This window comes from Castanea sativa, chromosome 4 (assembly GCF_040712315.1).
Source record: "Castanea sativa cultivar Marrone di Chiusa Pesio chromosome 4, ASM4071231v1".
NCBI lineage: Eukaryota > Viridiplantae > Streptophyta > Magnoliopsida > Fagales > Fagaceae > Castanea > Castanea sativa.
In genome coordinates this window covers 31,740,923-31,813,011 of record NC_134016.1, presented here as the reverse complement: position 1 = coordinate 31,813,011, position 72,089 = coordinate 31,740,923, and the positions used below count along the sequence as shown (strand labels likewise).

Sequence of the window (72,089 nt, the reverse complement as noted above, 5' to 3'; positions counted from 1 at the left end):
AGCGATCCCTAATGTCCCTTTGGAACGACGGCCTCTCCCTTCGAAGCTTATCAAGGGTGAGTCATATGGCATAAGATCTTCAACTCTTAACTTCAAGCCTCTAAATAGGTCGGGGTACATGATATACGCACCACTACCTTGATCAACCATTACCCTCTTTACATCATAGTTCCCTATTCGAGGGTTACCACTAAGGCATCATCATGAGGCTGGATGGTTCCTATCTTGTCCTCTTCGGAAAACTTAGGACGCGGGATACTTGCCTTAATCCTCTTCGGGCGATCCCGTGACTCCTCGGCCAATGTTCGAGCAAGCGACATTACACGAAAGGAGGCGAGCCGGTCCTACCAGTGCTGCAAAAATGACATTGATCGTACCTAGAGGAGGTACGGATGAAGGACCGTCGTGGTTTGCCACTCTGATTGGTTTCCTCGCCCGTTGGGTTGGTACGAAGCTGCTTGACTTTCCTCCTTAACCAATTGTTCCAGATGATTCCACAAAGTGCGACAGTCCTCGGTGGTATGACCTCGCTCCTGGTGATAATGGCAATGGAGATTTTGATTGCGTCTCGAAGGGTCCCCTGCCATTTTATTTGGCCATTTGAAAAAAGGCTCATGCCTTATTTTCTCCAACGGTAGCTTCTTGTCGGCTCCCTGAAGACGGTGTTGACCACTTGCGGGGGTATGTGACTAGCCTGCCTGGAAAAATCCCGCGCAGGTCTATTGTTGTTGTATCTGTCCGACTTGAAATCCCTCCTTTCTTGTGGGATAACATTCGCCTTGCCTTTTTCCTGCTGCTGATCTTCCTCAACCCTTTTGTACTCGTCGATGCGATCCATCAGTCGACGTACGCTTCTTACAGGCTTCTTCGTCAAGGATTTCCTCAAGTCATGCTCCGTTGGTAGGCCGACCTTGAAGGTCCTTATGGCTACATCGTCAAAGTCTCCGTCGATTTCGTTGAACATTTCCCAATATCGGTCCGAATACGTTTTCAGGGTTTCCCCTTTCCTCATGGCCATGGATAGTAAAGAATCCAATGGACGAGGAACTCTACTGCACGTGATAAAGCGAGAACCGAATGCTCTAGTAAGGTCTTTGAAAGAATCGATGGAGCCTGCCCTCAAGCCGTCAAACCATCTCATGGCTACGGGCCCTAGGCTAGAAGGAAAAATCTTGCATAACAAAGTTTCATTCACGGAATGCCTTGCCATTCTCTCGTGAAATGGCTTACGTGTTCCACGGGATCCGTCCGACCATTGTAAGAGTGAAGGCCGGTTGTGTGAAACGCCGAGGTAACCTCCCTTCTTCCAATGCGCGCGAAGGGTGACTGGAGATTTGATGTAACGCCGCTTCCCATTGCGTCATTTCCTAAGCCCCAGGGGGTAGTCTCGCCACGCCTCCCATGCGAGTTGTCTTCCTCGGAAGAGACATATTCACACAGGGGAGTTACGGATCTCCGCTCGTAATTGTCATCCTCGGATCCTCGAAGGGGTCGGAGGCCGGAGGAGTTCTCCTTCTCCTCTCGTGACGCGATCTCCTTTTGAGGCTGTCAATCTCTTTACGCATGGCCCGGCATTTCTCGCATAAGGAACTACTACTTCCTCATTGCGAATGACTAGCACTTCGATGGTGTGTGTAGTATGTACACTTCCTTCTCGGTTCTCTCCATGATCGGGATGTAAGGAGTGATCCTCGCGGCAGAGCCGACGGACTTTGCACTGCGTGGTGGTTCTGATCCTACCATGATGTCCTAAACTTCCTTCAAAACTAAATTCCCACAGACGGCGCCAATTGTAAGGACACAATTAAAATTCCCAAACCACGACTGGGAGGAAAATGGGCTTGAAAGGCCTTTCTTCACAATGAATTTGTAGAGGATGGGTTTGTAATTTAGATTTCAAGGATGGCTTTAGACAATCACAAAAAGAACGGGCTTTGGGCCCAATGGAACAAAACAAAGAATCGTTTGCAAAGAGTAAGATTGAGAATTCCTCCTCGGACTGTTTCCGAGGATAGTTTCTAATAGTATTTCTCAAGTGTGGATACAAATATTGATTATCAAACACTTCTTCTTTTTTAAAAAGCCTCCCTTCTCTTCGTATGCCTTCCCTCCTATTTATACTCTTCCTCTTCTCTTCATCATCTTCCACTTTCTGGCTGCAATCCTCATTTTTGGATACTTGTCCCATCCATTCTTCCCTAGAGTCCGCCGGGATTTGGGACCAAGTTCCAAGCTCTATGCTCAGGTCCCATCCTTTCATCTATCCTGTCAGCGTATCAATTACGGAGTTTTTAATATATGGGCGGTGATAGCAGCTTTACTTTAGACATTCCACCGCTCTTTCTAATGTCCTCCACGTATACTGTGTATCTTCGGCTTAACATTCCGAGGACAAATTTACTCCTCGGACGGTATGGGACACTTAAATACTCCACGATCATTTTGATGTTTTCGGATTTGGGTTTCTAGCCCAAAAGGCCTTGTTGGGCCGTCCATTATAAATTATTGGGCCCAATACCCCTACATATATATATATATATATATATATATATATATATGTGTGTATTTTTAGTTACGTGATCTATTTAATAATTGTTTGAATTTTTAAAATTATTTAATAAATCATATGATTCAACCATTGTAAAAGTTTCGTGAACCATCGTATTAGAGGAAATTCCTCACCTGCATATATAAAACTTTGTTCAAAGTTATGTAGTAAAGCATTTTGTCTTGAATCAATTGAATGGAGTAATCATGTTCGTATAAATTTATCTCATTTGAACTAATAAAGCCATCCACATACAAATTAATGATAGTTAAGTAATTTCATGTGATATATTCAAAAAGAGTAATGATAATTACACTCTTTATTACATACTCATTGTACACATGCTACCACATTACTAATATGGTATTTTAAAAACAGGATTCAAAAACCAGTATGTACGAATGTAATAGGAACTAGGAAGAATGTAATAAGATTTTTCAGATTCAAGAAAGTAAAATTCTTTACACATGTTAATCAATGAAATGTAAACTGAACTCAGTTGAGGTTGAGGACACGCAAAATACGGTAAAATGTTCTCTTTGCTGTAGGGTTTGCTATCCATGCCTTAATATATATTGTCGTCTTTCCTTTTGTTCCGATCAAAAAATTTAAATATATATAAACACTAGAACCAAACTTAATATAACTTAAAATACACACAAATAAAATGACAACAGAACTTCAAACTTAAAAATTCCATGCAATGGATGATCGAAATCCTAAACAGATTTATTGTTTCAAACCTTTTCCAACTACTTCAGTTACTTCAGCAGATAAACGAGGTTACTGACATTATTAATTCCAGAGAAGCTAGCAAACTTAACGAGCATATGATGAGGTTACAAGACGAGCACAATGTGTATTGAGTGTTGTGCCACGATGAATAAAGAGAACAATTGACTAGTATTGGACCACCCTAAAATGAAGTCTATATATGTACATAGAGAGCGTCCCACTCTAGCTAGTAAATAGTCCCTGCAGGCCTACTTACTTGGAAGGTCATTTTCTACTTTCTTCGTCTTACTTTGTTCGAGAATCTGCAGTCTCTCTCTCTCTCTCTCTGGGGACTGATGGTTACGGCTCAACAACATTTGGTTTAGTTTACGTGGAAGAAAACACGTGTGGCTTGAAATAAGTGATTTGGTGTTAATTAATGGCAAGCCCAACTTAAGCGACCATTTGGTTTGGATGATCAACTCCTTAGCCCACTTTTAGATGGAGTGTACTCGGCTATGTCATGAGTGATTCAATATTGATGGCAAGCCCAGCCCGGTTGTTCGCTTGGTTTGGATGACTATTTTTTCTTCTTTTTTGCTTTCCCTCCTTTTGATGAGTGAGAAGTGTGAAACCATTAACTTTTATTTCACGAGGAGCGATTTCAAAGCAGTACTAGCTCTACCTTAGGGAAATGGACTAGGGTTTTCCCCTCCTGATTATGTTCTTAAGAAGAGCACCAAGAACACAGTCCCATGTTTGGTAGGGCTCAACTTCCAATCTCAAAAAAGAATTATAGTGATTTCAACACCATAATAGGCTAATAGCATGCATGCCACCCCCTAGCCCATCACCGCATCCTTGTAACGTGATATTTAATGGACACATTAGCTATAATGTCCCAAAATCATAAGTAATAAAAGTCTATTCAATCTGAATAATCCATAAAAAAAAATATTAAATAAAAGTAACCAACAATCTAAATTCTCATTACAAATGTCAGAGCTCTAATCCACCAAAGACAAAATATCCTTAAAATAATTCTCTAGTACAATGTTTAACGTCATAAAAATAATAATAATATCCCCAGTTCTACGAAATAATTCGTAATTGCTGCCTTCTAAAAATCTCTACTCTAATAATCCCTTTAATGTATCTGTAAGGGGAAAATAAAGGGGGTGAGATAACTCAATAAGTTGAATTCACTAACATTGGGGAGTGGGAACAAACCTTTCAAATAAATAATTCTTACAACAAATTCATAACTTGTGACTCATCAATATTTTATGATCAAATATTTCATATGAAAAAAATATCTTTATATTGTGAGCCATCATAATACATATACCAATACCATCATATAAATAATTTTCTAAACTTTTCTCGTGGTCAACGTTTACACCCTGTTAACAGGGTTGTGTTGTCCCCTTTTAGGACTAGAACCTCCTTTTCATCCATTCTCTCAAGGAAGGTCCTTTGGAACCTAAAGATGTACTCCCTTGCCAAGGAGTTTCTTTTTTGGATCATCGATAGTATACTCCTTTGCTAAGGAGCTATCAAATGGGCACTGTCCCCTTTTCTGGAACTGTCCCTTGCTAAGGACTAGCTGCAGTGTGATTGTCTCTTGCTAAATACAATATTGAGCTTTTAATCACGATTTGCCATAGGTTTTCAAAACATATTCAAGATGCCCACAAAAATAATCCATTTAAGATGTTCAAAAAAATAATCCATTCATAATTCTAAAAAATATAAGGATATATTCACACATACAAGTTTAAATAAATTTAGGTTGTCCCACAAGTTTTTCATAAAATGAAAAGTTAATGTACACATCAAGCATTTATAAAATATCAATTTATATATATAATATCAACATATTTATTTGATATAAAATAGTTTAATAATCAACACTGTTTGGGAAAACCCCCAAAATTAGTAAACACCACTTACCTCTTATTAGCAAAAATATGAAACCAAACTCCCTTGAATCACAACAAATCAGTAGAATTAGAACCTAGCAATACCAAAGATAGGTCCATCAATACACAATTACCTACTTAAAAATCTGTTTTCACGCTTAAACAATTTTATCCTAGACAATACTAATATATCCAAAATTTTTCATTTATTCACTTAACTATCCAATTTACTTTCAGTCTTTGATCAGCTTGTTCTATTTCACATATTCTCACTATCTATTAATTGGCCTGTTTATATTACAACTCTATGGAACTCTAGGATTTTATTTCGTGTCTAGCCATCATATAGACTACTAAAATTCTTAGAATACACAAAATATAACCTTGATTGATCAATCTAATATTCATATCTGATCATTATCCCTTTTTTTAAGAGCAGGAAATTAATATAATTCAATACTGTATCAGCCTTGTCACCAAGAAAAAAAAACAATAAAATCCTAAGAAGAGGACACCTAAACCTAATGGCAGAGTCACAAGTATGGAATAGATTCAAGTAAAATAAAACTTCAATATAGGCCGAATGATGGATATCTGATCCATCTAATAATAGAAGCCATATATTATATATATCTTAGTTCATCCATCCAATGACCCATAACTCCCTTGATGCCGCAAAACATAAGGACATTGCTGGGCACATATTTGTACAATGATACGGGTGTAGGTGCATGACAAATGGTGGAGAAATTAGTAAGGCTATATACAATTATAATATTTAGCATTGAGTATATAGGTGTTACATTAGCATTGAGTATGGAAAAAATGATTTTTGTCCCAAAACTTCATAATATTTGGGCTCTTTAGGGTATAAATCCCAAATTTTAAACTTAAGGGGTTAAATTAAAATGGACATAAACTTTGACTGTCACTTACAATTTTTTAGTAAAAAACAAAAAACACACACTTAATGACACAAATGAGTAAATTAAGACAACATTTATCACACGCCACCTAAGCGACCAAAACCATAAACCACGTGTAGTCAAATAATTGAAAATGAATATGCATTTTAGTTTATTTGTTATATACAGCCTTTTGTAACTTTTTTTTCTTAGTACAATTTTAATTTTACTACATTTGTAAAATAAACAAATAAGTTTTCAACAAAAAGTTAATCTAAACCACTTAAAAAAAGATGCTAAGAACAAATTACACCCTCTAATTATGTCCAATTTCAATCCAGTCCTATAATTTTTGATTTATTCATTTCAATCTTTTAACTTTGATTTTTATTCAATGTAAAGTAAGTTGCTATTGGTTTCTTAAAAAAAAAAAAAAGTAAGTTGCTATTGAAAATGCTCCTAAAATGATGTTTTGAAATTTGAAAAACTAGCAAAGAAATGTTGTTTTCAAAAAAATTTAACTACACATTGTAATGAAACAGGATGAAAGGATTAATTAGAACACATAAGAAAGTTTATAGGACTAAAAGAAATAAATCAGAAATCACATATCTAAATTGAATTTTAGGGATGGTTATATGCTGTAATTTGTAATTTGACTAAGATTGGCTAAAAACTTGGTTTTAACCTAAGACTACAATTCCCTCTAATCAAATCAACACGACCACATATTTTAAAAATCTAACGGTTGAATTACATGTGTCTTTATGTTCTTAACATATATGTCAAATTTCGTGCTAATTGGATGTTATTTACTATACAATCTATAAAACTTATTTTTTATACAGAATTTTAGATTACAAAAACTTAAAATGTAAACATTTAATAGATGACATAGCTATTAATTTTTTATATTCTGAAAATTTTGCAAGTATGGATAATATAAGAAGAAAATGTAATCTAATGGTAGACTTGTCAAAATTCACATCCAATAAAAAAATATAGACAAAGTTTGGTTACAAATTTGGTTGTAACTTAAGGCTACAACTCTACTCAATGTCTTTTTATTAGATATGAATTTTAACAAATTCACCATCGAATTCATTTTCTTATATCCTCCATGCTTACAAAATTTACAGAAAATAAAAAATTAACATCTACGTTATCAATCAAATGTTTAAATTTCAAGTTTTTATAGTATAGAATTATGCATAAAAAGTAAGTTTATAAATCAAATAGTAAATAACATTCTATTGACAAGAAATTTGATGTATGTGTTAAGAACATAAAGAATATTCAATCTAATGGTTGGATTTCAAAATACGTAGTCATGCTAATCTTTTTAGCGAGTGTTGTAGCCTTAGGTTACAACTAAGTTTGTAACCAAAATTTGTCTAAAAGATATTGAGTGGAGTTGTCCTTATTCTATAACCAAGTTTGTTGCCAAACTTTTTCTTTTGGAATTTAACCCACCGAAAAAAGAGGTCCAATGTCATGCAGCACTTAACAACACGACATGACGTTCAGGAAAAAGAGCGACGACAAGCGGTTTTAAAGGGCGTTTTGTAATTGCATCATGGCTGCTCATCCATCCCATTGGAGAAGCTTTGACTTTTTTTTTGAATTGTTGAGGCATCAAATTTGAAGCTTTTAAGCACACAATACACAATACTGAGAGCTTCATAACATTCCCAAAATTTTGTTTCCAAAAAAAAAAAAATGGTGCAAGATTTAGAGTCGGGAGAAGAGATTCCAGACGATTATGGAATGCTATTATGTGTTTTTGTAAAATATTTTACCAAATCCTGTAAAGTAAAATGTTTTATGACTTTTTATAAATGATTTTATAGTTAATGGAAAATATTTTATAAGTTTGACCATATTTTACATGCAAACAAACACATGAAAATGAGAAATTTTTTTTTGAAACATATTTTACTTTGTTAGTGTATAGACTAGATTAGCCCATTGGGCTTAGCCTAGTATACTATACTTGTAGTTTACTCATATTACTTGTACTGCACACATACTTAGCCTATATAAGGCTTTCTATTGTACATTATTATTTACACAGAATATACAAACTATTCAGTCTTTCTCTCTCACTTTATATTCTTAACATAGTATCAGAGCCAATGCTTTGACTTTCTGGCACCTGTGGTCTTCTCTGGCGTCTTTCTACTGCCATTACCTTCGTCTAGTGCCCACTGCCAGAAGCAAGTTATTGTTGTCAGACCCACAGCACCAAAAACTCTCAGATCCAGTCTTTCTATCCATCACCCTGCCAAATTAAGGGCACAGATTGATGGATCGCACAATTTCGAGAAAAACCCAACTCAAATCAACTCCATCCGGAACTACACGCGCTCCCACGTGCCACTAGAAGGTTCGATCTCGCAGCAACACGCGCCCACGCGCCTACATGTGCCATCGTCCAATCTCACACGCCCACGTGCCTTTCACTGCCGCTTCGCCACATTAGCATCCGTTAACCGCCACCACCGCTGTTGACCGAGGTCAAAATTTTTCGAAGGGGCCTATCTTACTCAGTTTTTTGCATAGATTCCATTTCTAGGTTCAGCATCTTCGTTTGAGGTCCCTAAATCCCTCTTTTTGGTCATTTTCTTCATTATGGCTCAACGAAACGAACGAGATATCATACGTCCTATCATCATTATGTTGGATGGTCCTACTAGCTATCATGCATGGTCTTAGAATATGACTGTCTTTCTCATGGGTCGTAAATTGTGGAGATATGTGACTGGTTCAATTCTTAAGCCAGTACCAAAACCTACGTCCAAAGCCACAGCTGCTAAAGATGCCTCAAAGATTGCTGTTACAGTGGATGATTATGAAGAACGCCTAGAGGAATGTGAGAGTATTCAGAGTAAGATCTTCTCTTGGTTTATCAATACCTCTATTCCCTCCATTCATAATTTTCTTCCTCGTCTTAAGACTGCTGAGTCTGCTTAGAAATTTTTGGCCGTTCGCTACAATTGCACCAATGATTCAAGTCTGGAGTTCCACACTAAATCAAAGCTTTATCAAATGCACTAAATCTCAAACTTCTACTATGTGGGAACAACTCTCTGCTGCAGATCCTCCACTAGTGTGTTCTAAGGACATTGAGCTTTTTGTCAAATATCGAGATCACCGTAAATTTATGCACTTCATGATGGATTTGCGTAAGGATTTTGAGCCTACTAGGGCTTCTCTGCTTAGCAGATCTCCTACTCCTTCTCTTGATGCTGTAGTCAAGGAGATCATTTTTGAGGAGAATCGTTGGCCTACTTATCACATGTCATTATCTGATCATGTATTGGCTACACCATCTCCACATCCTCTCATTGCTGCATTCACTGCTCCTCCACAAATAAACTCTGGGCGTCCCACCTCTTAGTCTTCCAAAGGCACTTGCTACGAGTTTTGCCGTGCCAAAGGCCATGACATCTCAGTTTGACACAAATTGTAGAAATTTATGCAAGAGCAAAATAAAGCTTCTCTTCTTCGGGCAGCTGCTGTATGTCCTTCAGATCCATTGGTTCCTACAGGTCCATCTTTGGCTTCCTCACTTACTACGACTGATATTGAGGCGGTAGTCACCTCAGGTAAACAACCTTGGTTTTTTGATACTGCATGTTGTAACAATTTGACTCCTGATGAATCCCAATTTTCTGATAAGGCACCCTTAAAACGCCCCATCACCATTTACACTGCTGATGGAACTCCTATGCCTGTTTGTCATAAAGGAACAATCTCTTCTCCTTGTTTATCCCTTAGTGACACTTCTCATATCTCAAAGTTATCCCTCAATTTGCTTTATGTTGGTCAACTTTGTGAATTAGGTATAGATCTTCTATTTACTAATCATGGTGTGGATGTGTAGGATCCCTGGATGGGTCAAGTGCTTGGGACAGGCCGTATGGTTGGTCGCATATTTGAGGTTCATGACTTGAAGATTCCTTCACAAATTGTTTCTGCAGCTGCTACCATTACTATCACCCCCTCACCTGATATATGGCATGCTCGTCTTGGTTATCCATCCTTATCTCGTCTTCAGTTGTTAGCTTCTCAAGGTCATTAAGGTTCAGTTTAGTTTCAAAAATTTGATTGTACTTCTTGTCATTTTGGCAAACAAACAAAATTACCCTTTAATAATAGTGACTCATTTTCTTCTGCACCTTTTGATCTTATACATTTTGATATTTGGGGTCCTGCATTGGTTCTCACTGAGGGGGATCTAGATATTTTGTCATATATGTGGATGATTTTTCTCGATATACTTGGATTTATCTGCTTCACCATAGGTCTAAACTTGTATCTATTTACCAAACATTTCATAAAATATCGCACCATCAAAGTCTTTCGATCAGATAATGCTCAAGAATATAATGATAAATATTTCCTATCGTTTTTAGATAGTCATGGTACCCTTCCTTATTGGTCTTGTTCTTACACCTCTCAATAAAATGGTCATGCAGAACGAAAACATCGCCATATTCTTGATGTTGTCCGAACCTTTCTCATTTCTGCCTTTCTTCCTGAGCGCTTTTGGGATGAGGTAGCACTTACTGCTGTGTACACCATTAATAGTATTCCTTCACCAACTACACAAAACAAATCACCATTCGAGCTTCTCTATGGTCAAACCCCTGACTACTCCTCTCTTCGGGTTTTTGGTTGTGCTTGCTTTGTCACTCTTCCTCCTCATGAACGAACAAAGTTCTAGCCTCATGCTCGTCTTTGTTGTTTCCTTGGTTATGGTGTATTTTAAAAGGGGTTTCGCTGCTATGATCCCATTTCTCATCGCCTTCGTGTCTCCCATCATGTTGAGTTTTGGGAACATCGTCCTTTTACGAGTCTTCAGCAGTTTCCTGTGTCCTCTTCCTCAGAGTCTCCTATTTTTACCGATCTTTTCCTCCCTCTCTATCTTGAACTTGTGGAGGATTCTTCGACATTGGCTGTCTCTCCAGATGACTCATCTCCAGTTCTATCCCCTGCATATGACCTGCCTGTCTTGGATCCTATGGCACCACATTCTCCTGAGTCTCCTGTTGGTCCTAAACTTCGTCGTTCCACCCGGGTAAGCATTCCTCCCCTTTATCTCACTGATTATCACTACTCTTTTGCTCTTGCCACGCTCTATGAACCTCATACCTATCATGAGGCCTATACTGACCCTCTTTGGCAGCAAGCTATGAATGAATAACTAGATGCCCTTCATAAAAATCACACTTGGGATATGGTTGATTTGCCTTCTGGTCAGTCTGTAGTAGGTTGTAGGTGGGTTTACAAGATCAGGACCAAGGTTAATGGATCTGTTGAACGATACAAGGCTTGCCTCGTTGCCAAGGGCTTTACTCGGGAGTATGACATTGACTATGAGGAAACATTTGCTCTTGTTGCTCGCCTTACATCTGTCAGATGTCTCATTGCTGTGACTGCTATTTGCCGTTGGCCTCTTTATCAAATGGATGTGAAGAATGCTTTCCTTAATGAAGAACTCCAAGAAGAAGTGTACATGCAACCACCCCTTGGCTATCCACACTTAGACAGTCAAGTTTGTCGCCTTCGTCATGCTCTTTATGGCCTTAAGCAGGCTCCTTAAGCTTGGTTTGAAAAGTTTAGCTCAGTTGTTGCTTAGTAGGGTTTCACTTCGAGTCCTCATGACACTGCTCTCTTTGTTCGAAGATCCTCTGCTGGTATCATTCTTATTCTTCTTTATGTTGATAATATGATTATTACTAGAGATGATTCTGCAGGTATCCGCTCTATTAAGCACTTCCTTAGTCAGCATTTTGAGATGAAAGATCTGGGCACTCTTAGCTATTTTCTTGGGCTTGAGGTTACCTCATCCTCTGATGGATACTATCTTTCCCAAGCTAAATATGCTTCTGATCTTCTCTCCAAAGCCGGTATCACTAACAACAAGACTGTTTCCACTCCCTTGGAATACAATGCAAAGCTCACACCCTTGGATGGTGAACCTATATCTGATGCTACTTGCTATCGTCAGTTGGTTGGTAGTTTGATCTATCTCACTGTTACTCGTCCGAATATTTCACATGCCGTGGGTATAGTTAGTAAGTTCATAGATGCCCCTCGTTTTTTCCATTATGCTGTTGTTCTTCGGATTCTCCGATATGTCAAGGGCACACTTTATCATGGTTTCCACTACTCCTCTCAGTCTTCTCTCAAGCTTCATGCTTATTCAGATGCAGACTGGGCAGGTGATTCGACTGATTGATGCTTTATTACAAGTTTTTGTTTCCTATTGGGTACTTCTCTTGTCTCGTGGTGTAGTAAGAAGTAGGATGTGGTTTCCCGTTCCAGTACTGAGGTTGAGCATCGTGGCCTTGATGACACTACTTGCGAGATTGTCTGACATGGATGCTCCATAGCTCACTGCCACTCCTCTTTATTGTGACAATCGTAGTGCTATCTACATTGCTCATAATAATGTCTTTCATGAACGCACCAAGCACATTGAGATCAACTGCCACATAACTCGCCAGCATCTCAAGAAGGGCAATCTCAAGTTGTTCTCCATCTCCTTTGCTGACCAACTTGTTGATATCTTCACCAAGACTCACCCACCTGGTCGTCTTCGAGATCTTATATCCAAATTCCAATTGGCTTCCTCCTTGCCACCTCGAGTTTGAGGGGGATGTTAGTGTATAGACTAGATTAGCCCATTGGACTTAGTTCAGTATACTATACTTGTAGTTTACTCATATTACTTGTACTGCACACATACTTAGCCAATATAAGGCTCTCTATTGTATATTATTATTTACACAGAATATACAGACTATTCAGTGTTTCTCTTTCACTTTATATTCTTAACATACTTCAAAACAAAAGGAGCTCATATATAAATTATTTATATTACATATTATATCCTCTAACTATGTTTGAATTCAGTTAAGTCCTATAACTTCTAATTTATTCATTTCAGTCTTGTAATTCTTCCATTTACACTATTAAGAGTTTGTTTGGGATATTATAAAAAGTTCAGCTTATTTGAGTTTTTAGCTTCTTTTTGGTACTATTTATGGACCTCATTATACTTTTTGACACTATTCATGGTCTCATTGTATTATTTAATTAACTTTTAACTTTTTTTTTTCTACACTTTCAATAAAAAGTTTTAAATTTAAGCTAAATAAGTTGTTCCTAAATGGATCCTAAGTAGATTGCCATTAAAATCCCTAAATTGACATTTTATTAAAATTTGAAAGAACTAATAAAACTACATTGAACACAGAAGAAATTTATAGGTCCGAAATTAATAATAAAAAAAAATACTAGAATTAATTGAATTCTAGACAAAATTAGAACGCATAATTTATAATTTAACCCAAAAAAAGAAAAAGAAAAAAAGAAATGTCCACGATTCGATAACACATATCAACACGACATGACGCTCAGGAAAAAAAAAAAAAAAAAGAACGACGTGCAGTTTAAAAAAAGACCCTTTTGTAATTGTGCCTCTCATCCCATTGGAGAAGAAGCTTCGACTTTTGTCTGGAGTTTTTGAGGCATCTTCGAATTCGAAGCTCTTAAGCACACAATACAAAATACTGTAAGACTAGCTTTGTAAAAACGTTCCCAAAATTTTTTGTTTCCAAAAACAACAATAACAAAAAAAAAAAAAAAATGGTGCAAGATTCAGAGTCGGAGAAGAGATTCCATACGATTATGGACAAGCTTTTTCACGCTCCCAATCCCAAATCCTCCAGGTACTATTTTCCAATTTCTATTTCTCCAAACTTCAATTCCTTTGATTCATAGTATTATTTTTCAACTTTGCTAAGACCAGCGATAGTGATAGTGATAGTCATTGACTCATTATATATGTTCACAATAATATTCAATCCAAATCCAAATTTGCTTTCTCATACTGCACATTTATATTTTTATTATTTTTTTGCTTTTAAAAAAAAATTTTAATTTCAAATTCTTTCTGTTTTGTATGTTCTTCTCTGTAAGGGTTTGTACTGTTTCTAACTTTGAATAATTTTTTTTGTTTTGGTTTCTCTAATTTTTGGTGGCCATGAGTTTGTTTGAATTTGTTGAAATCCAATTTGAATAGTAATATACTAATATCCCAGTTTTCTTGTTCATTTCTGTTGGAGTTTTGCTCCGTATAAATCAAATTCCTCTGTTGAAATTCAAATTGTCCTATATTTATTTACTGGGTGCCCTTGGGGCACTTGTTAATGAACCATTTTAGAAAATGTTTTAATACCACTTTTATGGATAAAAAGCTATAAAAAAAATAGAAAGCTTTTTTGTTTTCCTATAATTTTTTTTTTAAAAAAATAGTTTCAAAATCAATGCTCTTAGGACATCCATTAACTTATCAATTTTTTTTGTTTGTTTGTTTGTAACTTTAATGAAGCTTGAACCATTTTTGTTCTCAATTTCTAGGGTTTATGCAAATTTTAGCTGAGCATTTTTAGTAAAATATAGTGTTTTTATGTGTGCATATGTGCCTGACTACCTATGATTTTTATTTATTTTTTATTTAATAAATATAATTATGTTGTTTTTGCTGTTAAATGTTTGGTTTGATTGTGTTTTTTCCGATTTGGTAGTTCGTCTGGGCCTCAATTATCGAGAGGAAGAAAACGTCCAAACCCATCATCGGCGTTAGCACTAGTGGAACCTAGATCGCGAGGGGATATAATTGAAGGATCGCAACATTCATCAGCTTTAGCCGGAACATCTCAAGCACCAATTTGTCGGCCGTGGGACCGTGGAGATCTTATGAGGAGATTAGCCACATTTAAGTCTATGACGTGGTTTGCCAAACCCAAGGTTTAATAATACTACCCTTCTTATATTATCTTTTTTTTTTATTTAATACTTATTAATTTATAAAATTAGGTTAAAAATTTTCTTATGATTAGATTATGAAGACACATCTCTAATTCCGTAATTTGTTTATTTTTTTTTTAATAACAAACTTGTGCCATGTCAGAAAGCTTTCTTGTATGTTGGTGGTTTCTTCAATTTCTTGTTTTTACAATAAATGATTGGGTTCTTTGTAGTGTTATCATTACAAAATAATTGAGGCACATTCAGTTGTCTAATGATAATTGATAAGTGCAATGCCTCACTTATCATGTACATGTCTTTCAAAGGTGAAAGGTAGTTGTTGAAAGGCTGAAATTTTAAGTCTGTTTTGATATCAGCTGATTGTTCTTGGTCTTCAAGGAAGAAGCAATTAAATTGAGATGAACTTTAGACTTTCCTTTTAATTTTTGGAGGAGTGAATGTGGTGAGGTCACTTTTGGTATAACAAATATGAACATTTGGGACAATTATGTTTGGAACTTGTAGGAAATTGGATTTGCTACAAAGACAGAGTGAGGGCTGTGGTTAGTGATGATGAGTGGAATTGAACCTGTTGTCACTTTAGAGCATTTATTATAGTTCCCTCCAACCTTCACTGCAAAAGAGAGTTTGGATGCCTAACCCTAGACAGGGGTTCATTGTTAAATCTGCATGGCGAGCTTTGCAAGAGCCTCTCCCAAATGTTCCCTGGTTTTCAGATTGGTTTTCTGTTCCACAACATTTCAAAATACTCATTTTTGTGCTGGTTGGGAGTGAGGCGAATTTGCAGCCGAAGGTATATTGGTTGGGAAAGGCATTGTTCTAGAGGCCCTTTTATTTTCTTGTTGAATAGCAGGTGATAATCTTAGTCACTTGCATGGGAAAGATTCTCACTGGTAATAATTTGAGGAGGAAATGTTTTATAATTGTGGAGTGGTGTTGCATGTGCTGGCATAGTGGAGAGGATGTCGATCGCCTGCTGATTCATTGTGAGTGGGCCTATCGGTTATGGAGCTATGCCTTTAGATCTTTTGGGGTCTCTTGGGTCTTGCCTAAGAGGGTGGCTGATGTCTTGGCATGATGGAGTAATTGGTTGGGGAAGCTTTTGTTGGGTATTTGGAACTTAGTACCATCATGTGTGATGTGGATCGCTTGCAGAGAACGTTATAATCATATTTTTGAGGATTTGGAACATCCAGGGGAGCAACTCATAGAATTTTTTGCTGGGACCTTGTTTGACTGGTCTCATGCTTGGAGACTCACTTCTAGTGATTCTGTTCCTTTGTTCATAGATTCTTTATTTTCGTGTATATATTTTTTAGGCTGCTGCTTTTTTTTTTCAGATGAAGCAGTACTCTCCTTTAATAAAATTTTTCTTATTAAAAAAAAAAAAATCTTGTTATTTTGCTAAAGGGATTTAGACTTGGGCTGAGGATTTTTTTTTTTTTTTTGCTAGGTAAATATGGGGAGGGGGGGGGGGGGCCCTTGTGGGATTCACGCCTCAATGCAGGTGCTGGAACCACTGTGGTATCCCTTGAACCCCGGGATTGGGCTATGAGGAGTTATGCCATGAGAAAATAGTTTGGTGACTGGCAAGTTATTTCTGTGGCAGCTGGAAAGTTTAGAGGAAAACTTGGGTTTTACCACATTTAAAAAAAAAATCTACTTCATATCTGAAGGGAGCACAATGGCATCATATTTGAAATGAGTACTTGAATAAAGCAACCTTTCAAAGTGCCAGTAAAAAATTTAAGTTAGCTGGTATAGTAATGACTGGTGTTTCTGCCAGGACCATATTCTTATCAATGAGGTTTGTGATCTGGTCAGTGGGTGATGTATTTTATGCACCTTTTGTCAACATTATTTTGTATTTCAACTGAGGTGGATCAATTGGTTCACCTTTTTTTTTTTGGGCTTTTGTTTTTTAATGCCTTTGGCGGTTCCTTGCCTTGAAGGATTTGTTCATACTTTAGATCTCATTTTGGTTTCTGAATTTGTAATTTATAATGAGCCCATTGGAAAAAAAGTAAGTGAAAATATGGGATATATATCCACTTTCAAACGCTGGGTAGACCAAGGTGGAGAAATTTAATTTCCTTCAGACAGTTTAAAGATCTTCTAATGCCTTTATCAAAATTTGGTGCTATTTGGTTATATTCTAGACTTTAGTTACTTGGTTATATCTGTTCAGATGTGATTAAAGATGTCAATTTCTTTCAAGTTGCAAATGAAACTATTTTTATTTTCTCAGGTAGTCAGTGCAGTGAATTGTGCTAGGAGAGGTTGGGTCAATGTAGAAATGGATATAATAGCCTGTGAAGCATGTGGAGCACGTGTCCTCTTTTCTACTCCATCATCTTGGTCTCAGCAGCAAGGCATGTTACTCATCTATTTTACAATATCAAGAACCATCAAACCTAGCTGTAACTGTTGCAGCAACTTTTTGTTATGTTCATAGCTGAAATGAAATTATTCTTTGTTGTTTCAGTTGAGAAGGCAGCCTTGGTATTTGGCTTAAAGCTGGACAGTGGACACAAATTACTCTGCCCATGGATTGACAATGCCTGCGATGAAACACTGGCGCAGTTTCCACCTACAACACCTCCAGCTTTAGTTGATAAATTTAGAGAACGTTGCTCTGCGCTCTTACAACTTTTAGCTCTTCCTGTAATATCATCTTCAGCCATTGAGCACATGAGAAGCCCTCAGCTGGAACAATTTCTTGAACAATCTTCAATTCTGGAATATGGTGATATATCTAATGACAATTATCAAACAGAATACCTGGCCAATGAATGTGAAGCAGAATCTGCCAAATTGTATCATCAGGTATGAACTTTGTTTGCTATAGTGTATAAATTCTATATAAGCTTGAATTTTCACTGGAGTGTGTTTCATTATATTTATCTTCTTTGCATGACTGATTCAAATCCATACAAGTTTTTAGAATTTAAACAATAGTCGACAATGCTATTTCCATTATTACGTGTTTCTATGCCAAATAATGTGATTAATACTACTTATGCTAGCAGTATGTGACTCTTTTACTGGCATCTCATGTATTATGTATACTTTTTTGATAAGTAACATCTCATGTAATAATTGCTAGTAATTTTTAGTTTCTTATCCGTTATTGGTGGAAATTGATTTTTTTAAGGCATTTGCAGGCACAAAAGCTCATAAGTTTATGCGGTTGGGAACCCCGTTCACTACCTTATGTGGTCAGCTCCAAGGATGGATCTAATCAGTCTGCTAAAAATGGAAATACATCAACTCCCTCTCCTTTATTTGCTAATAGACAGTACCCTAGCATCAATCTTAAGTCTGCTAGCATCGACAAAATTATGGAGGCTGATGAAAATTCCAATATTTCTACTGGAGTACAGTCTGATACCCATTCTGTTGTTTTAGATTGCAAGCTTTGTGGAGCCAGTGTTGGATTATGGGCTTTCTCTACAGTTACACGGCCTATGGAGTTATTCAGATTAGTTGGTTACACAGAAGTCAATAGTGAAAATGGTCCTGGAACCCATGATTTAGGGAACATAAATCAGGTTGTTGATGATGGTGGAGGTGTTATCGGTACTACTGCAAGCGGTGCAACATCATTTAAGGAGGGCCCAAAAAATTTAAACTTGACTATTGCAGGGGGTCCTCCACCAACAAAACAGAATTTTAAAGCAACCATTTCTTTGCCTGTTATTGGCCAGAATTTAAGGTCTCGGTTTTCTTATGATTCTGAATTTAGAGATCGTATATATGTTAACCAAGAAGAGATTCGATCTGATTTTCAGAATAAGAATTTATTTCAGGAGAAAAATGACCACACAAAGAACACTGATATTGAACACTTGGGGCTATTAAATAGCAATAGACGTGATCATGGGTGGTGTAGTTCTACATGCAATGAACAGTCACATTGTTTGAGCCATGGCATTAGTGAAAAAGATGATGCTCCTAGAAAAGAGAATGACAATGAGATGTTGGAAGGAACAAGTTTCGGTCGGCAAGGAACTTCACCTGAAGTTGGTAGGCACAATTCTATTGAAGAAAGTATGATTGAGGGCACGCAAAATGTAGCACAGAGTTCCAGTCAGAATGGCATTTTGCCTGAAAATGATGAGATTATTATTTCAGATTCTTTACCAGCAGAGGATTCAGGTACTTCTCAGGTTAGAGACCCTTCCATTGTAGCACCAGATTCCGATGTCACAATTAGAAATGGTGAGAGCAGCGAAGACGGCTCCTTGGAGATGGTTGCACCTGGAAACTGCAATTCGCAACAGATTTCAGGAACAGATAAAGTACAAAATAAAGAAATTTCTATAGCTACCAATAGAATGCAGATTCCTGAAAGCAATGAATCCGTGACCTGCAGTACAGGTAAGACATTTTCTTAATATTATCTCTCTCTCTCTCCCTCTCTCTCTCTCTCTCTAACCATGATTGTTAAATCAAATTTGACACTTGCTAGTGTCTTTGCTTGTACTCATCGACTGATGTGAATATTCTAAGCAACAAGTAGAGAAGTGTTTTGATCAACTGAATCTATCCTAATCAATCTTTTACGCAACTTGATTTCACATAAGGTCAATACTAGATGCACTCATTTGAAACAGCAACCCTGGTAGAATTCTTCTCTTGATGCTTTCATCCATTGAGGCATAAACTTCACATAAGGTGTTGCTATTATATGCCTCAATAACTGATCTGCATACATAGGGTAATGATGCATCTCCAACTCTTTTTCCATGCCCAAGGTTCTTTACCTGGCAACATTATAAACCTAGGATACTATTTTCTACAATAATTAATGACTGGGCTAGATCTGATTGAACAGAGTGTTCAGAGATATCACCTGTATATCTGGATGATTGTCTAAAATGTAAAAACAAGTGAAGGTATTAGCACTAGGTTGCTTATGATACATATGAGGGATGGAAGGTGACATGAATTTGGTGGTGGTGGCAGTTCATAGAGGCTCAAAGCTGAAGTTGCCTCTACATGGAAAGCATGGAACAAAAGTCTGTATTGGAGGTCATACAACTAGAAGCATATGAATTATGAAGTTCTCTTGCGGACAGCATAGAACAGAAGTCTGTATTAGGGACTGCATTTTGTACACCTTACCATTCTTGCATGTTGATGGTATCTTTTCGTCATTATCCCTCTTTAGAAAAACAACACAAAGCTACAGTGATGCTTTTAATGCCCAAACCTATTGCTGAAAATACAATGCTAAGTCAGCTATAGTCATCAAAAAATTTTCTACATGTTAAATGCCTGCATAAATTGCCAGATTAGGACCTTGAATCATCCTTTGATACAAACCATCCTTCTCTCTAAACCATGTGTCAATTTCTCTGGTGAACTTTGAGGGTATTGCCTTTTTGGGTCAGTCCATATATGGATATGCTTTATGCATTTGTCACATTTGCAGTTAACTTTGACATGCTTTTTTTTAATTCTCATATTGATGTTTATTGTGTCATTTGATTATAAAAGTAGGTTTTAACAACGTTCCTCTCCCTCTTTCCTTTCAGGAAAAGATCTGATGCAGGTAGTTCCAGACAAGGCAATGGAGTTTGACCCAATCAGGCAGCACAGACATTTTTGCCCTTGGATTGCATCAACAGGCAATGGAGCACCTGGGTGGAAACAAACACTCTCTGCTTTACTACGTCAAAAAGGGGTTTCTACTTCACCTGAGAACTCTTCAGCTGCCTCCATAATTAAGGTACTTCTGATACATTCTCTGATAACTATGTGGGTGTTCACCATATAATTTTTCTTTGCAAGTAAGACATGGAGGTCCACATGGTGGATTGTGATTGCCAGTGCCACTGATATGTCTGTTGCAATTTATTCTACCTTGTTTTTGTGTACTACTAGACTGTGACTATATGATGTAAAGAGCAGCACCCTTATCCTAAGCTGGGTTTGGAACTCCTGACAATAAAACTATGGTGTAGCAGACCATTCATTATCAGTAAACAGCAACAAAAATGATGTTGCTAATGCTGAGTGCTGAGTGCTGACAAAGCCCATACGGGTTTCATAATCTATCTTCTCCCAACTTTGCAATTTACAATATGAAAGACAAAAAAAAAAAAAAAACAATATGAAAGCTGTACCAACATGATAAATATTGTGGTTGGGGTTGATTTATATCTGTGAAATTGCCATCCTCAGAGATTAAACATCTTTCTGTTTAACATTTGTACAGGTAGATGATCCCATCACTTCAGTCAGGAGGCTTTTCATGTCTCCATCTGCAAAAAGAATGAAGACAACTCCTCTATCAAGCCAAAGCACCAAGCATTAGCCAACTGATTTTTCTGTGCATCCTTGGGTCATCTGAAATGTATGACAGTTGATTTCCTACCATTGATTTGGAAGAAATCTTATGAGCTTGTGGTGATGCATTTATCGTGGCATGCGATCCATTTTGAATAACTCCTGGAAATGTTGTGTTTACTGTTACTGAGTTCTTGTCACAAATGTAGTTTGCCGCCAAACTGCTGGTTGAAAATCAAAACTGTAACTTTTACCTTATTGGAGAGGCAACTTACAATACTAAAAGAATGTATTGAGGCTTTTTTTTTTCCCCCGGATAACACTGAATTATACTGTTTTACAAAGAAATGTTCTCTCTTCCAGCTAAAAAAAGAAAAAAGAAAAAAAAGAAAAAGAAACAGGTTGTGGGGTACGGCAGTTGGTGCTACTCTATTAAGCCGCAATTTGTGACAACCACCTTTGAGTAAGGACGGTTGAAGCCTCTTTCTGCCACGACAGCCCTCTTATCACCTATCAGCTTGGCCACCCTGTTTACCAGACAGAAGTTGATAGTCAATTAGCTCTATGTAATAATGGCTTGTTAATAAAGAGAATGGATACGATTATTTAAGAGCAAAATTTACAAAACCATAAACTTTAAGAAATTTCACGAGGCTCTGCAATAAAGTCGTCTCTATGGCTATTATGTTAGGTTATGTTTAGATTCACTATTGTAAATTCAAAAAAGTCCCCCATTGGAGGCCAAAGTTTGAATAGCCTCAAATCTAGTAATTTTGCAGTTCAAATCGTTAAAGGCAAGAATGGAACTGATAAGATACATATTCAGTAATGCAGTTTTGCAGGGTATAGTGGGTTTTATTCTATCAACAAAATTCCTATGCATGCTGCTTGTTTGCCTGCTAAGAAAAATTAAGACACACAAACAGCCAGAGCGGTGAACTCACCTAAAATATGGGGAACTAGTGTTCTCATTCACAGTCTTCACCTGTCCAATCCTCTCCACAACTTCCATTCCTCCCAAAATTTTTCCAACAACTAAAGCTGATGAATCCAGCTCCGGAGAATCCTCGGTGGTAATCGCAAATTCTGTCCCATTTGGGTCTATTCCAACCTCCTCTTGATCAATCTCCAGCTTCCCTTGCCGTGCTACCACCTTCAATTTTGGAGGCGGTTTTAAAGGATTCCTCACAATGATGCTCACAGTTCCAGCCAGGTTCTTTGTCCCTGGACACTTCTCATATGATCTCTGCCATTCATCAATGAGACTTTCAGCTGTCAAATCACTTCCTGTGCTCTTTGCAAGCTCAACATCCACACCATAGGATCTAACTCCACCATGTTGAACATAATTCGGCATGATTTTAATAAACTCTTTTCTTCTGTAGCTTATACCAGCAGCTCCACTGACAAGTTTACTGAATCTAGCAGCTCCAGCCGGAGCATCATCCCCATATAGCCCAATGATGATGCGACCAACAGGTTCTCCATCGATGGATATATCGAGGAATGCTTTCCTTGTTGGGTTTTTATTGGTGCAATTGGGAGTGGCGTTTGAGTTTTCCTCTTGTCCTTCATTTATGTTGGTGTCTGCTATGTTTTCTTCAGCTTGTGCCCTGGACTGGAGGAACGGCTCAAGATTTTGAAAGCCCAAGAGGAGAAGCAACGAAGAACTGCTTCCAATTGCAAGCTCTCTCCGTGAGAATTTGCAGCATTGTTTGATGATAGGAAAAGGTGTGAGAGTGGGCATGTTTTGAAGTTGTGGAGGATGTGATGGTGGTATTGGAGGATGAAGGAATTGAGAGGATTGCAAGAATTTAGGACTGCGTAACATTTTCTTCTTGAAGAATTTCTCCTGGATTTGTATCTTCACTATAGAGACTGTTTTGTTGGTGTACAAAGTATGCTTCTCTGTTTTATTCAATGGAGAGATTTCGTGGATAAGAAAAGGTAGAAAACCAATCCATATGCTTAGGAATGTGTATATGTTTATGGTAGTGAATGCATATCATCGGTTTCAATAGCCCTTACGTGGGCCATCCTTCGATTTGAAAAGAATGCCCAGTGTGCTACTAACGCTAGAGAAACAAAACACAAAACTATTTACAAGTATCTTCCCAATTTGTTAAAGTAATAAATTGTGATTAATGTAAAGACACTCTCACATAAATACATCATTTTCACAACATATTGAAGTGATAAATTATGATTAATGTAAAGACACTCATATGGATTCCTCATTAACTACACTTTTATTGTACATCAATCATATCATATTTGTCTCAACTCTCAACAATGGTGAAAAAAATTATTGAAGATTTTTGTGTCATTAGACTTTTTACTAAGATGCAACTCAAGGTTTGTGTGATTAAGAAAATATGTCGATAATAATTTAAAAATATAAAAAACAAAAACAAAAACTTACACACTTTAGAATGTCCGCTGCCATCTCACTTGTTCTCTGACTCTATCTCTCTCGCACAATCTTTGGAACTGTATTTTGCATTTGATTCAATGAGTAAAGTTAGTATTTTCTTTAATATTAGTAGTTCTATTATGTGTATGCATAGTGGAGTTGGGTTTTATTATTTTATTACTTTTATTTTAATAAAGACTACGTAAAAGGGTTGTTGACAATTAATTTGAGTGTTTCCTTTAAAAAGTTTTGATTTTAAATAGTTTAGAGTGTTTAACTCAAATTTGATAGTACATTACCTTACTTAAACTTAGTGGTACGCTTAACAATTATAAGACTAAATGATACGCCCACAAGGTCACGGCACATTGCTCAATGGCCAAGAACCATCTCAAAATTAGTAATGCACCACAAATGTGGATCGACAAATATCTTATTTATGATCAAGATGGTCAATAAAAGTATAGTGATATCTATATCTTGATTTAGTTTTTCCTTTTTTATTTTATTTGAGTGACATACGTTTAAAACCAAAGAGTGATATTTTAGAAAGTTAAAAATCACTTATTATTATTATTATTATTATGTTCATTTCTTTATTTTATGCCCATAGTGATATTAATATCTTGATTTAGTTTTTCCTTTTTATTTTATTTTTATTATATATATATTTAAAACCAAAAGTTCATATTTTATAAAGGTAAAAATCACAATATTTTTTTTAAATTTTTTGTTATGTTTATGTTCGTGTTTATGTTTGTGCTCATTTTTACCTTTTGTGGACTTCTGCAAAAATTTATAAGTTGACTGTAAAAATTTTGTTAAAAGGTTCAATTTTTTTTTTAAATTGTGCATAAAAATTATATGAAAAAGGTATTGTCTTTCTAATTTTTTAATTTATTATTTATTAAGTAAATTTTTTTTATAGAATTTATTAAATAACACTATTAAAACTGCCTAAAGCGTACAAAATCAAAATCAATTTACTAATTTTTTTAAATACTTTTTCCAACAAATTGAGAGAAAAAATAATAATTCTTTACTTGCGAAGAGGCAAATTGCTAGGCACATTACTAAGCTCCAAATGTTTTGGGTATTTTGATTTCTATATTAATTTGGGACCATTGAACGTATTTGTGCACCCCTCTTGACAAATAACTACTGCAATGTTGTTGGCCCAATTCTAAATATACCTCTGCCTATGATTATCATCTGTAAATTTGTTGCTACTAAAACTAGTAATGCACCACAAATTTTGATTGACGAATATCTTATTTATTGTAATACTCGGGAAAAAAAAAGAGACTTAAAAAAAGTAGGGTGTTTAAGTAAATCTTTTTGTAGTGTCAATTTAATAATTAATATTGTTAAAGGAGTTCTTAGAAACTAAGGTTGAAATCTAGTTATTTATAGGCCAATTAAGTCAGCGTATAATTACAGATATTTCGAGAGAGGAGATGGCTCAGAATATTCAAGTAGAGAAAAACTGATGACATACTTAAGGTAAGAGCCTAAGAAATCTCATCATTCGTCAAATCTAACTTTTATATGAAATTAGAATATTTTTATGTGAGTAATTTTAACTAGAGACTTTTTAAATATCCTATGAGTTTTATGATATAAATATCTTGGGAGAAATTTTAACCAGATGTTAAGAGACTGTTTGGTAGTGTATTTTATACAACAGTTTTTAGTGTTTAAACAACATTACACGTATTTTTACACACTTTTTCATCCACTCGTATTTTCAAAAAATACAAACAACGTTATTAGAACAACATTATTGAAGGAGCCCTAAGTCGCTATTGTTGCGTTGTCTGCGGATAGAAACTATAGATTATTATGTTCATGTTGGGATTTACTAATGTGTGACCTCAGAGCATATATTAGTAATCCATTTTAGGAAACTTTTTATGGAAAAATAAAAAAATAATTCTCTATTTTGACAGCTTTTTCAATTTTTCATAAAACTTTTTTCCAAAAATAGTATATTATTGTGTGCTCTTAGGGCACATGTTAATAAAATTCTATTTGGATCCGGTTAATATGTGCCCTTATGGCACACATTAATCGGACTCAAGAAAATATTATGACCATGGATTTTTGGTACGAGAAACAGTGGACTATTTGCTAGGCTTGGTGACCGTAAGTCCAATAGTCTGCTAGACTTTAATTTTGGTGATAAAAAATAAAAAATATATATATTAACAAATTCATTTTTGAAAAAGTTTAATTGGGAATTAAAAAAGTTGTCAAAACTTTTTCAATTTTCGATAAACTTTTTCCAAATTTCCCTTAGGGTACACATTAGTAAAATCCATATATATATATATATATATATATATATATATATATATATATATATATATATTAACGATGGTTCCAAAATACAGGATAAGTCCTCTGTGGTGCTATTTTGTCCTTTACAAGGAGAGTTAATGAGAAATCATTGAATATTTTTAATAGTTTTATTTATTTTTTTATTTATTTATGGTCAGGTACTATTATAATTTTTTCTTAAATTATTTGATTATGGAGTAAATGGTACCTGAATTGTTTTTTTTTTAGGTGATAACTAAGGATTTTAGAGGACGAGTTAGGGAGAAGTTCTTTTGTAGTGAGCTAATTGTAGTAAGTAACATTTCTTCTAATTAGTTTTACTTTTGCTTATATTACTGTATTTTATCTACTAATTATTGTTCTACAATTGTTATAATTTAATTTCAATTGTTAGCTCTATTTATTTAAAGTAAAGAATAAAGAATTTATCATAAATATATTTGATTACTAAATATATTATTTTATATATTTATTTGAATGAAATATATGTTTTTGAACAATGATTTAATATTTGAACTATGACTTTGGACAATCTGACTATATTTTGAACTTTGATACCCAACCAATGACATTTATTCATTGGTACCGAAACTAGTTCTATCTAGGCATCATGAGTTTATCGTGTTTTTGGACCCAACTAATGGGGGATATACATTACACGAAACTAGTTTAATCTGAATCTGATGCCTAGTTATGAGGATATAGCGTGACCATAGTCATAAAAGATTGTTAAGAATATGAAATATGTTTGAATATATGAACTATTTTAATTCTATGAAACTTCTCATGTTTATTTTGAAACTCATTGTATATTATAATCTTTGACATATGCGAAGTATTCGTTCTTATGTAAAATGTATTATTTTGTCAATCTATATGCTTGTCTCAACTAATTTTGTATTTGGTTAACAATTGAGTTGTCAACTCGCCCCTCTCTTTCCCCTTTCAGATTTTGATAAGAAAGAGTAGCATGTGTTTAGGCTTCCGTTGGAATGTGCGTATGAGTGAAGTTTAGGAATCATTGGAATAAGATTTGGACTTTTATGTTTAAAAATTATTTTTAGTTTAGACTCTTAGTTTTAAAAGATTTAGTTTCCTTCTCCCTTGTGTGTGTGTATTTATTTCTAAAAAAAGAAAAAGAAAAAAGAATGGGTAATTGTCCCACATTGTTTAAGAGAGTGTATTTTGTATAGTATAACTTGCCCCACACTTCCTTAAAAGTTACCATGACTTTTGAGTGAAGTTGTGGTGTGCCTTTGTGTTAGAATCTCTTTTCCTCTTCCTTGTGTGTGTGTGTTTGTTTGTCAAAAAAAAAAAAAAATTAGTTTACCTTTTCTTTGTGATGTTGGAAGATTATTATTATGGTTGGACTTTTGTACTTAATTGGATTTGATCTAATATGTCAATTGTTGAGGTTTATTAATGCTATTTGAAGGCCTTGAATGCTTGTAATAAGGTGAAAACTGTGTAAGTGTGCAGCTATTGTTGCGTGCTTAACCCTCTTGGTTGGGTTTGGGGCATGACATTTATGATTGAGATGGTCAATAAAAGTATAGTGATATCAAAATCTTTATTTAGCTTTTTCCTTTTTTATTTATTTGAGTGATATGTTTAAAATCAAGGCGAAAATACACTGTTGATCCCTACATTTTAGGCCAATTCTCATTTTGATCTCTAAATTGATTTTGCTCCTAAGTCAGTCCCTAAAATCAGAAAATCGATTCTATTTAGGTCTCTGCCGTCAACCTAGTAGTAGAAAATACATACGTGGTAGATGGAATGTAGTGTTGGGGGGGGGGGGGGGGGTCTAGCAATATGGTTTTGTTCTCTCAACTTTGGATATTGAGGTCTTATATGGCCAATCACACCACAATGGTGACAAGTTAGAACAAACTTAGATCCATCAAAAACCTTAAATTGAGACCTAAATGAAGGCTTTGGCTTAAGAGCCTTTCTCTCCACCTTTTAATTTCTTTTGCGTGGAGGAGTGTACACCAATTTGTCCTTTGAGGTAGAACACACAATAGGAAAAAAATCAGGCACCACAACATGATTCCAACAAAGAATTTCTTCATTTTTAGCAATAGGTTCAACAATCAAACACTTGGCATGCATCTTAAGAGATTCATTTTCACATTTAAGATCATCAACTAGTTTGTTATACAAAACAAGTTTAGCATCCAAGTCCATATTCAAACATTCAAACTCGTTTAGTTTTTCAAGAGAATGTTCAGCAAGTTTTTTATACTTTTCAATCAATTTATTGGATTTATTGAGCTTAGCAATCAGATCATCATTTTCACAAATGAACTTGCTAAAATTCTCATGAAACTTCTTAGCATTTTTCTTTAAGAGTTTGACATTTGGAATATCAACAACAACATCCATAGATTCATGTAACATATCATCACAATTTTGAGGATTAACACTCATAGAGGCATTTTCACAAACACATGGCATGTTACACTCAACAACATCCAAAACATCCATAGAAGCATACAAAACACTATCCATGGAAAAACACTTAAGGGGTTAAGGATCGCACTTAGGTAATAAAACCAAAACAAGTGTACCCGTTCTGATACCAATTGAAAGCTCGGATTTGTGTGAAAACACAAAAGCTTGTTTAGACCCCCAATTAAAATTACAGTTAGATTGTTTTTACTCTAACTTATCTAAGTGCGGAACAAGAGTAAATGAAGTGCAATAAACCGATAACTACTCTAGTGCATAAAACAAGAATAACAAATAATAAAAGTAAAGCACAACAGTAAGGGAAGAGAGATGCAACCACAAGATAACACCAAGATGTGTTATCGAAGAGGAAACTGAAGAACTTGGCAAAATACCTCTCCGTCGCCCTCCAAGCGGTAAATCGATCCACTAAACAATAAGTTGGAATACACGAATAGTAAGAGACCTTCCAAGCCTAATCCAACCAATGCATCTAAGCCCTCCAAGCTTCTACTCCAACAAGGCTTCTCGGAACCGTATCTTTTCTAGCTTTCTAGATTCTACAATATGCCCGATTGCTTCTGCCAAGCCTCACTGGCTTCTTTTGGCAAATCCCTAAAACTTCCCAAGCTCCAAAACACTCTCTACACTCTGAAAATGTGTGGGCTATGTTTGGGTAAAAATCTCCTTTTAAGGTATGACAATGAAAGAGGGAAGGAGAAGAGGCTAGAATGATTTCTCACTAAGGTATGACCTCTCATGCTTTTGTAGTTAATGAGGGTAGATATAGTATGGATGAAGGGTAAGAAAGTCATACTTAAAAATCCTCCAGGCAGAGAGTTTCGCGGGTATCTCGTGAGAAGGCTTAATCGCGAAACACTCTCGAAATCCTCCAGGCTGGCATGACTCTTCAGCTTCCAGCATGTGCTTCTCATGTGGCTCTTTCGCGGGTTAGCTTCTAGCGAGACACTCGCGAAATTCACTAATTCTTCATTTTATGCTCGATTCTTCACCAACTTAATACTAAACCTACTACAATAAAATCCCATAAAATACAACGAACAAAATTAAAGCAATTACAACATATTTTGTCATGGAATAAAGCCAACATAAAACATAGTTGTAAATCGCAACTTTACACAAAAAAAATACTTATGTACCTTTCAAAGACAACATTGCTTACGACTTGTTGAGGAGTTGCTGACTGTGGGTGTGGGAGCAAAGAGTGACAAACCACTGGTGAGCACAGATGTTGAGATAGTAAGGCCGACATACTTAGCAAAGAAAAAGATTAGCTGAAAAAAGAGATGAAGAAAATCAAACATCAGAGAAGAATAGAAAGGAAGGGAGAGAGAGAGGGAGAGAGGTATGCTTTGTTACTATTGGTGGAGCAAGTCAAAGAGAGAAGGATACAGAGAGTAAATCAGGGGCTACAATAAACACAATTTCTTAATTTAAAATTGAAAAATACAAGTATATATATGCCAAAGAAAAGGAAAAATTAAAAAAAGCAACCAACAATACTTGTAATAGAAAGAAACATGGTGACTTACTAGTCCTGAACCACCTTAATTAGAATCCTTGCAATCAGAGTTACCATAGTTAGAACTACCATGAGCCATACATCCTTTCTGTATATTTGAATCCTCCATGAGTGTGGTACATCATTAGAGTTGCCTTCACCACTAGATCCAGCCCCATTGTATTCATCATGGCTTTTCTCAATTTTGCTACCTTCTGTTGAATTGTCAAAATCATGTTGAGCATCTACATCTACACCCTTGTAAGGATGATTATGAGGTATAGGTATTGCATAGGATCTTAATCCCTCATAAGGAACGATGCAGCTACTGTTGTTGGATTGGGTCATCATTTCTCTGATCTCTTCAATGTCTTGCTTGTATACCATACAAAATCCACATTTCTTACACTCAAAGTGTGGGTCCCGTTTACAATCAAATTCAACCTCCATATGAATGATTCCATTCTCATCAATTTGACTCAAGTCTACTCTCTCATTCTTAGAAAAACATTCAGGGTGAATATAGAGTAGCCAAAGGTGATCTAATTCAGTCTGAACAAATTTATGATTTAAGAATCCGAAACATCTAGAATTTCTAGGGTTATTGACGAAGATATAACAATCCTTCATTATATCTTCTTGATGAAGATAATGGAGTGAAAAAACAGAGCACACAGCCATTCCAATCCACTTATTACAAGAATGAGTTACATGTGCATTCACTATAGCCCCTGCACTCTGATGGCTAAACCATCTCAGGATTTCACTTCTAGGAATAACAATACTAATGGTAGCCAGAAATGAAGTATTACATGCCTTGTAGATTCCCTGAAACATACAGACCATGATGTTTAGAATTTTGTAAGATAAATAAATAAATAAAAATATATATATATATATATATATAGAGAGAGAGAGAGAGAGAGAGAGAGAGAGAGACCTGAGCATATCCTGATAGAATTGTGAAGAGCATGTCAATCCAACCTTGATTGTCAGCCAATTTGAGACCTGATCATATCCTGATAGAATTGTGAAGAGCATGTCAGTCCAACCTTGATTGTCAGCCAATTTGATGCAATCAAAGAAATAAAGACACGGCTGGTCAAAGTTGCATAGTGTTAATCTACTTGGCAATGTTTCCAAGGAGATACAACCTTCTGCAAAAACATATGAAGTGCTCGATGGAAGTTGTGGCAATGAACGAAGCCTCATACAATTCCTCACATAAATATGTCTCAAATTAGAAAGTTGAATGATACTTTTTGGAAGGTAATCAAAATTATTTCCACTTAGATCAAGATATAGTAAAGATGATAAGCAACCAAATTTGTTAGGGATTGTTAGAAGATTGCAATCACTCAGATCCAATCTCACCAAAGAACGCAACCCTGACAAGGAAGATAAAAAGTCCATAGATTGTGGCACTTTATATCCCCTAAAAGATAGTTCTTTAAGATTTCTTGAAAGAACAGAGGAAGGCAACTCTTTTATAGTAACTCCACTCACATCAAGCACCTCTAGACTTTTGATATTCCATAGGTTTTTTGGCAGATTTTCAAGTTTCGGGCATCTAGCCACTCTTATATCTTTAAGCGATTTGAAGCCACAAATGATGCTAGGAAGACACACTAAATTTTTCAATCTCTTAAGTGCAATGAAACAAGGTTAGTCGAATGCTCAATTGAAGAGGGAAGTTTCGTAATAGTAGTGCCATCTAAGTCAAGTATCGATAACCATTCCATATTTTCGATAAATTTTGGAATCCTCTTGATTTTTGAACAGCTAGAAAGAATAAGAATATTAAGAGACTCCATTGCAAACTTCTCAGGAAGACTACTAAGGTTTTCGCAACCTTTTAGATTGATATCTTTAAGTGAATTGAAGCTCCAAATGATACTAGGGAGACATGCAAGATTTTTGCAGTCACTTAAATCCAATGAAGCAAGATTAGTCAAATGTTCAATTGAAGAGGGAAGTTTCGTAATAGCTGTGCTTTCTAAGTGAAGTTTCAGTAAGCTTTTCATATTTCCCATAAATTCTGGAATTCTCTTGATTTGTGAACAATTTGAAAGAATGAGAATTTCAAGAGACTCCATTTCAAACTTGTTTGGAAGGCTACTAAGGCTTTTGCAATTTTCTAGATTAAGAAGAGTAAGCCTTTTCTGAACTAAAATAGATGGGTCAACCTCACATAAATTTATACAACATTTAAACACCAATTTCTTGAGATTGGGAACTCCGGTGACATTAGGGGTTGCAATGAGGTTCAATGAATCGTTCAATTTGATGGACTTCAACTTGTCATAATGCTGTTAAAATCCATAAAATAAAATAAATAATAAAAGCTAGATTAGGTTCCCCAAACCATAGAATTTATTGCTTTTTATTAAATTTATAGGAGTACTTAAATAACAATCTTACCTTTATCCCTTCCCAAAGTCGTATAATTTTGCTGTGGCACATGGAAAGTTCAATAAGCTCATTTGATTGAAAACTTGATGGCAAATATTTTCCAGGATACCTACTCCAATCAAGATATCTTAAGCCATTAGGAAGAATTTTGGGACCGTGAAGAAGGTGAACATCATGAATTATAAGCAATTTAAGGTTAGGCATCTTTGAAAATGCTTCAAGATTCCAATATATCATTTTCGATTTATGTAGTTCACCCAATTCAAGGACAAGTCCTTGCATTGCTTCCGTTTCCTAAGAATAAAGAAAAAAGGAGCGTGTTAGTTGCAAAATATATGATTACTAAAGTTGTTCAAATTTCAACTTCTTTGAAAAACATGATAAGGTATATTCTCTAAATGATCTCTTACCGTATTTTTCATCAGCACGATGTGAAGGTCCTTATATAGCCACAATTTGCTCCACTTTTCAAGTTCTTGAGGATAATCTTGACAAACTATGTCTTGTCCCATTCTTTGTAGTAATTCATGCATCCAATATTTATTTTCAAAATATTTTACAGGAGACTTTTCAATGAGAACCTTTAATCCAATTTTAGGAAAAAGGCCAAGACAATCTAGTATTTCTACTACATAATTTTTGTCCTTCATATTTAAGAAACATGCAATATGTAGAAATATTTCCTTTTTAGTATCCTGAAGTCCATCAAAACTAATTTCAAGTATTTTAAAGATGCCTCTTTCAGGATATTTTTTGAGCCTATCTAATGCACTTTCCCATTCCTCCTTTTATTGCACAAAAATGAACCCAAAACAACAATAGCTAAAGGTAGGCCTTTAGCATAATTTTAAAAATATGTGGACAATTCTAGATAATCTTTGGGAGATTGATCTTCTTTGAAGACTTTCAAACTAAAAAGACGAAGAGCCTCAATTTCTTTCAATTCTTCAACCTCATATATTCCACATACTGTATGCATTTTCAACAAATTCTCTTCTCTTGTTGTTATGATAAATCTACTGCCAGGACCAAACCAATTAGACTCCCCAGCTAACTTTTCTAATTGATTGAAGTCATTTACATCATCAAGAACAAGAAGAATCCTTTTATGACATAATCTATTCATGATCATAAGAACTACATCATCAACATCCCTTATATTCACATTTTTCTCCATCAAAATATCATGAATAAGTTTTTGATGTAATGGAAGTAAGCCAGACTTTTCAGATTCGATCCTAACATTAGTGATAAAACAATCACCTTAAATTCACTAAAAACCATTTCATAAACAACTCTAGCAAGAGTTGTCTTACCAGTTCCACCCATTCCCCAAATCCCAATGATGCGAACATCATTTGATCCTATAGCTAAAAGCGATATCAATTCCTCCACTCAGGAATCTATTCCTACTAATCCTTTGGTATTTCTTGGGAATGGATATCTCAATTTATGTGATATGGATTCCACAATATCTTGGATAAATTTTGACTCATACTTGCAAAGAAGAAAGACAATTAAGCAATGTGATTGAACCACCCAATACACCCCCACCGGTAAAATAAGTCAGATATTCTGTGTTTTAAGTTTTATTATAAGTACCCTCAAATTCTATTTAATTTCAATTGAGAATTAGAGAACTAAGTCAATAAAATAATTTCTACTTGAGATTAATAATTCAATGTCACCGAAAATTCTTAAGTTTATGCCCAACTACGTCAATGAAATAATTTCTACTTGAGATTAATAATTCAATATCACTGAAAATTCTTAAGTTTATGCACAACTAAGTCAATGAAATAATCTCTACATAAGATTAAAATTCTTAATTGGTTTTCTTAATTCACACAAGATTATATTAGGGACCAACAGAATATACATGTCAAACGGACAAGTACACATCCATAAATGAATGTAGTTTTTTTGTCATGTCAAAAATGCATTAGAATCACATCATAACAACTAGTTACAAAATGTATCTAGTATAGGTAAATGCAGATAACAATTTAATATAATCAATGGAAATAATGTTGTTAGCAGAATTTGTCTATCATGTAAATACCAACCAGAGAGATTGGCCACTTCTATCAAAGCAGCTCTCCACATGTGAACTTTCTCTATATTCTCTTTTTCATGTTTGACAAATGCATGTGCATAAGTTCCTGTTTGCTTTCGTACCTTAGATGGATCCACGTCATAAAAAATAGGATAAACTATTGACCCCATTGATTCTTTGCTTTCCATGATCTTTACAAGTTCATCCAAGCACTATGTTGAGGATGCATAGTTTTTTGAGAGAATGACAATAGCAAATCTTGATTCTTCTATTGCTTTTAAAAGCTTGGGTTTAATAGGTTCTCCTCTTTCAAGTTTTTCATTGTCCCTAAAGGTGAAAAGTCCCTTCTGTTTCAACGTAGTGTAGAGATGGTCTGTAAAACTTTTGCGAGTATCTTCACCTCTGAAACTTAGAAAGACATTGTATTTCCACTTACGGCTAAAACAAGCGGAAGAAGATGGGTTTTTGTATCCATGAAAGCCATTCTAAGCTATCAAGTCAACCTCAAATCACAATACAGAATTATAGATAGTCGTCAAAATTTCATTCAGTTTAGATTTTAAGTAAAAATAAATAAACAAATAAAGGGTAAAAGGAAACGATATAGCATAGCAGGAATAATTTAATTGTATTGTGAGTGAAGCTCCCATATTATTGTGTAATTGCTGGTTTAAGTCAAGTCTTTTTCTTTCTTTTTTTGCTTCGTTTTTAGTCAAGTCAAGAAGTCATTTGAGTTGACTTAACGTTGAAGCCACAAAAAAAAAAAAAAAAACGCATGATATTTTATAGTTATTTTGTTTTGAGCACCATAAATTTTATTTAAACCCAACAAAATTAAATTGGTCCCCCTTAAATATATTTTTGGCCATTTTAAGGAGAAAAAAAAAAAAAAAGCTCAACAACAAATTAAATTTGTTTTTCTAAAATCTGAAAAGAATAGAAAAAACCTTGAAGAGAAGAGAAGAGAACATGTGGTGTCCTTAGACATGGCAAAATGGGTCATAATTTTCTGATTCGACCCGACTCGAAAAATACTTGACCTGAACTCGATTTTTATTTACCCGAAGAAAAAAATGGGTTGACCCGTGTTTTTTTGTGGGTCAACCCAACCTGAACCGCGACCCAACCCGAACCCATACCATTTTTTAAAATTTTTTTTGGTAAAAAAAAATAATGAAATTAAGACAATATTGGTTTAATTGTTTGTTGTGAGCTTTAAGAAAATAATTCAGACATTTACATAACTGCATGCAAATTAATTGAAAGATGAATGATTAAGCATTCTGTAACGAGTAAAGATTTTTAAATATCAATTAGCAAAATACATGTCAAAATAATCTGGTTACAATATAGTTAAAAATATAGATTTAAAATTGTAAACATGTGTGAGAAACATTCATAAGTGTGAAAATAGTGAAGCCAAAGTATCAAATTAACATAAATTATGAATGCTTAGACCTATTTTTTTAATAATTTTTGTCCAAAATAAATGACTCTTCAAAGTAAATTATGATATTTCCTAGAGTGTGTGTTGCTTAACAATGATATGATATTCATGAAAGAAATCATGTATAAATAAGTAAACAATCAAACTTTAATGTATATTTCAAATTGAAATAGAGTGCCAACCACAATTTACAATAGATTATAAAATTAATTTTCAAGATTGTAAATTTCTTATATGTCTTTATTCTTTGTTAAATGAATTATCCAATAAGTTATTTGTGATTTTGTTTTATATTTTGGGATGTTGATATTATGTAGAAATAAAACTTGTGTATTTGTTTTATTTATCTTTGTGTTATTTTGTTTTAAATAGCAATGTTAGGATTTATATAATTTTAAAATTATTGAATAAGTATTAATAAGTGTAGTTCATTCTTGATATAAGTGGTAAATTCAAAGTAATGCATTTTACATCAAGTAATTTGTTACATGGCTTTCCAAATGGCAAAAACATGTTTTCTTTATAAAAAAAATCATGTGAAAAATACAGGTCAACCCGACCCAACCCAACCCGCAACCTGATTGACCTGAACCCTTTTTAACCCGCTTAAAATGACCCGTTTTGACCTGCAACCCAATCGACCCGACTTGAACCCGACCTGACCCGCCCGTTTTGCCATGTCTAGGTGTCCTTGGCTCAGCCTTAGTGATAGTCAGTGAGTCCACTCTCTGCCTTATCTCATCTGTAGATAATTATTGCAATTCGCAACTCTCTCTCTCTCTCTCTCGGTCTCTCAGTCTCTCATCTCTTGCTCTTTCTCTCTCTGTGTTTGTTTTGATTTCTCGCTTTGTGGACTCTGATTTTTTTTTTTTTTTTTACTGAGTCTGACTTTGTGCTTGTCGACTTTAAATTTATAATTTATTAATAATTTATGATAATGTCATACTTTGTTATGATTTATTATTTGCTAAGAGTGGCTCTTTGGGCAATAAAAGCTTTATGTTCAATCGGTTATTTTTTATTCTTTATTTTCCAAAAGGTAAAATTTAAATAAAATAATTACGTGATTTAAGTGAGACCAGTAAATAGTAAAAAAAGAAGAAGCAAAAGTTAAATAAGTAAATGACTTACGTAAGACTTAGAAATAGTAAGAAAAATAAATAATAAGATGACTTATAAGTGCATTCCAAATAAGCACTGAGGACAAATATAAATGCACTATAGTTTAGGAGGGGGGGGGGGGGATAGTGGGGAGTGAAGGAATTTTTTTTTTTTAATAGAATTGTTGAGTTAAATTCTTAATAACCTAATGCTATGGACACAACAAAATTTCTTCTTAATACAATTACAAAGACTACAAAGTTGAGTTGAATTGTTAAATAAAAGAATTGTATATTTTTTTTATTGAATTGTTAAGTTGAATTCTTATTAGAGTAATGTTATAGACACAATAATAATAAAAAATTTCTTAATACAATTACAAAGGACCAAGATGTTTCTTTGATTGAATTGTATTTTTTTCTTTTATTAGTACTATGGACAAATATTTGATAAGTAAAGTAACTGAATACTATAAGAATGGACAAATATATAATGAATGAACTGCAAAATTGAATGGGAGATAAATGCATGAATTGTTGTTTGGTTGTATATATTAAAAGAGATGTAACTTACAATATTAATGATTAGACTATCATGCAATGACAAAACATTTTGTATTTAAAGTTCTCTTCTTATTAGATTTTGTGTAACTTAGGGTCCGTTTGGTACATATGTTTAAAATCTGAAAATTGTTGTTCGAAAATATTTGTAAAAATACGTGTGAGTGAAAAAGTGTGTGGAATTAGTGTAATGTTGTTTAAAAATTGAAAATTGTTGTTTAAAAATACAAACCAAACACCCCCTTAAGTTTCGTAAAACTTTTGCCTTTTTTTGAGGGGGGGGGGAATGGGGATGAATGAGCAATTCATTTCAATAGAAATAGATGTACAATCAGTCCAAAACGCAACCAAACAATCCAACACCAATACAGAAACAACCGACACCGTAAACATTACAAAATGAAATTTCCTACTCTGTTACTTAATAGAAACAAGGATAATTAATTGCTACTATTCTCCTGTTTTGAACAGAATTTCAGTAACTGTCACATTCAACTCTGTTCTTCACTTCCCACCTAATCATTTTGACCATAGCCTCTTCAGAAGGTAGTCTTCCTTGATTAATACTAGCATTCCTCTGAAACCAAATATGATACATAGTAGAGCAGAATGCCAATCTAGACACAATTCTCATCCTTGAGCATAATCTCATGCCAACAGAACTTTGGGATTTATTTTAGGCACCAGCTCATTATGGTTCACCATATATTCATTGAGAATGAACAATCACAAAACAAGTGATCCCTATTTTCAATTATCCTTTTACAAAGAACACACCGAGTATCAAGATTAGCACACCATCACTACACATTTAATCTGATGTGGACATTCTGTTGTGAACTGTTAGCCTTAGCCAGCCTATAAACACATGCTTTGGAATTACTTTGGGAAACCAGATGATGATCTTCATGATTTAAACTTGGGGAATTTCTTCCTAATACAGTTTCATGCACCTTTACAAGAATATGTCATTGTTTTCTCAGTAATCCAAATTAGCATATCTTCCCGTCCAATCTCATCTAGACTATAAGCTTACTCCGTATGTTATACAAGCAATCTTGGGACATAATATCAGAGAAAGTGCCTCCAGCAATACCATAGTTGTCCAGTAAAAGCTGCAAGTACCATCTAAATGCTTCAGATTTTGTGGCAATTAGAAGCTACTATAACATACAAAATTATTGTGAAAGCCTCAAGAATCCTTCAAAATGCATGAACCTGCCATCATCTGAATGAGAGTTTCTAATTTATTTATTTTTGTATTTATCTGTTTAATTATTCGTTATAGTAAATAGATATAAAATGCAGTGGGGCAGTTATACATTTGGATTAAAAATGTAGCAGGACCAATTTTTTTAGGCAATATAGCATTTGTCTTTGAATTTTCCAAGATTCCAAACTAACCTAAATTAAGCCAAGTGCTTAAATAATTAGACGAATTAAATGGAATCCAGCAAAACCTGAAGGATATAAAGATGAAAAATTATGGAGAGAAGTCCAAATAAAATAAATGTGGAAGAAATCCAATCAATATTCAAAACTGAAGAAAATGGGTCAGTTTCCAAATCAATTTGCACAAAAGCTAGGCAGGAAAAAAGAAAAAAAAAATTTCAACAACTAAAAAAAAAAACAAACCATTTCATAAAAAGAAGAAAGTAAACCCAACAGAGAACGCTTAAATAAATAAGCCAAATTTCATTTTTAAAAAATTACAATGGAGCTCATTCATGAGCACCTTGTAGGCAATCTGTCAAGAACAGAATTGCATGATTTAAGCCTATCAATTCAAACTAACATTTACATATACCGTTAGAATATGTTAAAAAAGAAGTTGTTTTACTTGCTACATCTTTATTATGTAAAATTGTACGCTACAATGAATCCAATGAATGATATAAATAGGAATACATTATGCCCATTATGGAAAACTTAAAATCATGGTAGCTATAAAACCGTGGACCGTGGTCTACTCTATTGGTGATATAGTGTATTGTATTTTGACATATATGTCTTGATCGCATTACATCAAACACAGTTACACAGAAATATCATTCTAATAAATAAAAAGGACAACAATGGTGCATTTTGGTATGAGACCAATAAAAGAAAAACACTTATGATGTACCTTTCAGAGACAATATTGCTTACAACTGCTTGGGGAGTTGCTGACTGTGGGTGAGAGAGCGAAGAGTGAGAAACCACCAGTGAGTGCAGCTGTTGAGTGACTGAGGCCGACATACTCAACAAAGAAAAGATGAGCTCAAAAAAGAGACATCATAGAAGAACAGAAAGGGAGGGAGAGAGAGAGAGGGGTATGCTTTGTTACCGTTGTGGAGCAAGTCAAATAGAGAAGGGGCTGCAATAAACGCAATTTCTGAATTTAAAATTGAAAAATACAAGTATATATATGCCAAAGAAAAGGAAAAATAAAAAAGTAACCAACAATACTTGTAATAGAAAGAAACATGGTGACTTACTAGTCCTGAACCACCTTAATTAGAATCCTTGCAATCAGAGTTACCATAGTTAAGAGTTACCATGAGCCATTCATCCTTTGTATATAATTGAATCCTCCTTGAGTGTGGTACATCATTAGAGCTGCCTTCACCATTAGGTTCAGCCCCATTGTATTCATCACAGCTTTTCTCAATTTTGCTACTTTCTGTTGAATTGTCAAAATCTTGTTGAGCATCTACAACTACACCCTCGTGAAGTGCTCAATGGAAGTTATGGCAATGAGTGAAGCCTCATACAATTGCCCACATAAATATGTCTCAATACAGAAACAGCCTACATTACACCATAAACATTACAAAATGAAATTTCCAATTCTGTTAGTTTAAGGAGACAAGGACCACTAACTGCTACTATTCTGAAGTACAGAACAGGAAATACCCCCAAAGACAGCAAATTCTCTTGCTTTGAACAGAATTGCAGCAACTGCTACATTCAACTTTGTTCTTCACTTCCCACCTGATCATTTTGACCTAGCCTCTTCAGAAAATAGTCTTCCTTGAGAATACTAGCATTCCTCTAAAGCCAAATATGATACACAGTATGCCAGTCTAGACACAAGTGATTTCTCATCGTAGAACATACTCAGCCAACAGAACTTTGGGTTTTAGGCACCTTCTCATTATGGTTCACGATATCCTCATCAAGAAAGAACAATCACAAAATAAGTGGTCCATACTTTTAATTCTTCTTTTACAAACAACACACTAAGTATCAAAATTAGCATATCACTAAAACATTCAATCTTTTATCGACAATCTGTTGAGAACCCTTAGTCAGCCTATAAACACATGTTTTAGAATTACTTTGGGAAACCAGATGATGATCTTCACCATTCAACCTTGAGGCATTTCATCCTTATACAGTTCCACGCACCTGCACAAGAATATTTTGCTGTTCTATTAGTAATCCAAATTAGCCAGACTATGCTTACTCTGGATGTTAAGCAAGAAATCTGGGGACGCATAACAAAGAAAGTGTCTCCAGTGATACGAAAGCTGTCCAGTAAAAGCTTCAAGTACCATCTAATTGCACCACATTTTGTGGCAATTAGAAGCTACTATAACATACAAAAAAAATAATGAGAAAGCCTCCAGCATGCCTTCAAAATGCATGAACCTGCCATCACTGATTTAGAGCTTCTAAATAATTTATTTATGTATTTATCAGTTTAATGATTTCTTATAGTAAATAGACATAAAATGCAGCAAAACAATTACGTGTACTGATTCAAATTGCAGCAGCTCCAAAGTTAAACTCAGGACTTTTTTATTTTATTTTAAAGCAATACAGCTTTGGTCTTTGCAATTATCGAACCCCATTAATCTAGGAGTCCAAACTAACCCAAATTAAGCCAAATACTTAAAGCTATTAGAAACTAAAAAAATAACAGTTATTGTTATCCAGCAAAACAAGAAGGGATAAGAAGATGAAAAATCGTGGAGAAAAGTCCAAATAAAATAAAAGCAAAACCAAAAGCAGAAGAAAATAGGTCTTTTCCAAATTGATTCATACCCAAGCTGAGTAATTTTTTTTTTAAGTGAACTCAACAGAGAAAGCTCAAGTGAATAAGCCAAAATTCAGTAAAAATAATTTATAGTCAAATATCTTCATGAGCACCTTGTAGGTAATCTGTTAAAAATATATTTTTAGAATATGTAAAATAGAAGTTTTTAGAATTGAGACCGAGAAGGAAAGAGAGCAGAAGTTCTACACTTATATTGGAAAACCCTTGACTAACTACATCTTTATTTTGTTAAATTTGAATGTTGGAAAGAGTCCAACTAAGGGTATAATTATGAAAATCTTAAAATCACAGTAGCTAGTTGTATTGCAAAATCAAAGTATTCTAAAAAAGCATGATCTTCTAAAATTTGGGATTTATTCTCTTAAGGGAAGATTTGTACAAGGTGGTAAAATGAAAATGGCATATTGGCATAGTAAACTTCTGACGCTCACAGGTTTAATGAAAATGTAATAGCAATGACATTTTGACTCTGTAGATTCCTTTGTATCATGGCCTACTTTCTCTCCAAAACAAAAAAACAACGTTACCACCGGCCCAAGGAATCTACAGAGTCCATGTAACACGAACTTTAACGTAATTTCTGAGCTTAAAATTCCAAAAAAACAAAAACAAAAGTTATACATGCTCAATAGGAAGCTACAGAGTCCATGAAATGATGACTTACCAGGCCCTTCATTAGAATTATTGCAATTAGAGTTAGCATGAGCCCCTACATTCTCTATCTTTCAATCCTCTTTGAGTGTGGGACATCGTTAGAGCTGCCTTCACCACTAGGTCCAGCCCCATCATATTCATCGCGGCTTCGCTTCATTGTGATACCTTCTGATGCATTTTCAAAATCATGACCAACATCCAAACCCTGATAAGGAGTGATGCAGGTGCTGTTGCTGGATTGTGCCATCATTTCTCTTATATCTTCAAGGTCTTCCTCGTATACTAGACGAAACCCACATTTCTTAATCTCCCGGCAGTGGCTTAAATCATATTGAAATGAAAATCTAACCTCCATCTGTATGAATCCATTCTCATTAATTCGACTCAATACTGCTCTATTATTTTTAGTAAACATTTGAGAGGGTCTATAGGACATCCAAAGGTGACTTGATGTAATCTGAACCAATCTAGTACTAATGGCTACATAAAAGCTTGAACCTTCATAGTTATTGATTAGAATGCGACATGTCAGAAAATGGCCATTATTAGAAAGATAAAAATTGGGGCATGACAATTCAGTACACACAGCCAATCCAATCCACTTATTACTTGAAACAGACTGCCTATTTTTGTTGGGATGAGTAACTTGTGCCTTAACTATATTCCCCACACTCTGATGGCTAAACCATTTTGGAATTTCACTTCCAGGAATCACAATATTAAAGTAACTAAAATATGTAGATTGCTTGCGGAGTTCCTGAAACATACAAATCATGATGTTTAGAATTGACAAAATATATACATATATATATATACACACACACACTAGGAGCACGAACACTTCATTTAGGGTGTCGTACCCATGTCACATTCATGTCATACCAGTATCGTATTGGCTGTTTCATGTTATAATTTTTCAGAAATTGTTTGTGTGACCATGTCGTACCCGTGTCAGTGTCTGTGCTTCCTAGTATATATATATATATATATATATATATATATATATATATATATAGAGAGAGAGAGAGAGAGAGAGAGAGAGAGAGAGAGAGAGAGACCTGATGAAATGTTAATAGCATTCTCAGCACGTTAAAGAACATGTCACTCCGACCATGACTATCAGCCAATTTGAAGCAATTGAAGAAGGAAAAATGTGTACGGCGGAAAACGTGTGGTGTTAATCTATTTGGAAATGTTTCCAATGAGGTACAACCATCTGCTGTAACCCGATAAGTCATTGATGGCAATTGTGGCAACAAACGAAGTCTTGTGCAATTGCGTAAATTAATTGCCGTCAATTTAGATAGTTGCACCAGACTTTCAGGAAGGCAACTAAAGTGATTTTCACTTAGATCTAAATGGATTATAGAGGATAAGTTTCCAAAATCATTAGGGATTGTTTGGAGATTACAGTCACTCAGGTCCAATTTCGTTAAAGAACACATACCCAAAAGGGAAGGCAATAACAAACTCACAGGATTTAGGCTTATTCTCGACATTAAATTAAAGGGGAAAAGCTTATTCCATAGTTTAGGTGGTGGCCCTTTACATCCCCGAAAAGACAGTTCTTTAAGATTCTTTAAGGTAACAATAGAGAAAGGCAACTCTCTTAAAGCGATTCCGCTTACACTGAGCTCCTCTAGACTTTCAATATTCCATAGCTTCTCCGGTAGACTATCAAGCTTCGAGCATCCAGACAAATTAATATGTTTAAGTGACTTGAAGCTACAGATGATACTAGGAAGACACACAAGGTTCTTGCAATCTCTTAAATGCAATGAAGCAAGGTTTGTCAAATATTCAATTGAGGAGGGAAGTTTCGTAATAGCAGTGCCATCTAAGTGAAGTTTTGATAAGCGTTCCATATTTCCCATAAATTCTGGAATTCTCTTGATATTTGAACAGCCCGAAAGAATGAGAATTTCAAGAGACTCCATTTCAAACTTGCTTGGAAGACTTCTAAGGCTTTTGCAGTTTTCTAGACCAAGAAGAGTAAGCCTTTTAAGAACCATGATAGATGGGTGAACTTCATGTAAATTTACACAACCATTAAAAAATCAATTTCTCAAGATTGGGAACTCCAGTGAAGTCTGGGGTTGCAATGAGGTCTAAGGAATTGTTCAATTTGATGAACTTCAACTTGTCCAAGTACTGTTCAAAGCCAAAATATACACTCTATAAGAGTTAGATTTAACAAACCCTATAATTAATTGAAAAGTAAAAACAAAGTTGTATCAGAGTACTTAAATAACAATCTTACCTTTGTCCCTTTCCAAAGCTGTTCAATTTTGCTATGCAACAAGTGAAGTTCAACAAGCTCATTTGGTTGAAAATCTGGTGGCAAAGATTTTGAAGGATACCAAGCCCAATCAAGAAGTCTTAAGTTATTAGAAAGATGGTTCGGGCCATGCAGAAGTTGAACACCATGAATTATAAGCAATTTAAGGTTAAGCATCTTTGAAAAGGCTTCTAGGTTCCAAAGTCCCTTGTCGTATTTACGTAGTTTTTCAGCTTTAGGAAACTCTAAGACTAGGCCTTGATTTGCTCTTGTTCCCTGATAATCAAGAAAAAGGGATGGATGAATTGCAAGGTACTAGAGTTATTCAAATTGTAACTGTGTTGAATAAAATTATAAGGCATATGCTCAAGTTCTACGAATGATCTCTTACCGAATTTTCCACCAGTACGTTATGAATGTCCTTGTGTATCCATAATCTGCTCCAGGTCCCAGGTTCTTGAGGATGATCTTTACGAACTATGCATTGACCCATCGTTTGTAGTAGTTCATGCATCCTATATTCATTTTTAAGTTCTTTTATAAGAGACTTTTCAATGAGAACCTTTAAACCAATTCCAGGGTAAAGGCCAAGACAATCTAGTATTTTTTCCACATAATATTTTTCCTTCATATTAAAGAAACATGCAATATGTAGAAAGATTTCCTTTTCTGTTTCATGAAGTCCATCAAAACTTATTTGAAGTATTTCGATAACATCTTGATCAGGAAATTCGTTGAGCCTGTTTAATGCACTTTTCCATTCCTTCTTACTTCTATTAAACAAAAAAGAACCCAAAACCTCAATAGCTAATGGAAGGCCTTTTGCATAATTTACAAACTGCTTAGACAACTTTAGATAACCTTTGGCAGGATAATCACTCTTAAAAGCTTTCAACTTAAAAAGATGAAGAGCATCATCTTTATTCAATTCTTTAACCTCATATATTTTAAATACGTTATGTCTTTTCAACAAAGACTCATCTCTTGTTGTGATAATAACTCTACTACCTGGACCAAACCAATTATGCTTCCCGGCTAATTTTTCTAACTGGTTCAATTGATTTACATCATCAAGAACAAGAAGAATCCTTTTATGGCACATGATACGCTTGATCAAACGAACTCCATTATCAACATCTAGTATATTCATACTTGTCTCCCCCAAAACATCATGAATAAGTCTTTGTTGTGATGAATGTAAACCATTTTTCTTTGATTCTTCTCTAACATTAGTAATAAAACTGTGACCTTCAAAATCTTTAAAAATCGTATCATAGACAGCTCTAGCAAGAGTTGTCTTACCAATTCCTCCCATCCCCCAAACCCCTATGATGCGAACATCATTCAATCCTACAGCCAAAAGTGACATCAATTCCTCCACTTGAGAATTTATTCCTACTAAATCACTATTATCTCTTGAAAATGTGTCACTTAATTTGGGAAATATCTCTTTCACAATATCTTGGATTAATTCTAACTCATGCCTGCAAAGAAGAGAGACAATCAAGCAATGCAATTGAATCACCGCTATTACCTTCCACATCCCAAAAGAAAGCATATATTTAGTGTTAAGTTTCAATGTACATTACCCTCAAATTTTGCAAATCTCACGTTGAGAAGAAGAGAACTAAATAAATGCAATTACTCATACATAAGAATAGTAATTCCAAAATCCCAATAATTGAGAATAGAGTAATGAGTAATTGTTGGAGCAATATGTATAAAAAATTCTATTAGAACAGAGTCAGAATTTTAGTTTCAGGGGTAAAAATAAAAGACATAGTTTGACGTAATATTGATTCAAAAAATGTTAATTAATGTAAGTTTTAAAATAAATTAAAATCTTAATATCTTAGTTATCATAAATAAATAAAAATATAAACAAAAAATTAATTTTCACATAAAATATAACTTAATCATAAATTGTATTTTCTACTTAAAGAATAGTATAAATTAAAATATAACATCAAAAATCAATATATATTCATCAACATAATAACTTATAAAGAGAAATCTAAATATAAGAAATGTAAACAAATAATTTAACTACTGAAGAGTACCTATAAATTTTCAAAAAATTCTACATGTGTTTTTTATTGTTTTAAGAATGTGCAAAAATTAATCATGGGTGCAAAAATTAATCTTTCTTTTCTCTAGTTTAAGTCCCCAACTTTCATTTTCAATTATTGCAATTATGTGTATGAAACTCCTAAACAAGGATATGCGGTATTACAATTTTTATTTAAACATAATAATAATAAGATAACTTTTATTTTTATTTTTATAATTGATAGTTCACCCACATCATGTACCACGTCAAATTTTTTTTTTTTAATTAATAAAATGGGTGTCCCATTATGATTATAGCAGTGTAACCTTTAAAAAATTATGAAAGAGAAATACATGTGCAAAATAGTTTTTTTTTTTTTTTTTTTCATAAGTGAGTTGAATCCTAAAATAAAAATTTAGAACAATTTGTTGGGCTTGGCAAAGATAGAGGAGTAATTTTTAAATCCACTACAAATTGGTGGAAGAGGATTCTCTTCTTTGTAGAACCTTTTGATTCAAAAGTGGAAATTTGTTGTAAATCATTTTAAATTCAAATGAATTCCACGTTGAAAAGTGAAAAAGTAAGGAGATACAATTTCCTGTGTAAAAATGGTAATCCCACATTTAAAAGAAGATAACAATGAACAATAACTAAAGACTTAGGGTTATACATGTCAAGAGAATCTTACGTCTAAAAGAACTACCCTTATAGTGTTATATTGTTATACTTTATATAGTATACCAAGTATAAATGTCAAAGGGACTAGTACCCAACCAAAAATAAAGATAGTTGTTGTCATGTCAAATGCATTAGAATGACATCTTAACAACTAGATACCATACAAATCTCGCGTGTCAATAATGACGATTGTTTAATAATATATACAAATAAAAATAATAACATTAGCTTGAATTACCTATCATGTAAAGCAAATCCAGAAAGATTGGCCACTTCTGTCAAAGTAGCTCTCCATGTGTGAACTTTATCCATATTATCTTTGAAACGTTTTTCATATTCGTCAAACGCTTGTGCATAAGTTCCTGCCTGTTTTCGCACCTCAGATGGATCCACATTGTAAAAAATGGGCAAGACTGTTTGCTCCATCTTTTTCTTACATTCTATGATCTTCACTAGTTCATCCAAACACCATGTCGAGGATGCATAGTTTTTAGAGAGAATGACAATGGCAAACATTGATTCTTCTATTGCTTTTAAAAGCTCAGGTGAAATAGGTTCTCCTCTCTTGAGATTTTTATCATCCCTGAAGGTGATGATGCCCTTCTGTTTCAAGGTAGCGTATAGATGGTCTGTAAAATTCTTGCGAGTATCCTCACCTCTGAAACTTAAAAAGACATCGTATTTCCACTTACGACTAGAAGAAGAAGAAGAAGAAGAAGAAGAAGATGATGATGGGTTTTTGGCATCCATGAAGCCAATCTAAGTTTACAAGTAAACCTTGAATCAGAATCCAGAATTATAGACACTCATCAAAATTTCATTCAATTAGATTTCAAGTAAAAATAAACAAACAAATATGGGGTAAAAGGAAATGATATAGAAATTAAAGAGTAAAACTAAAGAGAGGAAATAAAAGAGAAGAATGGACATAACAAGTGAGAACTTACAGATGCTCAAAAAAAAATTTAAATAAAAAGTGAAAACTTACAAATTTTGGAGATTAGCAGTAAAAATTGTATTGTCGGTGAAGCTCTGATATTGTGTAATTGCTGGTTTAAGTAAAGGAATTTGCAGCTTGTTGTGTGTGAGATCTAGAGAGACAGAGAGAGAGAGAGAGTCCTCCGTTTATAGTCAAGTCTTCTTTTTCTTTTTTCAAGCTCGTTTTTAGTCCAGTGTAGAAATCATTTAGGTCACCTAGACTTTCGTGTGGCCCTTGCTTTTAAAGTATAGACTTTAAGACAGAATGCATACTCACGCGGACTGAGGGTGGGATCCACACGTTGTTTCCTGTGGCTAGTGCAGTAGTGCTAAGGCAAAGCTAAATTAAAAAGCAAAATGAGGGTGAAATGAGTTATTTGCTGTAGTTTACTGTATTTTTTTATGCGTCCAGATTCAAAGGCTGCACTAAAATTCTGGTGCTTCATCATGAACAAAGGCCTTAAGAAAATGGAGTAAACAAAGCTGACCACCACGTTGCATTCTTGAGTAATGAATACTCATCATCAGCCTAACAGACTCGCATGCCTAGGCAGTGTTTTTATAATTATGTACTCTCTCCTTTTTAATGTGTGAACCCAACTAATATGTACTCTCTCTCTCTCTTCTTTTTAATGCTTGGGCACATTCATTCAGTAATATATAATTTTGTTTAAGTTTAATATATAATTTTGTTTAAGTTTGTTTATTTAGGAAATGAGTTCATACTTATGTATTTGCAAACAAACTCACAAGTATGAAAATTAATTTAAGTGTGTGTATAACATCCCTATATAGACTTCAGATTAGATTGTATACTAAAGTTTATTATAAATATTCCATTTTAATTGTAATAATTATATAGAATTTGTAATTATAAAAGGTTAATATAAATCTAGTTAATTTTTATGAGTTTCTTATCGAAGTTCTATATATCTAATTAACTCAAATAATTTGATTTCAACTCTAATTTAGTCAATAATTATTAGCATAGATTTCTAAAGGGTTAAAAATAAATAAATAAATAAGGAGTAAAAGGAAACGATTTATAAAGATAAAAAGTGAAACTTAAAAGGAGAGGAAATAAAAAAGAGAAGGGAAAGATGCATGTAAAATGGTGACCAAAAAAAAAAAAAGATGCATGTAAAACAAGTGAAAACTTACAGATTATGAAGAATTGCAGTATTGTCTGTGAAGCTCCTATCGTGTGATTGAGAGAGAGTGAGAGAGAGAGAGAGAGTCTTCCGTTTATATATGGTCCAGCCAATAATTCATTTAACTTTTTCGATACTTCTATAGTTTGACTTTGGTAGCAGATGAGAGGCTGGGATCCACACGTTGCTTCCCTACTGCCAAGGAAATGCTAAATTATTAAATGCAGATACGAGCAAAACGAAGGTGAAAATAAATGGAGTAGGTTGTAGATAGTTGTATTATTTTATTTTATACCTTTCTCGGCCTTTTGGCTAAGATCAAGTATTATTTTATTTTTTAAAAATGATTAAAAAGTTGTAGATAAAATAAATATATTGAGTAGGCTTTTTTATAATACTTTTTTATCAGCATATAGCGATTCGAAATTTTTAAAACGCAAAACTAAGAGCATTTCTAACCGTTACACGGATTTCCTCCAAACAAGTTTGCAGCAATTGCTACAAACAGAGACAAGTGTCAATTAAATAATATGACACCTAAGCAATCACTTAAGTAAGGGTCATGTGCATTGCACATGACCCATTTTAATTGGATTGCTGTTAACCCTAATGTTAACAGCGTTAGGCAGCCTTTCAAAGAAAAAAAAAAAAAAAACAGTGTTCTTCTCCCTCACGCCTCTCCCTCTCATCTCCTCCTCCTCTGTGATCTCAGCAAACTCAGACCGGCGAGAGCTTGGGAGGCAGAATCAACGGCGGTCAAAGCCTAACGTTAACAGCGTCTCTCTCATCTAAACTGGGCCCGGCCCCCTCTCTTTCTCCTCAAACTCTTCAAACCTGCGTCTCAACCTTCTCAGCTTTGTCTTGGGAGGCAGAATTGACGGCGGCCACATGCAGCGGCCGCCGATCTCACCGGCGCATATCTCCATTCCTCCTCTTCACCCGCTTCCCCCTTCGCTGATTCCACCCCATTCACTTTCTCACTCAACCGATGCCGCTCCCATAAAGTCACCGCCAAGGACCACCGCTCCTACCACTCCATCGTTTCTCGGCATTCAACCTGACAGTGACAAATGCAATGTGGCCCAATTTGTTCAGGTCTGATTTTCTTTAAAAAAATTGTAATTAAAAAAAAACATTGTTTTTTTAAAGATAATTATTTCCTCAAATTGGTTTCTAAAATTGCATTATATTTGAAGTTTGAATATTTGTCCTTATGATCATTATCATTGCTGAGTTCTCCTTTCAGATTTTAACAATAGATTATCAATATATAAATATATACTCAGACTGTTAAAAAAAAAAACCTAGAGCAAAAAACATTACTAGAAGCATAACTGAGAGACGCTTTTCATCCACCTTTTCTAGGACTCCAATCAAACCAAGGCACCCAATCACATTGCCTTTATAAGGCAACCAAGTTGATAACTTTCTTAAAGAGCAATACAAATAATATTATCAGTATATAGTATATACCATGACAAAGTTGTATAGTGTAGAGTAGAGCTGTAGAGTCTAGCTTTGCTTAGAGGAAGGGGTTTTCTTTGGCTTCTGTGGCTAGGTACGAAAAGTTTGGAAAAACGTAAAAAAGCAAAAGGGTGGGTCTGAATTGGGTAGTCACAGAGGTTGAATCTTTAGGTATTTTGAGTTCTGGTCATTGTTGTTGTTGTTGTTGTTCCTTGTGACTATTTGCAAGACTATAAACAACTATGATTTTTTTTTTTTGTGCTAAATTTATTAAAAAAATTGAATATTATTTTTCATACTGAATATTCTTAACACTATTGCTTTTTATTGGTTTTTGGACTTAGGAAGAAGCTCAAGTCAAACCTATTGATGGCAGTCCAAACACCCCAAGTAAACACAATAAGGATATTAAGGCACCAATGATTGGAATGAAATTTGATTGTGATGATAGTGCATATGAGTTTTACAAACAATATGCTCATAGAATGGGTTTTAGTGTAAGAAAACAGTATGTTAGGCGAGGAAGTGCTGGACATATTAAGAGGAGAACATTTTGCTGTTCAAAACAAGGTGAACGAGCTATTGACAAACGTCGTGAACAGGTATCTTTCCATCACCCCCATCACCCAATTTCACGAATTGGTTGTTTAGCACAAATGACTTGTCAACTTCAAAAGGATGGTATGTTAGAAGTTGTTTCTTTTTACGAACAACATAATCATGAGTTTGCTCCTTCTCCAATGAAACACATGTTAAGATCAAATAGGAAAATTACACCTGCCCAACAAGCTTTTGCGGATGATGCAGAAAAATCTGGGGTATCAATAAAACAAACCATAGATTTGTTGAGCATGCAAGTTGGTGGTTATGAAAATCTTGGGTTTCTGAATATTGACTATAAAAATCATGTAAATTCCAAGAGGAGAGAGGCTTTAAAGAGAGGAGATGGTCGTGCTGTGATGGATCACTTTAGAAAGATGCAATTAGAAGATCCATCTTATTTTTATTCTATACAACTTGATGATGATAATCAAATTTTGAATATTTTTTGGGCTGATTCTAGATCTATAGTTGATTATGGACACTTTGGAGATGTTATATGTTTTGACACCACTTATCGAACAAATTCATATGGTCGACCCTTTGCTCCATTCATTGGGGTTAATCATCATAAACAATCAATTATCTTTGGTGCAGCTTTACTTTATGATGAAACTATAATGTCATTCAAGTGGTTGTTTGAAACTTTTTTGAGTGCAATGTCAGGGAAACAACCAAGAACTATATTTACAGATCAATCTGCTGCAATGGCTAATGCAATAGAAGATGTGTTTCCTGAATCAAATCATCGTCTATGTGTGTGGCATATTTATCAGAATGCTGCTAAGCGTCTACATCATATATTTAATTCATCAAGCCAATTTCGAAATGATCTTAGTAATTGTGTGTATGATTTTGAAGATGAAAATGAATGGATAGTTGCTTGGAATAACATGCTTGAGACATATGATCTAATTGATAATCCATGGTTGCGTGAAATGTTTGATGTGAAAGAGAAATGGTGTATGGTATATGGTCGACATATGTTCACTGCTGATATGAAAAGCACTCAACGCAGTGAGTCAATAAATGGTGTGTTGAAGAAATACTTGAAGCCAAAATATGGTCTTTTGCAATTTTTTGGACATTACTCTAGAGTATTGTTTGATAAGCGAAGTCAAGAACTACAAGCAGAGTTCAAAATGAGGCAAACAACACCAGTTTTACTATTTGATTTTGAGATGTTGAGACATGCTGCAAAGTTGTACACTCCAGAAATATTCAAAATGTTTCAAGATGAATATGTGAAGATTGTGGATTGTACTATTTACAAGGCTAGTAAATCTGATTCTATGACAGAATATAGAGTGAAATATCGAAACAAAACTCAAGAGCACTTAGTCAAATATGAAGCCTCAACAACGACAGTCCAATGCAGTTGCATGAAGTTTAGTTTTTTGGGAATTCTATGTTCCCATGCTTTGAAAGTTCTTGACAAGAAAAATGTTAAGAGAATTCCAGCCCATTATGTATTGAAAAGATGGACACAAGATGCAAAGGTTGGTTCTATCAAGGACTATCGTGGCATTGATATTAAAGGTAGTGCTTAAGAGTCAGTGGGAAAGCGTCTTTCTTATTTAAGTCACAAATGTCTTCAAATTAACACATTTGCAGCAGAGAGAGAGATGATGTATGAATATGTTGATAAATGTTTTGACAAATTATTGAAGGATTTGCAAGAAATGAGAATTAGATGTTGTTTGTCCTCTATGGAGGGTGAGGTCCATGGTGAAGTTGTTCCCGAGAATGTTTTACAAGGTGATGGTGGATTTGAGTCACATGTGGACATTTCTCAAGACATACGTGGGATCAAAACAAAACCTACTGTAGGTCGACCAAGAGGAAGGTTGAAAAGTTCATTAGAAAGGAAAAAAAGAAAATCTCAAAGTAAGAACGATCAACCCAAAAAGACTAGTGGAGCAAGACAAGTTCAATCACGTGGTGGCTTAAATAGAGTAAGTTCATTTACATTCCATTATAGAACATGAATTTGTAGGTTCATAAATTTGTTTTATGTGACAATTGTTTTTTCTTCCCACATAGGTTGATTCCTCTGTTAATATTAATTCTCACAAAGAACATAGTAATGTTGAACAACCATCACAATTAGTAGATAACATAACTCAGGTATGATGCTCCTATTTACATTTTTTTTCCTTCTAATATCCTATTAAACAATTACTACTATTATAAAGTGACATAAATTTATTTAAATGTCATATACAGGAATCTTTCAGTTGTAGTAATTTGGTTGGACAAGACAATGTTGTTGGGTTAAATGGTCTGAATCAGGTACACTTATAAATTTTGTCTAATATCCGACTACCTAGTTACTTTCATTAGCATAGAAAATGAAATATTGATTTGTTAAAATGTTATATGTAGGGATCTTTTGATTGTGAATTTTTGGTTGGAGAAGATCACGTTGGGTTATATGGCTTGAATCAGGTGTGTATAGTCGTTATGAATTTTGCTACAACTTAAACTTATATTTTCCTTTTAGTTATTTTTTCCATACACTTATTTTATATTTGGTGGCATATTTTACAGGTTTCAGGAGATCCTGATATTGACAACCATTGAAAAACACCATATTGGCTGTTTTCCTTGTGTTTTGCATAGTTTTTGGACAACATATTGACTGTTATATAACATCTAATGGACAGAACTTCGACAGTATTTTTTGGACAGCACATCTGACTTTGACAAATTTTTGGAGAGCATATCTGACAATTTGGATAGATTTTTTGGACAACACAATTTGGACAGATGTTTTAGACATCACAATTTGGACAGATTTTGAATAATTTCATATGCAATGGGAAAGTTTATTTTTATATTTTTGTATTTATGCATTTGCATATTTAAACAGGGCAGCTTTAAATGAATGCAATAGAATGATATGGATGAAAATTTAAATTCAGGAACTTTAAATTTAGCAATAGATTTGTTGAGCTTTTCTTTTTATTTGGCTCTCTTTTAAGATTCAGGAAGTTTAAACTTAGATATGGATTTGATTGGCAGAAAATATTTCAGGTGAAACAAATATAGCCTGAATTGCAGAAGAAAGCAGCAACTTTTGCGGTAAAAAAGCAAGCAAAGTTTTTTTTCCCCTATTTTTGGAGATGGTTTGTGCACGCAAAGCTAGTGGTGCAAACCTTCTATGTAAGTAGTGGGGATGTTGATGATCAGCAAAATCAGGCCATGGAACATGCTTATTTCTGTTGTGAGCTAGTTGCATGTGGTACATGATCACATGGCCCACTACAAGAGGTCCATAATCTTCAATCACATGTAACATCAATTAAACAACCAAAATCTAAACATAGGGAGAGGAATAAAGAGTGGTACCACAGTGTCACCTTTATAAATAAAGTAAAAGAACATATAATAATTCTTTTGGTTGGCAAGGAGCTAATAACATTATGTCAAAACTCAATTTGATGTAACAAAACCATATATGATTCTCAGAGCTCTCCCAAATAAATATTACAAGAATTGTAATGTAACATTTTACTAATACAAATGACAAAATCCATATCAGCATCCTTTGCCAAGCAAAAACAATCAGCCATAGCGGCTACTGTATGGCCTCTATTTGTGTCACGAGCAACATCCTCATATGTGCTCTGGACTCCAATCTCCAATCGTGTACAACCAGACAAAAGCATTTGCCGCAAGTGAGGTCCAAGGCAATAATCTGGCCTCCTAACAGATTAAACAAGAGCAACAGTTAACAATTTATTTTCATCAAGGAAATGACACATTCAAGTTTCTTAGAACTACAACAGAAGTTTTAATTGTTATGATTACTATTGAAGCAATTATTATCTAGACAATTAAAATTTATTACTGCAGCAGGTTCACAATCATACATGTGAATCCCTGTAACTCGCTAAATTAACCAGTCAAGGTTCAATACTGATGCTTCACCTCAACCTACAATTTGCCTTTTCCTCTCAGCATGAAGCAGAAGAAAACAGTTGCTTCACTTGTGTCAAGCCAGACAGAACATCAACTATCTTGGGATAATTTTGATTTTTTCCAAAACTCCAGCTGCTACTGATGCACCATTTTGCAATTTCACCAAACTTTGCCAACACCATGATCTTGCATTTGTCTTTCAGAATATCTAGCCGCTCATCAAAGGACTCCTACCACCAACAAGCTCATTTATCTCTTCCATGCTCCTGAAATTTTTGTAGCCATCTCGATCTGCTATAGGCTTCCCTTTTAGTAGCTCAAGTAACAGAAGCCCAAGACCCCAAACATCTTCAGCCATTTCTGATAGTTGGCCAGGATTTGTCCTGTCATTGCTGCAATAATTTGCAGACTCCAAATACATCATAAAATACATTAGGCCCTAAAATACATCATGATAAAGAGAATAATGTATCAATGTAAGAAAAAAACGTAAAAAGATAATGAGATTTGATGGTAAACAACATGAAATTGAAAGAAAGATGATTAAGCGACATTTTCAATATTCCTTTGCCAAATTACTTGTCCTTGGACACCACCACACCAAACGGCAAATGATTACCCACAAACAATGATCAAAATTTGCATTCCAAGAAGCAATTTGTATGGTTAGTAGTTCTTTGACCCAAAATAAAAAAGGGGGGGGGGGGCTTTTCTAGAATAGTAAAACTCATGTATAGATTATAGAATGTGCTCTCATATTCATAATTACAACTTATAACATAGCTGAATTTAATTGGTGAAGTTAAGTTGCAGTACCTAAGTTTGGATATGAAAACTAACTTAAGACACCTACTATAGCAATTAGCAATTTCATTGTTATTTGTCTGTAATGTTTCCCAGACTCAAATTGTGCATCATACCCCTAAAGCACATCACCAATTTCATGTCAAATTGACAAGCAAGCTGAGATAACTTTAAGTTTTTTTTTTTTTTTAGAAGTAATAACTAGAAGATTATCTACGTGCACCAATTCTTATCAACTCAAAGAAAATCTCCATTACGTGCACTGGGTACAGCTTTTTTTCAGGACAAAGTGTGAAAAAACAAAGCAAATAGAAATACTGCAATATACCTTCACTTCATCAAAGTCATCCTTCCCATCATCAACATTAGGTAACCCTCTAAATGACCGATTCCATGTAATCACACGCATCACTCAAGCAGAATGATCAATATGTCCTTGGCGGCGAATATATAGGTGCGGGATGGGAATGGAAAAGAGAGAGAAGGTTGTTAGGGGCGGCAACGGTTGAGTGGGAAAGGGAGTGAGACGGAATCGGCGAAGAGGGAAGGGGGTGAACAGCCGGAATCGACGGCGGCCTCTGCATGTGGCCGTGATTCTTTGGCCTGGCTGGGGTTTCAAGAGAAGACTGCCTAACGCAGGGGCGTGTTTGAGGAGAAGTCTGAGTTTGCTGAGATCACAGAGGAGGAGGAGATGAGAGGGAGAGGCGTGAGGCTGTTTGAGGAGAAGAACGCTGTTTTTTTTTTTTTTTTCTTTGAAAGGCTGCCTAACGCTGTTAACGTTAGGGTTAACAGCAATCCAATTAAAATGGGTCATGTGCATTGCACATTACTCTTGTTTAAGTGATTGCTTAGGTGTCTTATTATTTAATTGACACTTGTCTCTGTTTGTAGCAATTGCTGCAAACTTGTTTGGAGGAAATCCGTGTCCAACCGTTACACGGATTTCCTCCAAACAAGTTTGCAGCAATTGCTACAAACAGAGACAAGTGTCAATTAAATAATAAGACACCTAAGCAATCACTTAAGTAAGGGTCATGTGCATTGCACATGACCCATTTTAATTGGATTGCTGTTAACCCTAACGTTAACAGCGTTAGGCAGCCTTTCAAAGAAAAAAAAAAAAAAAACAGTGTTCTTCTCCCTCACGCCTCTCCCTCTCATCTCCTCCTCCTCTGTGATCTCAGCAAACTCCTTATCTAAATATTTGTATGGTTTGTACGGTGAAGAGTGATATTTAGCTTTTACTTAACTACTTTTTCAAATACACTTTTCAACAGATTATTTATTATTTTCTCCATTTTATTTAAATATTATTTCTTCATTCATTCATTATTATTTTTTTAATCATCATTTATTCTTCATATGTTCATTCCCAACAACTATATTTTTTAATAAGAAGTATTATATTCACAACATTTTTCGTAATACTTTCACAAGAATCACAACAAAATATTATGTGGAAAGTTGTTACTAGTTTTAATTTAAACCCACTACTGAAATTATTTTTTTAGCCGCCAATATTAGCTAATAACAATTTGTTACTTGAGATTTATTGTAAAAATATTGTAGTAGCATTTCTAAATTGTAATTTCTTATTCTTTATATTATTTTTCCTTTCATTTCTTTTTCTTTTTTTTTTTAGTTTTTTTTTTCTCTTGTTTTTTCTCCACCATACCCACTCTAGCTCCCTTCTTTTTCTTTTTCTACTTGATTCCAGGTCTCTCTCTCTCTCTCTCTCTCTCTCTCTCTCTCTCTCTCTCTCTCTACTTTTTCTTTTTCTACTTGATTCTAGAACATTCTCTAGCTCTCTATGTGATAAGAAATAGAGAAAGAACAACCAAGAGATATCTTGCTTGCTCCATTGATGATCGAAGGACATAGGCAGGCGCAGAATCTTGCTTGCTCCACCATTGCTAGCTCTCTTTCTTTTTTTTTTCCTTTTTTTTTTCTTTTATTGTTATGATTTGATTAATTTTAAAGATTGAGTTTTTGAGTTTGTATTTTAATTATGCTTGAGTTTAGAGATGTTTAAGAGAAAGGATTGTTGTGTTTGTAGTCGTTGTGAGAGGAGAGAGAAAGAATTGTTTTTTATTGAGTTGTATGATTTTTTTAAGTAGAAAAATTCATTTGGAGTTGCTACAGTGTTTTCTATATCTAGAGAAGCACTATAACAACTTCAAAAAAATTTTAGAAAAGTTTTGCATTTGTAAAATTAGTTGGAGCTGATTTTTGGGGTTTGTTCTCCAAAATATAGATTTAGCTAATCTATTGGAGATGTGATAAATAAAATGACTTTAATGATTATCTACTTGTCTTCTTCAACATTAAGAATGGAGTAAACAAAGCCGACGTTAAAGTCAAGAGTAATGAATATCTACATAGCAGAGTTCAGTTAGGGCAGGCATGCCTAGGCAGTGTGGGTCAGCCTATAGATTGAGGCTTGACCCATATGACAAATCAATCATATATAGCATATGTGGTACACCAATGACCAAGCATGCTCAATCTCTAACCATATAAGAAAACAGGCCCCCAATAGTCCATTCATAAAAATGAACCAAGTTAACTTAAAAATATTTTTATTTATGTTTGTTTATTTAGCAAATGAGTTCATAACTATGTATTTGTGAATGAACACACAAGTATGAAATTTAATTTATATGCGTGTATAACATTCTTATATAGACTTCATATTAGATTGTGTAATTAGTTTATTATAAATAGTCCATTTAAACTGTAATAATTATATAGAATTTATAATTATAATAGGACTTTGGAGGGGTTATTTAAAACATGATAATATGACCTTCTTGGCTAATTAGCATTAGTAAGAGGACTATTTTCTTCATATTCTGGTTGTAGTATCATGTAAAATTATGCATGATTGTCCCTTCTTAGGCTCGCACCATGAAATTTCTATCCAAAAAAACTATATGTTTTAGTTTTACCTAAGAATGATATGATATTCTTTTTCGTTTCCATTAAATGTGATAATAGTTTTCCTTCTCATCATATCTTGAATCTCTAGGAGGATATATCTCTTTCCAATTTACAATAAATTATAATATATAGGGTTTAGAGGAATTGTACTACTCATCGGTGGCAAGCAATCTTTGAGGTTTTTTTCTCACTTTGTAATATTTATTCTGTTTATTCTCTTTTAAACAAAAAGAAATATCACATCATTATTTCCCATTTTTTGATTGAGAGACCTTAGTTTAGCTTAAGGTTGTCTAATTTTTATTCTTTTGATATCTGGGGTGAAAAGGGTTGTATAGGTTAGCTTCTTTTGTATTTCTCCTGCCTTTCAAAGGGCACGAGACCAAGGATGTATACTTTTATAATGTTTGGTTTGCATGAGATGGAGTTACAATTAATGAACGATTAGATGCTTGCACTGTACACAAGACTGAGACAAGGCTGATGATCCTTACATTGAAGATTTACTTTCTTCAATTATTGCAATTTATGAGATCATATTAACTGCAATTTCATTTTCTAAATAATTACTACTTTTAAATAGCTTTTCCAGTATTGGTAGGTGGATTATATTGGTTATGTATTCAATATTTAGACAATTTTTTTTTTTCTAATAAAATCTATTCAATGATTTTATTTTTACTACACTTGCATTCCAAAGTTGCATATGTGGAAGCAGCCATGGGGTCTTGGATGTACTGTACAGATACTTAAAATTGCTTTTGTTGGATTGATTCAATGATGTTCTATTAGATCTCATGAACACATCATTACTGGACATTTGAAATATCTAAATAACATGTGGATTAAATTTTGAGATACTTTTAAAATTATTGAGCTATCATAGTAGAAGAAAAAAAAAACAATTTAGAGATTGGGGGTATAAAAAGATATCTTTTTATCTTAAGGTAAGATAAGAGAGCTAGGTGAGTCTTGAATATGATGCTTTCCATATTATCTGAAAGTTCAATTAGTGTGACAAACACTAATGAATGTTTAGACCCTCAATTTCAAACATAACCAATACAAGTTTATACCCAAACAATAGATGTGCGAAATAATAGGTACAAGGAAAAACCCAAACAGATAAACAACTCTACACCATAATTAATCACAACAAAGCAGTAATTAAAAGGCAAGAGTAAGGGTTAGAGAGATGCAAACACAAAGATAACATCGGCACGTGTTATCGAAGAGGAAATCGAAGAACTCGGCAAAAAACCTCTCTACCGCCCTCCAACCGGTAAAATGATCCACTAAAGAATAAAATTGGGATACACGAATAGCAATAGACCCTCTAAGCCTAATTTACCCAATGCACCTAAGCCCTCCAAGCTTCTTACTCCAACAGGGTTAAGCCTAACCATGTCTTCTTTAGCTTCCCGGATCCCGCAATAAGCCCATTACATCAACCAAGTTAATTGGTCATCTCTGAACTGCTTCCTAAGCACCAAAATACCTCCTCACTGATATGGGTGTGATGAGATAAGGATTTGGCAAATGTATCTTTCAAGGATATGTCAATGGAGAGGATGAGAGTAGAAGAATTTGGAGAATCAAATGTCTAAGATTGTAGATGAGTCAATCTTGGTTTTCTCTAGGATTTCTCTCTCAAAATTCTCTCTGGAAGCTCTCTACATTTCGTGGGTATAAGGTTATTTATAGTAGTGTGCGTGAGGAATGTGAAATGTCATTTTTCTGCATAACAGGGCATTTGGGTGACTCAATCTTGCGAGTGGGATGAGTTGCAAGATAACTGCCAGGTTGAACTGTACTTTTTGTCCTGTAGTGCTCCAGCTGCCATAACCCTTCAGCTTCCTGCATGCTTCACACGTGTGGCATTTTGGCGAGTTGCCAATCGCGAGTCACTCGCGAGATTCAGTTGCGAGAAACCTCCAAATGCACACATTCTTGAGTTTCTTCACACTCTCTCACACACAACCCTAACATAATTTTCACCTAAATACAGGGTATCTAATTGCTAAATTATAGGCAAATTTGGCACGGAATAAAGCCAACACATGATTGAATAAATTCAACTATACACTATCTATGAACTAAACGTGATCCTTCAATATCTACATTATGCTAGCTTTAGCTTACAATTTTTATGTATAACATTATAGCCTTAGTGCACAAAGTTCAAAGCCCTTAATGTTTTTCCTTTTAATATGTTTTTTTTTATTTTAATGGATGCAGTTTATTTAAAGATATGTAAAGCATTCTTGTGTTTGCATGTTGTGATCCCTTTCTACTGTTTACAAATTGCACCATATATGACTTTTCAAATGAAAATCCTAAATGTGGTTCTTTAAGCAATACTAATAATGACAAGAACAAGAAATAAACAACTAGGATTTTGCAGACAGGTTGAACAATAGAAGGGATTATATTATAAAAATAAAAATAAAGACCTTAAATTTCATGAAACAAAGGATGCAATTGATAATAGACGTGAAATGCCTACCAATAGTTCGAGGTTATTAACTGAATGTACAAATAAGTTATACAAAGTTAGAGGTTCTTTTTAACTTTGTACTTGGGTAGAACAAAGCAATCAAATTTCTCATATTGGTGTACTGTTTTAAGAGATTTGATTGAACCTTTTTATAGGGATTTGAACTTCTATTAAATACTCATGTATTATTTAACATTCTTCACACACAAAAATCACTATTTAGCGACTAGTTATACAATACGGTTGATACTTGACTTTTCAATAAATATAGAGCTTTGTTTTAGCTTTAGATCATAATCCCTCGGATTAGAGCAACTAGTGAGATATGCAATATGCATAGAATGTGACTTTGAAATTTAAGATATGCTTTTATTACTAAAATTTTAAGAAATATAATGCAACAAGATTTTATTTAACAAAGGCATATCTACAATTTTATGATATCCTTTTATTTTATAGTAACTAGTGTTGTTACTTGTGAAACGTTGAATTTTTATTATATTAATTGCCTTGCTTTTTAGACTTTATTTTATTTGATAATTTATGCATGCCTATTTTTATCAATTTTCATATTTATTTCATGACTTCTCAAATGTATTTTTATAACTTTTTTAACTTTTTGTATAACTATATGGTTCGACTAGTACGTACCATTGGTTGAACCAGTGACCAAATGGCTCAACTCTTAGACTAAGTTAACATTGGTCCGGATTTAGTAACTATGAATCTAAGTTATTTACTGCAATTATGGTATAGTTGATTTAAAAAAAAAAAACATATATTCGACGTTTTACTAGCCCAAATTAATTTTTCTGTTAGCATGGTTAGTTGATCTATTGTAAGTTTTTAACACTTGGCTTATATATCCTGAATTAGTGAACATTTGGATCCCACGTCCAAAGTCCACGTTTAGCATTTTTTCTTTTTTAATTTTTTTTTTTGACCAGCGCCTCTTGCATGGGATATGAATAGTGCATTAAAGCAAATGAACAGTGTTTTCAGTAGTGAACAGTAACCCGAAATTTTTTTTTTATTTATTTTTAGTTTTCAACAAAATAAGTAGTATCCAAACGCACTTTTTGTCTGAAAAATCTCTTATCAACACCTTCTTTTTTTTTTGCATACCAATCCAACCCCACCTTTTAACACTTTTCTTTTACTCTTTTGTAAAGCATTCACCAATTGGCTCAATCCAACTGTAATCTCAGTTACTTATCTCTTTTTTCCTTTTATAAGTTTATCGGTCTATTACTTTATTTTCTTTCTCTATTCCCAAAAATTAGCTTAACAAAATGATAGTGGAAAAATTCATATCCCTGTTCTGGGAAGTGTATCTGGACTTGCCTTGAGATAGATGCTCAAGGAAAGTATTGCCTTGAGATAGACGTTCAAGGAAAGTAGGGATGCTTGTTAAAAAATAAATCATCAATTTTTCTTTTCTCTTTTTTCAATGATTGATAAATTATCACTGATTCATTATCGAAATAGCTAAGCAAGAATTAGATACCTGTTAATAAATATAAGAAGATTTACTAAAGAAAATGATTTTATTGATCTGATTGAAAACAAGATAATTACATGTATTTATAGTACCAGTAAGTAACGAAACTAAGCCCAAGACTAACTTAACTGATCTAACAAACTCCCTAATTAACCAACAGATATTTACAACTAAATCAGTCATGTGCAGGTCACATGTCCACTAACTAAACTATACTACATGTAGTCTTTGTATTTAAAACTACTTGCCGTTGTCCTCTGTTTCATCTTTACTGCTGCCTGGACTTTTGTTCTCTGTTTCATCTTTACTGCTGCTTGGACTTCTGGATTCATGAAATTCATTCAGCTTCTCTAATTTCTTTAACTTCTGATACTCCCCCTCAGGATGGACATCATGAGAATGAATATTGGAAATGCCCATCCTGGTAAGAAGACCACAAAATTGATTCCAAGTCAAAGCTTTTGTTAACAGATCAGCTAGCTGGTGTTGAGTTCTAATATCCATTAACTTTATGACTCCTGCTTGCACCTTATCCCTTACAATATGGCAGTCTATCTCAATATGTTTTGTACGCTCATGGAACACTGGATTAGTACCTATATGAATTGCTGCTTGAGAATCACTGAACAGTAAGGCAGCTTGGCTGTGTTTTACATTAAGATCCTTAAGCAAAAACAAGATCCATGTCACTTCACACACTGCAACAGCCATTGCTCTGTACTCAGCCTCTGCCGTGGACCTTGAAACTGTATTTTGCTTCTTAGACTTCCAAGAAATGAGAGAATCACTAAGAAAAACACAGTAGCCTGTGATGGACCTTCGAGAGTCAATGCATGCAGCCCAATCTGCATCTGCAAATGCCTTGATGTGTAAGGAGGACTGAGCTGAAAAGAACAACCCTTGTCCTGGGGTGCCTTTGAGATACTGAATTACTCTATAAGCTGCCTTTAAATGAGGCTCTCTAGGCTTAGACATATATTGACTTAACCTATGTACTGAATAGGTAATATCAAGCCTAGAAATAGTAAGAAACAGCAGCCTTCCTATCAGTCTTCTGTACATACCAGCATCAGCCAATAACTTGCCTTCATCTTTACTTAACTTCAAATTTACTTCCATGGGAGTTTTAACAGGCTTGCATCCAAGCATTCCCACATCATTGATCACTTCAAGGGCATACTTTCTCTGACATAGGGAAATGCCTTTCTCAGACCTAGCCACTTCCAAGCCTAGGAAGTATTTCAAACTGCCTAAGTCCTTCAACTTAAACTGCTTATCTAGAACAACTTTCAGGTCTGCTACAGATTGAGGATTATTGTTGGCAATGAGTATATCATCAACATATATCAAAAGTGCCATGAAAGAAGTTCCAGATTGCTTGGTGAACAAAGAATAATCTGCCTTAGACTGCAGAAAACCATGTTGCAACAAAGTAGTGGAAAATTTAGAATACCATTGCCTTGAGGCTTGTTTAAGGCCATACAAGGACTTATTCAACTTGCATACAAACTCCCCCTTGCTGGGCAGGCCTAGAGGAGGGCACATATACACTTCTTCATGCAAGTCACCATGAAGAAAAGCATTGTTTACATCTAATTGATGAAGAGTCCAGCCTTGCACAGCAGCCAAAGATAATAGAAGCTTAACAGTCACCATCTTGGCAACAGGTGAGAAGGTCTCAGTATAATCCAAACCCTCTTGTTGAGTATATCCTTTGGCAACCAACCTTGCCTTGTACCTTTCCACACTCCCATCTGACTTGTATTTAATTTTGAAGACCCATTTACAACCAACTGCCTTTTTATGTGGAGGCAAAGGGACAAGAGACCAAGTGTTATTGAGTTCTAAAGCCTGAATTTCAGCTGCCATGGCAGCATCCCAATTAGGATCACCAACTGCCTGATGGTAAAACTGTGGTTCAGGAATTGTGGAGATACTGTTACAAAAATGAGAGTAAGAGGAAGAAAGTTTATGACTGGAAAGATAACTGGCAAGAGGATATTTGGTGGAGGTAGCATTGCATTTATAGGCTTGAAGATAGGCAGGTGGTCTAGAGAGTCTAGTAGACCTCCTGGGAACAGGAGTGAGAGAAACAGGAGAAGCAGATTCAATGGACAAGGGAGAAATAGGAATAGTGATGTCATTAGGAACAAAGACAGACAAATCCTCAGGAAGATCAGTGAAATGTTCCTCAAGAATAGAAGAGTCAACATGAACTAAAGGGTCTGGTAAAGGAGCAGAATGATGAATAGAATCAGTGACAGGGAGTGGTGGAGCATTAGGAAAACAATCATGGTAAAAAGGGTCAGACTGAGATAAAGGAAGAGAAACAGGAAGAGACTTAAAAGGAAACACAGATTCATGAAAAACTACATCTCTGGAAATGAAACATGATCTGGTTTGTAAATTCAAAAGTTTATAACCCTTAACCCCAAAAGGATATCCTAGAAAAACAGACTTGATAGCCCTAGGGTCAAACTTACCTCTATTGTGAGAAAGAGTGGAGGCAAAACAGAGACAACCAAACACTTTTAGGTGGGAATAAGCTGGAGGTTTATTGTAAAGAAGTTCAAAAGGAGATTTGTTGTTTAAAAGAGGATAAGGAAGTCTGTTGATAAGATGGACAGCAGTGAGAATACAATCACCCCAATAAGCAATAGGTACATTTGATTGAAGTCTTAAAGCTCTAGCAACACAAAGGATATGTTGATGTTTTCTTTCCACAACAGAATTTTGTTATGGAGTGGCAACACAACTATGTTGATGAATGATGCCATGAAGCTTAAAAAAGTCAATCATTTGAAATTCAAGGCCATTGTCTGTCCTAAAGACTTTAATGGACTTACCAAATTGATTCTTAATCATAACATAAAAGGATTGTAATAAGGATCTAGTTTCAGACTTAGATTTCATAAGGTAAACCTAGGTTGATCTAGTGCAATCATCAACAATGGTAAGGAAATATTTGTGACCTGCAACAGTAGGTGTAACATAGGGACCCCATATGTCACAATGTATCAAATCAAATGGGAAAGCAGAAACATGATTGTGAAAAGGAAATGGAAGCCTTTTATGCTTAGCTAGAGGACAAATTTCACAAATTTCATTAGAGAAACAATTGAGATCAGGAAGTACATTCTTCAAAACAGAAATTTTAGCATCTGAGGGATGCCCAAGTCTGGAATGCCATACAGAAGCTGGAATTTTGACATTATTGACTACAGGAGGTTTATTTGTACTAAAAATGGAATGAAAAACAGAATTAAAGACAGATTGGAAAGATGAAGGAGCCTCGGACTGAATTGGATTGGCACAAGTATCAGGAGGGCTATGTTGAAGAAGATACAACCCATCATGAACTTTACCCACACCAATCGTCCTCCAACAATTGAGGTCCTGAATGAAACAGAAAGTAGACAAGAAAATGAGACAACAATGCATTTTCTTGGTGAGTTGGCTGACTGATAAAAGATTGAAGGAGAAAGATGGAAGACAAAGCACATTGCTTAAGACCAGATTATCAGAAAGACATATAGAACCAATGTGAGTTACCAAAGCAGTCTCACCATTGGGAAGTGCAACCACACAATTAACAGCAGTAAAATCAGTCAACAAATGAACAAAATACACTATATGGTCTGTTGCTCCAGTGTCAATAACCCAAGTATTACCACCAAAAGCTGTTCTATGTGTAATTTGAGCAGAAAAAACTGAATGCCTCAAATCAGTACAAGTAGAATTAGGCATACCTGCCATGGTGAGAGCATCTGTGGCACTGGAAGAAGAAGATACAACTGGATTAAGCCTAATCACATTGTTGGCCATGTGTGCTTCCTTGTTGCCCACATTGAACTGAGCATCCTTGCCATCAGAAGTGAGATGAGTAGCTTGCATTTGAGCCCCCAACATAGTCAAAAATTGCTGACATTGCTGTTGAGTGAAGGGAAAACTAGTAGATGTATGCCCACTGTCTGCACAAGCCTCTTGCATATTGACTTGATTCACCATAAAGTTCTTGCCTTTAGGTTTGAAGCCTGGAGGAAAACCATGTAGCTTGAAACATTTTTCCATGACATGTCCAAGCTTCCCACAGTGAGTACATATAGGCCTGTCTCTGCCTTTGGAATTCTTTCCCCCAGAGCCACTAGAATTACCAAAGAAACCAGGAAAATGAGGATTGGAATTGGCATTGGAACCCTTCACTGCAAGAGTAGTAGACTCTATGTGAACAGAATTACCAAGCCCTACACTCCTCTGCCTCTCTTCTTGAATCAACAAGGAGTATACTTTGTTAATGGTTGGCAATGGTTCCATTAACAAAATCTGTCCTTTGATCTGAGAATATGAGTCGTTGAGCCCCATCAAGAATTGCATAACTGATTCTTGAAGACGAAGATCTTCAAGCTTCTGAGGCAAATTACAGGTACACTTTCCACAAGAACAAACAGGAGTAGGCCTAAAATTCTGAAGTTGATCCCAAAATAACTTCAATTGAGTGAAATAGTTGGTAATTGAGGACTCACCCTGACACATTGAAGCTATATCCTTCTGAAGTTGGAAAGCCCTAGGTCCGTTACCTTGAGAATGTGTATCCCTGAGATCATTCCAAATCTCCAGAGCAGTGTCTCTGTACGTGATGCTCACTCGAATTTGAGGTGAAACAGCCTTCATCAACCAAGAACCTACCATGTTATCACAGCGAATCCAAGCATCAACTGCCGCTGGAGTCTTTATCAATGGTGAGGAGAGAGTGATGCTACCATTGACAAAACCGAACTTATTCTTGGCAACCAGTGCTTTCCTCATTGAACGAACCCAAGCATGGTAATTCTCACCAATCAACGGTTCAGACACAAGCATGGCTCCAGGACTTTCAGCGTGATGAAGAAACAGAGGGTTTGAGATGTCCTCTACAAGTGCAGGATCTTGCACCGAGGAAGAAGACGAAATATTTGATGCTTCAGCCATTGACGAAGCTTCAAAGGAAAGAAGGAAAAAAAAAAACTCTCAAGAGTAAACCCTAGAAATTTGGGAGAAAATACGCTCTGATACCATAAGAAGATTTACTAAAGAAAATGATTTTATTGATCTGATTGAAAACAAGATAATTACATGTATTTATAGTACCAGTAAGTAACGAAACTAAGCCCAAGACTAACTTAACTGATCTAACTAACTGATCTAACAAACTCCCTAATTAACCAACAGATATTTACAACTAAATTAGTCATGTGCAGGTCACATGTCCACTAACTAAACTATACTACATGTAGTCTTTGTATTTAAAACTACTTGCCGTTGTCCTCTGTTTCATCTTTACTGCTGCCTGGACTTTTGTTCTCTGTTTCATCTTTACTGCTGCTTGGACTTCTGGATTCATGAAATTCATTCAGCTTCTCTAATTTCTTTAACTTCTGATAAAATATATAAAAATCATCACGAAAGGCATTTACACTCATATAATAACATCAACTTGCTCGTTCTCCATCACCCTTTTGATTCTTCCTTAATTGCACTTAAAATCGATCACGGTGCTTTGCAAGTTTTTGCTAACATCTCTCTGCTGCAACCTGTTAGATTTCCCTGCTGCACTGTACACTTCTTTGCTTCGTATAGGAGGCAGACTCGCAGAGGTAAGTACCAGAACGTTTCTGTCCTTATTGTAATTCTTGAACATCTTTACATCCCAAGTTAGTTTCACATTTCTGTTACTTTTCTATTTATTTAATATTTGTTATTTTTTTGTTGTTTAGTTATTGGTTGTGGGCATGTAGTTGTACATCTCATCTGGGCATTCACAAAGAGAACATGGAAAAAGAAAAAAAGATAAAAAGATATAAAGAATACACAAAAAACCAACAAAAAAAAAAGGCAATTTAAATAAGAAGTGTGAAAATGTAAGTGCAAACTTTTTTTTATTTTTGTTTTTCATTATTATTATTATTCCAAGGAACGTGGCCATAAGGGCAAAGCTTAACAATTTAAATATTGGGTAAAATATTATTTTGATTTCTAAAATTTACCAAATATTTGTTTTTCATCCCTAAATTTTTTTTAAAAAATGCTTTTTTAATCTCTAAACTTTGAAAATTTCCTTTTTCATCCTAAATTATTGAAAACATTTTACTTTAAAAATCCTTAAACTTTAAAAAAGATATATTTTCATCTCTATTTTTGTCTCTAAACTATTAAATTTTTTATTTACAAAGTTTAAAGATGAAATTTTTTTTTTTGAAATTTAGGGACAAAAAACTAAATTTTGATAAAGTCTTGGGACCTACATAGTATTTTACCCAGTTTAACATGGTTTAAAAATAAGTCAATTTCTTATTGACCTCTTTAACTTGTAATCAACTCGAAATTATCCGGTTCAGTATTTCTGTCCAGATGAATTGACCCATTTTAACACAAATCAATTTAGCCCATATAAATACATGTCATTTTTGTCCAAAATAAGTTTGAACTTTTAATGGTTATATTGTTGATCCTTTTTTGAAACCCTTGAGTGCCTAACCTTTTTTTAATCCAAATTAAAGAAAAAACTATCATATCATTTTTTTTATTCATATATATATATTTTCTTCTAAATCTTGATTGTTTGAGGGCGTTTGGATCCCACGTCTGCGTCCCACGTCCGCGTCTTGCTTCCTTTTTTTTTTTTTTTTTTTTTTTTTTAACCCAGCCGCAAGGTTTGACTATTCAGCGTGAACAGTGTACAAATGCACTGTTCATGAGTCCCACAAATTTCACTTTTCAGCAACTTTTTCATTAAAAATGGGTCCCACAGTACTATTCACACATTTAAAAATTATTTTGCTACAGTGTTTTCAGTTTTCAGTTTTCAGTTTCAGCAAAATAAGTTCTATCCAAACGGACTCTTTATCAAAAAAAAAAAAAAATTCTAAATCTTGATTGAGATTCGTTTGGACTGAAATCAAACTTTTAGATTGTATATTTCTTTGTACTTTAATTGATGTTATTATGGACTAAAAATTTTGGGAATTTATTTCTTTATAATTGTTAATAATTGGGCTGGATTTGATCTGACTCATAACCCATGGCCGATGGATCATCAACATTGTTATCTATCAATGGGTTATCTAATAAGTGGATTTAAATTTGAATTTATATTTAAACTAATCTAGATATAAGTTGTCAAGATTAGTTGTAGAGTAATATATAATTAGTGGGTTTACCCTATTTACAACAGTTATAGAAAAAAGAAGACCAAGAGAGAAATTGCGAGAACAAAATCGTATATACAATTCCTAAGTGCTCTCTCAAGTAATTCATCTCTTTTTAGGGACACTATCAAGAGTAACCTGGAAATTAGATTGTTGGAATCTCGAAATAGACTTTGGTAGCCTCTCCAGTGTTGTGAAGGTGCTTTAAGAATTGTAGAGGTCATGTGGAGGAGCTTGTAAAGCAACCAAGAGAAAGATCTGGGAAGTGGGTAATCAATTCTACAAAGTTATGTGAATATATAGCCCATCTAACAAATTCAACTTGGTATGAGAGTTATATATGTTTGTTTTCACTCTTGTATTAATGATAGCATGATCTCTATTACTTAAAATAAAAAAAAAACCTTATATGCTTGAATTTTCAAATATTTATTTATAGAGGCAAGTTATGACATAAATTGAATGATTTAATTGTGATTTTATAAATACGTTTCTACTGAAATAATATCTTGCTTTTAAAATTTTGTAGAGATTTACATCATGTAGAGAGAGAAATCCAAAACCTAGTTTGGAAAGTTGGTGAAAAACCCAAATATTCTAGGTCAATTTTGACTCACTAAAACTCTTTTTTGTCAAAAAAATTTTACATGGATTATAGTACATTCCATAAGATTTAACATGATAGTTTATAAGTTTAATTTGGACTTAAAATAAATAAATTATGGTATTTTAAATATTAGGGTCAAATTAAAAAAAATCGGGAAAATTATGGTTAAAGGTTGAAGACGATGAAAAGTGTTCATCAAACCCCATTCTCAAGGGTGGAGTGTGGGATCCACCACCCTAGTGGCTTAGTTCCAAGGAAAGTACATGGCTTGAATCACAAGGGAGAGAAGACCCCTTTTGTGATGGTCCAACTAGTACAAATGGCTTATAAGGGTGTTTTTGTACCCATTCACATACCAATATGACAAATACCAGTCATATCAGTCAGTACGGTATGAACACAAACCATTAGCACAGATTGCCATAAAAATTACACATAACATTCTATATAGGCTTTAGTGTTACACCCAATATTCCTATTCACATGTTAATATTCATAGGAATTGTAAATGTACTGCTATTTGGTTGATAATCATCAACCCCTAACTGTTTAAAACTTATCACAAGTTCTGTAGTGTTAAAATGTAAGAAAAATCAAACATAATATATGCAATGGCCTCCAACCAAGGTTGTTAAAGTGTTTTGGAGAGGAAATAACAACTTAATGAAAATATTTTAGTGATGTTTCTTTTAGCCAATAACATTGCTTGATGTGTTAGAGATACTATGCCCAACCCCATTGTAGCTTGTCCAATTTTATTATACTAGAACTATTATACTACTTATACAGCAGATACTAAGTCTACTGCATACTTCAGGTTATTCCATGGCTAGTATAGTATTAGTAATCATTGAGGATTTTTACTATGAATATAGACCTTCAAAGAGGGGTGGTGCAGGGACTTATAGTTAGGGGGACGTCTCTGCTGTTGGTTGCGTGCAGCAACTCTAGCCTCCAACTCTGCTGCTGCTTAGCTATTAAGAGATTTTTTTTTTTTTTTTTTTTTTTTTAATGTGTGCATCTACTGCTAGGTAAGGACAAATTTTTTTTTTTTAATTTTTCAAAAGGCTGGGTTGTTTTTTTGGGTTAAATTGGTTGATTGGACTTTTTAATTTTATTTTTTATTTATAGTTTTGCTATTGGTAATTTTTGTTGGGCTTGTATATTTTGTTTTGAATTTTAGATCTATAATTTTTTTATGGTCT

The 72,089-nt window shown here is 34.5% G+C and overlaps 4 protein-coding genes, 1 long non-coding RNA gene and 2 pseudogenes across 5 annotated transcripts; 2 read left to right on the top strand and 5 right to left on the bottom strand.

The window, feature by feature from the left end:
• The first annotated feature begins 13,603 nt into the window (after positions 1 to 13,603).
• On the top strand, positions 13,604 to 21,575 carry LOC142631693 (uncharacterized). The gene is made up of 7 exons (XM_075805941.1): positions 13,604 to 13,831; positions 14,690 to 14,912; positions 17,182 to 17,305; positions 17,419 to 17,759; positions 18,098 to 19,313; positions 20,474 to 20,667; positions 21,157 to 21,575. The coding sequence occupies exons 1-7, from the start codon at positions 13,749 to 13,751 to the stop codon at positions 21,253 to 21,255; spliced, it is 2,280 nt and encodes a 759-aa protein (XP_075662056.1). The 5' UTR covers positions 13,604 to 13,748; the 3' UTR covers positions 21,256 to 21,575.
• LOC142631694 (peptidyl-prolyl cis-trans isomerase CYP26-2, chloroplastic) lies at positions 21,489 to 23,197 on the bottom strand. Its single transcript, XM_075805942.1, has 2 exons — positions 22,172 to 23,197; positions 21,489 to 21,754 (listed from the first exon to the last, which is right to left on the bottom strand). Exons 1-2 carry the CDS (start codon positions 23,056 to 23,058, stop codon positions 21,652 to 21,654), a joined length of 990 nt encoding a protein of 329 aa, XP_075662057.1. The 5' UTR covers positions 23,059 to 23,197; the 3' UTR covers positions 21,489 to 21,651.
• Positions 23,198 to 29,597: 6,400 nt separating this feature from the next.
• LOC142632720 (TMV resistance protein N-like) lies at positions 29,598 to 36,550 on the bottom strand (annotated as a pseudogene).
• Positions 36,551 to 37,821: 1,271 nt separating this feature from the next.
• On the bottom strand, positions 37,822 to 48,683 carry LOC142631235 (TMV resistance protein N-like; annotated as a pseudogene).
• A 934-nt stretch (positions 48,684 to 49,617) lies between these two features.
• LOC142632718 (protein FAR1-RELATED SEQUENCE 5-like) lies at positions 49,618 to 53,720 on the top strand. Its single transcript, XM_075807073.1, has 6 exons — positions 49,618 to 49,622; positions 50,218 to 50,458; positions 51,172 to 52,966; positions 53,098 to 53,382; positions 53,471 to 53,554; positions 53,654 to 53,720. The coding sequence occupies exons 1-4, from the start codon at positions 49,618 to 49,620 to the stop codon at positions 53,118 to 53,120; spliced, it is 2,064 nt and encodes a 687-aa protein (XP_075663188.1). The 3' UTR covers positions 53,121 to 53,382; positions 53,471 to 53,554; positions 53,654 to 53,720.
• A 1,070-nt stretch (positions 53,721 to 54,790) lies between these two features.
• LOC142631930 (uncharacterized) lies at positions 54,791 to 56,778 on the bottom strand. Its single transcript, XR_012843692.1, has 2 exons — positions 56,484 to 56,778; positions 54,791 to 55,135 (listed from the first exon to the last, which is right to left on the bottom strand). It is a non-coding gene; the product is annotated as an uncharacterized LOC142631930 (long non-coding RNA).
• A 6,555-nt stretch (positions 56,779 to 63,333) lies between these two features.
• On the bottom strand, positions 63,334 to 68,061 carry LOC142632717 (uncharacterized). The gene is made up of 2 exons (XM_075807072.1): positions 66,066 to 68,061; positions 63,334 to 65,537 (listed from the first exon to the last, which is right to left on the bottom strand). The coding sequence occupies exons 1-2, from the start codon at positions 68,059 to 68,061 to the stop codon at positions 63,334 to 63,336; spliced, it is 4,200 nt and encodes a 1,399-aa protein (XP_075663187.1).
• Between the last annotated feature and the right edge of the window lie 4,028 nt (positions 68,062 to 72,089).

What these genes read in the sequence shown, in the direction of transcription:
- LOC142632717 (XM_075807072.1), bottom strand. Translation starts at nt 68,061, where the DNA reads ATGGCTGAAGCATCAAATATTTCGTCTTCTTCCTCGGTGCAAGATCCT. An exon ending in TGTTACACCTACTGTTGCAG is followed by an intron (nt 65,538 to 66,065) that starts GTCACAAATATT and finishes CTGTTTTTCTAG; the next exon opens with GATATCCTTTTGGGGTTAAG.
- LOC142632718 (XM_075807073.1), top strand. An exon ending in ATGTGGCCCAATTTGTTCAG is followed by an intron (nt 50,459 to 51,171) that starts GTCTGATTTTCT and finishes TTTTGGACTTAG; the next exon opens with GAAGAAGCTCAAGTCAAACC. An exon ending in TCGTGGCATTGATATTAAAG is followed by an intron (nt 52,967 to 53,097) that starts GTAGTGCTTAAG and finishes AAATTATTGAAG; the next exon opens with GATTTGCAAGAAATGAGAAT.
- LOC142631694 (XM_075805942.1), bottom strand. Translation starts at nt 23,058, where the DNA reads ATGTTACGCAGTCCTAAATTCTTGCAATCCTCTCAATTCCTTCATCCT. An exon ending in ACTAGTTCCCCATATTTTAG is followed by an intron (nt 21,755 to 22,171) that starts GTGAGTTCACCG and finishes TCTGGTAAACAG; the next exon opens with GGTGGCCAAGCTGATAGGTG.
- LOC142631693 (XM_075805941.1), top strand. Translation starts at nt 13,749, where the DNA reads ATGGTGCAAGATTCAGAGTCGGAGAAGAGATTCCATACGATTATGGAC. An exon ending in ATCCGTGACCTGCAGTACAG is followed by an intron (nt 19,314 to 20,473) that starts GTAAGACATTTT and finishes CTTTCCTTTCAG; the next exon opens with GAAAAGATCTGATGCAGGTA. An exon ending in CAGCTGCCTCCATAATTAAG is followed by an intron (nt 20,668 to 21,156) that starts GTACTTCTGATA and finishes ACATTTGTACAG; the next exon opens with GTAGATGATCCCATCACTTC.